Below are 72,089 nucleotides of genomic sequence, written 5' to 3' on the forward strand. Positions count from 1 at the left end.
ACTGATGGACCTTTGGCTTATTTCTACCTTTGAGCTATTGTGAGTAGTGCTGCTATGAACACTTGTGTACAGTTTTTATTTGAACACCTGTTGTCAATTTTTCTAGGTATGTGTCTAGGAGCAGGATTGCTGAGTTACATGTAATTCTATCTTTAACTTATTGAGAGATTTCCAAACTGTTTTTCATAGTGACTGCACCATTTTACAATCCCACCAGCAATATGTGAGGGTTCCAATTTGTCTGCAACCTTACCAAAACTTATTTCCCCTTTTTTTAATTATAGCCATCCTAATGGGTGTAAAGTTGTACCTCATTGTGGTTTTCATTTGCATTTCTCTAATGACTAATGATATTAAGCCTTTTTTCCTGTGCTTTTTGGCCTTTTGTATATTTCCTTTGGAGAAATGTCTGTTCAAGTTCTTTGCTCATTTTTTAATTGATGTATTTGTCTTTTTGTTGTTGAGTTGTTTTTAAATTTTGGATATTAGACCCTTATCAGATATATTACTTTAAAATATTTTCTTCTATTCTGTAGGTTTTCTTTTCACTTTCTTGATAATGTCCTTTGATGTACAAAGGTTTAGTTTGGATGAAGTCCAGTTTACTTTGTGTGTGTTTGTGTGTGTGTGTGTGAGGAAGACTGGCCCTGAGCTAACACCTTCCTCTTTTTGCTTGAAGAAGATTGTTGCTGAGCTAACATCTGTGCCAATCTTGCTCTATTTTGTATATGGGATGCCACCACAGCATGGCTTGATGAGCAGCATGTATGTCTGCACCCGGGATCCGAACCAGTGAACCCTGGGCCACAGAAGCAGAGGACGCAAACTTAACCACTAGGCCATCAGGATGGCCCCTATATTTTTCTTTTATTGCTTGTGATTTGGTGTAATATCTAAGAAGTCACTTCCAAATCTAAGATCATGAAGATTTACCCCTATGTTTTCTTCTAAGAGTTTATGGTTTTAGCTCTTATGTTTATGTCATTGATCCATTTTGAGTTAATTTTTGTATATAGTGTGAGGTAAAGGTCCAAAATCATTCTTTTGCATGTGGCTATCCAGTTGTCCCAGCACCATTTGGTGAAAAGACTATTCTTTCCCCATTGAATGGTCTTGGCATCCTTTCAAAAATCAGTTGACCTTAGATTTATGGCTATATTTCTGGAAGCTCAATTCTATCCATTGATCTATAAGTCACTCTTATTCCAGTACCACATTGTTTTGATTACTGTAACTTTGTAGTAAGTTTGGAAATCAGGACTTAAGTGTTAGTTCTCCAATTTTGTTCTATTTCAAGATTTGTTTTGGCTATTTGGGGTCCCTTGCAATTCCATATGAATTTTATAATTAGGTTTTCCATTTCTGCAAAAAAGATCATTAGTTTTTTGATAAAGATTGCATTGAATCTGTGGATTGTTTTGGGTTTTATTGCCATCTTAACAATATTAAATCTTCCACTCTATGAACATGGGATGTCTTTCTATCTATTGATTTCTTTAAGCAATGTTTTGTAGTTTTCTATGTACCATCTTGTACCAGCTTGGTTAAATATATTCCCGAGTATTTTCTTCTCCTTGATACTATTGTAAACGGAATTGTTTTCTTGATTTCCTGTTTGGATTGTTCATTGCTAGTGTATAGAAATGCAAGTGATTTTTTATCTTTTATCCTGGCAATTTGCTGAATTCATTTATTAGCTCTAATAGGCTTTTTTTTTTTTTGGTAGATTCTTTAGGATTTTCTACATTTTCTATTATTCTACAGAATAATGTCACCTGTGAATAGAAAGAGTTTTACTTCTTCTTTTTCAATTTGGATGCCTTTTATCATTTTTTTTCTTGCATAATTGCTCTGGCTAGCACTTCCAGTACAATATTGAATAGTGGTGGTAAAAGTGAACATCCTTGTCTTATTCCTGACCTTTAGGGAAAAGATTTCAGTTGTTTACCATTGAGTACGATGTTAACTGTGGGTTTTTTCATAAAAGCCTTTTATCATGTTGAGGAAATTCCCTTCTATCTATTCCCAGTTTTCTGAATGTTTTTACCAGTAAAGGATGTTGGATTTTGTCAAATGCTTTTCTTGTATTAATTGAGTGATCATGTGTTTTTTTTCTCCCTTCATTCTTTTAATGTGGAGTATTACATGATTGAGTTTTGTATATTGACAAGCCTTTGCATTCCCAGGATAAATCCCTATATCTTTTTATTTTTCTTTTCTGTTCCATCTCTCATATGTATTTATCCCATCATATCTATTTATTTCCGGCTGTCTGTGTGTATATCATTTCTGCATCTATCTTGCTCAATATTTGTCACTCTCTCAGTCACTGTTTCCTCTCTCCTTTATTGATTGTATGTTTTGCTATTATTGTCTCAAATAATTGCTTCATATTTCACTGTCACAGACAGATTAGAACCCAATTAGCAAGGGAGGGCAGAAGGACTCAAAGAGGAGGAACATAGTTTACCAATTACAGGGGCAGAGCCCACTAACCTAAGTCAAGATGAGGTCACAATGTCCATCTATCCCATGCCCAATCCTCGTGGATCAAGAATGCCCATCCTTCTGCAATCTTGTAAGATTCTTCCCTAAAATAATGGTGAGAAGACCTACCATCTTTAGGATCTTGATATGGACTACTGACTGAGTCTCCTTGACCAATGAGAACATGTCTACATGACAGTATTTGGAGAAGTTTAGAAGCATCAGGAAAGCCTCACTCCATAAAAGAGCTAAACCAACCCCTGCTAATAATGCATTAGAGAATACCATTGGAGCTTCATTTCCTTAGGTGAAGGGACGGGACCTTCTTAGAAGTTAAACACTTTAGTATGTAAATCATCAGATCTTTTATAAAGGTACATGATCAAGTTCTGAGAAGAAGGGAAGAAAGAACAGGAAGGTCAGGGGTACACGGGAAGAAGTTCTAGGAAAAGGGAGGAGCGTGCATAAAGAGTAGGTTGCGAAATCTGTAAACACACTTCCCATTGTACAAATGGGCCCAGGGTGAATTCTGAGAAAAGGATCTAAAATGCAGAAGTTGCCTTCTAATATCAGGATGTGAGTTCTCCTTAAAGAAGGTAAATGCCCAGACTTGTCCAGAACAAGTCATGAGACACAGGTTTCAGAAGGGACACTAGAAAAACAAACTCTCTTTAGAATGAGTAACTATTCAGTTTCCAGGTTCCAGCTAAGTTACTCTAAGGCATTCCCAGTTTCCATCAACAGGAGAGGAAGGGTAAAGTATTTTCAGGAGTCTAAATTCTCGCTTAATATGACACCACTGGTTCCAACCCTTTCAACATAAACCCATCAAGGAATCAGTTTCTGGCTCCAGTCGTGGGTCCCATTTTACACTCCCATAGATTTGGCCACTATGGGGAATCCCTGTACTTTATTATTATTATTTTTTAAAGCCTGACCTCAGTCTCATCTTGTCTGGGGAAATACAAATCCCTTAACCAAACATATGAATTATAAAAATATCAGACAGTTCATGTCTCAATCAAGTTTTCCTATTTGAAATTGCCTTTAGCTCTTAAATGTGCAGCTATTCCTTGTCTGATTTTAAGTGACTGAGCCATTTTTGTGTTGATAATTCGATCTGATCCTAGGATGACTACAGTGATAAATGCCATGATGGCTCCATCTTTGCCCAGCCCCTGTCAACCAGGAGAATGAGCATTCATCTCTGCAAGGAGAGATGAGGAAACCATGTGTGATCTTCAGGTAGGAAACTGGAGTGGCTGAATCCCTGTGTTTAGGAGGTGAGCCACCTCGAGAGCTCATTGTTTGGGAATCCCTCCCTAAAGTAGTGTATGTGTGAATTTAACTCAGTGTTTAAAAAAAATAACTATTCCCACAGCCTTCAAGCTTGTCTACCTCTGTGTGATTTTAGATCCCTTCAAGATGATTGGGAATGGAGACATAGAGGAAAGGGATGGCTGTGGTACCTAAGAAGAGGGAAGAGGGTGCTGAAAGAGCCAGCAGGAGGGCACTGAAGGAATAGAGTCCCTCACTTCGCCAACCCATCTACTGATGACACTGAGGAGGTGCCCAATCATGCAGGGCAGGTGCTACTAACAACCAGAGGAGGCGCCCTCTAAGATAGCCAAGTCCAAGCCCTGTTTCAAGTCCAAGGTCACAAAGGTGAAGAGGCGTGTCAGGTTTCAGAAGTGACACCAAGACTTTTCTCCATTTTTAAGCCTAATTGGGAGCATCCCTGACAATCACCAAGCTTTGTTTTCCCCACAGCAGAGCCACTCAGCAGTACCTAAATCCGTTCAGGTCATTCAAACGGTGCCCAAGGTGAGGGCTAGATTTCACTTTTTAGCTAGACTAGAAAGGCATGCGGGGAGTATACCAGCTAGCAGCTACCCAAAACAACATGTGCAGGTAAGAGTTAACATGGCAGGCCCGAGACTGCTATCTTAGAAAGGCCTGAGTGCAAGGTTGGCCCTTGGCAGACATCTAGGAACTTGGGTTTCAGGAGCTTAGATTTAGGGTTCCCACCACCCCAAGTCACTGTGCCTAAATGTTTGTGCAAACAATGTGGTTTGTGCTGAACACCTGCTTTCCATCTGTGAGTCTCAGATTTTGGTACATGGCACGCAAAGGTGCACGATCAGCTCCCAATAAAGACCCTGGGCACTGTGTCTCTAACAAGCTTCTCTGGTAGACAGTATTCTGCATGCATTGTCATAACTCATTCTGGAGGAATTAAGCATGTCCTGCGTGGCTCTACTGAGAGGAAACTCCAGTCTGCTCCACGCACCTCTTCTTTTTGCTGATTTTGCTTTGCATCCTTATGCTGTAAGGAATCACAGCCATGAGTATGACTATATGCCGAGTCTTGGGAGTCCTCCTAGCCACTCATCAAACCCGGGGTTGATCTTGGGAACCCCCAATATGCCACCCAGTTCTTCTTTTCCTTCATTCTATTAGATCTTATACCTAGAAGCACTTTGGGGGGAAATGCAGGAGAAAGGGAAGAGAGAAAATTTTCTATCCTTCAGTCCCAATGTATTCCTCAAGTCCCTTTCCATTTCTGCTCCATTCAGACACCACCCTTGAACCACTCATCTTTTCTCACATCTCCTTCTCTCAGAATTACAGAAAGAAATTCTTTCCAAAGATGCTCATCAACTACGACAGAGATGCCTGGGGTATATTGTTTGTTCTAGAGACTATCTTCCCATCGGCAGCAGCGCCCTTCCTGATTGCTGGTTTCTGATACTGTAGGCCTTCATTTCTCAATCTTTAATGCCTCCTTTTAATGTCCCTCTTGGAGATTTGTTTTTTTTCCCTTTTCCTCTGTTAGAGTATTCATCTACATTTTTCCTTTGTACTGGAGCTGTCTCTGACTCTGTCTCTATCTCTGACACAATCTCAGTGCTCGAATGTTTGCATGTCTTCCTCTCCTACAGCTAAATGCATTTTAAAAAAAAATTTTCCTGAGAAGCTTAGACAAAGAAACCATCTGAGTACATGAGTAGAACTAATTGAATCATCTCTTTGCGAACAAAGGACAACTTATTTTTCTCTGCTGGGTCCCAGTGAGTCAGAAATGATTAGATAGTCCCCTCTCCTGTCAAAATCTGTGCTCCTACCTAGCTGCCTGCAAGCTCTCTCTTTCACCGATGAAGTAAACAACTACAGGGAATCTACATCTTGACCCAACACGCTAATCCGCACAGGCCAAGATCGCCATCCTTCAACTAAAACATCAAGAAGTGGTCTCAAGCCCTCTACCTGACCACCGACAAGGGCCCGCCTTCCCAAAGCCCCACCGTCTTCATCAAAGACTTAGAGACCCCATGCCCTATCCTTTTTGGCTGGCCCCTCTGGGTTTAGGCAACTGAATCACAGCCTCTGGTATTAAAACAAAACAATAATACCCTTCCTTCCCATTCCCTACTCCAACAGGAATTGTTGCTGCAAAGGCAGAGACAATACGAAAACACACATGTTGCCTCAGCCCCAAAAGGCCGTCTGCCACTCCAGGTGGTGTTTCCAGGGATTCCAGACAGGCCTCCAAGGCTTCCTGGCAGGGTCTCCAAGGATTTCAGACGGGGCTCCAAGCATTTCAGACAGGGGCTTCCAGAGTTCCTTGTAGAGGATTTTATGTTAAGATTTCAGGGAATTCCTTGCAGGAATTATAAGACTTGCTGTCAAGGTTTCTAAAGCTTCTACTGAGGGGTTACGGGGCTCCTTGGCAGAGGCCATAGGTTTATTCTGTGGTTTTTTAGAAGTTGTAGGAAGCAGCTCATGGCAGAGTGTTCGGGGACTCAGGGAGTAGCTGATTGTTATTTGCCAGGGAAGCTTCTAGAGGATCCTATCAGCATGTACTTTCCTCAGCCACCTCCTTTCTTCATTCATTCAACAAATATTTCAAGAATATCTACTATGTCCTGGGCACTAAGCTAGGTCCAACTTATGAGGACATAGCATCAACCTCAAAGAGCTCACAGACAGAGCTGCTCCCAAGGCTCTCCTGCCAGTGGGGGTGCCACCACCTGTTCCTGTCCTCAGCTCCCACGAGGCCCCTAGTCTTCACAGTCTTAGTTCCCCTCAAGCTGAACGGCTCAGGGTTGATCTTTCAGCTCCATGGCTGGGGAGCAGCTGCTCACGTTGTCTCTGGCGGGAGTTCTGTTCCAAGCTCTTTCAAAAAGTTCCCTAACACCTCCTGTGAAGTAGCACTAGAAGAGAAAACCACTATCACCCCACCCACGACAATTCTTGGGCCCTCTGGCACTTCTTTGGCTGCACTCTGAGGCCATGGTAAGGTTTTTCAAACAGCAAGAATCTGAAAATCTGGGCCATTTAGCCCAACACCAGCCCTACCCAGCCACACTTCCTTGGCCTAGCAGCCACACTTTCCACCATCTTCTCAAATTTGTTCCTGGGAATAGATTCCATGGGCCACAACTAAAGAGGAATATATTCTCTAATGAAACACATTGGGAGTGTGGTTAAGCCCCTCCCATCTTTGAGGGTCTTCCTCAGCCAGGACCTTCTTCCACACCGCTGAGATTCCAGCCAGCTTCACGGCTCAATTTAAGAGACTGACCCTATTAAAACAAAAGTGCCCAGAAGACCTCTAGCTTCCCTCAGACTTTTTCATACCCCTCCTGTGGGCGATCAGATCCTTTCGGAGAAGATAAGTGAGAGCAGGTTTTGACATTTGAAAGGGAGCAAAGCGACAAGATGGCACTGGGCACCTGAGTGGAAGAGAGGGTTTGAAGGAATATGGAAAGACCTCAAACAGACTTCTCTATTGCATAGCTGGCCCTCAGGCCCACCCTGAAAAGAAGATCCAATCAAGTACCAGAGGTGATGCCTACAACCAGGGGACACGCTCTCTAAGAAAGGCAAGACCAGGGCCCAGCTGGCGCTCAGGCTTCCAAAGGGGTAGGAGGTCGTTTCTCCTTTCCAGATATCCCTGATCAGAAAAGCCCTTTTCTGAACTTTGAAAGGGTCTTTGAAAGTATATGACATCACAACGGGAACCAGCACTACCGCCAGGAGAGACCATGCCAGACCGTGCCCAGACAGAGGAATAAATAATAATAACAGCTCTCACTGATGGCTGTATACCATCTAACTAAACTAAGCATTCTGCACGTGTTGAACTCTTTACATGCCCAACATCCCTACAAGGTAGGTACTACTTATTATTTCATTCTCATTTTACAGTTGAGGAAACTGAGAGGCAGAGGTTTTCAGTCACTTGCCCAACGTCACAGAGCTATCATACACAGATACAACGGCAAGACTTGAACTCTGGCAGTCTGACTCTAGACTCTGAGCTCTAATGCCTACACCTCTCCCTGGTGACCGGGAATTTCTCCGACAAGATTTATTTCCCATCAGTATTTTCTTCCCTTCCATTTTTCTTCCATTGTGTTTGTTTAGCTGCTGAAAATGACTCCTGGTCCCCTCAGTCATCCTGGGACAAAACTGTCTTTCACTTTTCCATCCCCAGCCCATTCGATCAACCAACCCCTTCTTACTTGGCCTTTGCTCTGCTTCCCTTTCCCGGAACTTGAAGCCTTGCCAACATCTTTCTCCCCTTCCCTTGGAGCTGGGAACTGAGGGAGCAGTCCGGTGGGGCAGGAGAGCCCACCCATGAGGTCAGAGCCCCTGTGCACCCAGCAAGGTCTGAGCTTTACTGTCTGAATCTGCCGACGGCTCTGGCTTCTTGAGGTGCTTGCTGATGCCCTCCACCCTGGCCTCTCCTCTTGGATCACACTCTTTCATTGCTCTTTGCTCTGCTCTCACTCTCCTGGCCTGTTGATCCTCCGACCCATCCCATCCATCAGCCGTTTCTCCCTTTTTGCTGCTGTTGTCTATTTGTTTCTCTCTGCCTTGTTTTCCTTCTGCTACGTGTTTATCTCTAGAATATTTCTTCCTCTGTTTACTCTTTCTGGATGTATCTTGCGGAAGGTGTATCCGTGTCTGTTTTTTACTGCCTTTTTTTTTCTTTCTGGGGGCCAAGAGGGGAGCAGGAGCTCACTTTCTCAGGATAAAGTTTGTTCTCTTTTAACACGGTTTAAAGGCTTTTGCGTCTGTCTCCACCTTCAACTCTTGCCACTCCTGCCCTCCACACGGTGCTGTAGCCACCAGGAACATTTTCTCTGACTCTGCTCTACCCTTCGCAGGCACCATTCCCTCTGCTGGAAAGGCTTTACCACCCTGAACCCACTGTTTAGCCAACTCCCACTCGTTCCTCAAGCCTCAGACATCACTTCCTCTGGGAGGCCTTCCTCCACCGAGGTGTCTCTCCTACCTGGGCTTCCACCCTGTGTTTCGGCAGTAAAGCCATGATCATGTGTGTATTGCATTTGCCTCTTCACTTTTACGTCCCCCTCCCCGTTACACTTGGCTCTTTGAAAGCAAAGATTACTTCCAGACTTCCTTCCTTCAACAGAATACCGGAGGAAGGCTGCTTCTGGCATCCTCCTTACAGATGACTCACTCCCCAAATCATCCTCCGAAGTGCTGGTGCATCTCTGCCCAATTTGGGGATGCCACAAGCCAAATGCTATCTGCTTCCTCCTGCAAGTCTCGAGGGGCTTGATCCTTTGGGGGTGTTTCTTCTGGGGCTTCTCGTGTCAGCCTCTGTTATTATGAATCACAGAAGAAAGTGAGGTCGGGTGGAGGTTTTGTGGAGTCCTTCCAATAACCATCTTGGTGATTCCATTACAGGTGGGAAACCTAGAGGAAACCCATCACATGTCAGCAACGCTTACTCACTGCTCCCTAACAAGTGTGCGTTCCCCCAAGGAACGCACCAGATCTCATTCTTTTCCTCCCTCTCCCAGTGCCCTGAACACACATTTCTTGAAATGTTTCGCTCACATATACACATTTGTGCGTATGTGCATGTGTGTATGTATATGTGTGTATACATATATACACCTTATCTAGATGTATATAGAGGTAATGCTTCTACATAGATAGGTTTCATTCACGTCTATATGTATGTATAGAAGTATAGGACAGGGATGGGGCTATGAGTCCTAGAGGACAGACAGTACTCTGGTTTTTCTGGCTGCATCTCACAATGAGAAATTGTGAGTTTGGGCCATGGGCTGGATTCTGAGAGGACCCAATCAGTTCCAAACACCTTTAAACGTGAGCTGTGAAGTTTATACATTCTCCTAAAGGAAAATATAGCAGCTATAGCCAGAGGAAAACTACATCATTACCTGCCAGATACTCCTAAACCCTGCCTGTAGTATCTGTTTATTGAATGAATAATTGAACATTGTCCAGTCAATTCCCATTTCTTTGTTTCTTTGCATGTTCCCCAACCCTAGAGAGGGAAATTTGAGCCACAGTAGATTTTGAAGTTTCTACTGCTGGCGTCACCACCAACCAGAGCCTCCAGCTGGGCCACTCTGCCGTGACCTCCTGCTGACAGAGGCAGCTTCCTGCAGCTGATCCTACACCAAGTTTCTAGCTGCTGAGAGCTGGGAATTCCCCTCCCACTTGTGACACAGCGGTGCCCGGCTGAGCTGGAGACACTCCTGTGCTCCAAGCCCTTGCATTCGGTGGCTCTCTTAAGGAACTTCTGCCACATCTCATGAAGTAAGATGCCTCAGTCATCTTCCTTCACATGATTTTCTTAGCTATTTTAGACATTTACTCTCCCACATGAATTCTAAGACCATCTTATTTTGAAACAACAAACAAAATAAAAGGATACTTAAGGAGATATTTTGAAATCTCCCACCGTAATTGTATATTTTAAAATCAAGTTCTCCTTGCATGTCTAACAGTTTTTACTTGATACACTTAGCTGCTGCATTGCTAGGTGATATTAATTGCTGATGTAATTTATTCAACCTAGCTCACAGTAATACTGCTATTCCTGCTTTCTTGTATATATATTTGCATTTGTCCATTTCTTTATTTTCAAGTTTTTTGGAAACATTTTGTTTTAAGTATATTTCTTGTTCAATGGCATATAAAAGGGTTTTTTTTAAATTTGATCACATACTGTCTTTTCATAGGAAAATTCAGTCTATTCACGTTTCACAATAATTGTTTTACTGTTATACTCCCTTTATTCCTTTCATTCTACTATTTATTTAATTGTATCCCCCTTTTTTTGCATTTACTTATTTTCCATGTATTCTCCCTTTTCCCCTTGCTACTTTAAAAATTCTGTATTTTCCATTCTGCTCATTACCTATCAGTGCCTGACACTCATGATCGAGGCATGTTTCTTTAGCAGTGAATAAAAAGATCTAAATAGTCCTCTGTTCTCCCCACAAATTCCACACATGTTGTCACAGAGATGACCACGCCCAGATACTCAGGTACACCTGGCTGGGGGCCGGGCTAGGGGTTAGGAGGGAGCAAAATGGGGTCAGATCTGAGAGTGGGACTCCATGGGCCCTGCAAGCCCCTGTCTCCCAGGACTGACTAGATCTGACAGTTCCCAGTTACTGAGACCCCAAACCCCTCTTTTAAAGCTGGAGATGCCTCTTTCAGACTTGGTGTGCCTATCATCAGACCCCTTAGAACAGGTCAGATGGGGACTGATTTGGAGATGTGAAGATAAAGAGGCTGCCCCAGGGCACCAGGGAGGAGGACAAAGGAAGTGGGGAATGTGCTGAGGGGAAGTTGAGGGGGCAACACCAGACTGCAGGGCCGCTCTGCTGGATAGGGGACTCTCCTTCTCAGGTACAGAAGCTCCCCAGCACCAAAGGCTATTGGGGTGCTGGGAAGGATGAGTGCTCTCCTCTGGGCCCAGGCTTTCACAGGCAGAGGGGTGAAGGCAGGAGGGGGAGAGCACCCCTTGGGATCACAGTCAGGGAACGGCGAGATGGTGGCAATTCAGCACACACAGAGGATGGATGAAAGGGCCCTGCTGCGGAGGCAGGACTCCAGGTAGAGATCTGGGACAGACTGACCTCCTTGCCTGGGGCCTTCCTGCGGTGGAGGAGGTGGGACTCTGACTGGGGAGGCGAGGACAGTACCCTGGTCTTGTGACTGCAGTGTTTCCTCTCAGGGAGCAAGAAGGGTTCTGGGCGGTCAGGTCGCCTTGGGTGGGAATGGGCAGGCCCTTTGCCCTTGGCCTCAGCTGGGCACTGCACATTTCGGAGGTTGGGTCAGAGCCTGAGGGAGACTCTCCATGCCCCCTGGGGGAAGATGGACCCTCCAGCTCTAGTCAGATTCCTCCAGAGACCCCGGACCCTAGGCCTTGGCACACCCTAAGGTACTGTGAAGGTCAGGAGGCACTCTGAGGAAGGGTCTGCAAAGGGCACTTTGAGAAGGAAAACATCATGGCCCCACTATCTCATGCTGAGTCCACGCAGAGTTGAGGATATAGATGAGAATAAGATACATGCTAAAGGAAGCTGTAGGCTCCTGGGTTAGACATGGTGGGACAGCAGAGAGAGGGCTTCTTTCATCAGTTGAGCACTGACCACGTGGCAGGCACTGTGATGCACGGTAATCCTTACAGCAAGTGCTGTTATCACTCATTTAGAGATGAAAAATCAGAGGCTTAGATAGCTTGCCCGATGTTACACTCCCAGTAGGTGGGAGAGCTTAGATGAACGCTGCTCTGTCTGCTTTCAAAGCTCATGACTTAGCCTCTGGACTCTCCTGCATTATTCCGAACACTTTGGAAGCCTTAACTTGGAATCTGGCCTTACACTCACCAATGAATGGGGCAGCCCAAGGATTGAATAAATAAAATATGCGAGAGCCCTTGGTGACAGGGCAATCTGCTCCCAAGTCACTTTGATACTTGCTTTTCTTACACGCACACACGAGTGTGCAAGGTGGGTTGCTGGTCTCTCCCTTGGAAAGGTACAATGAACCACTCAGGTTCCTCTGCCCCCATACCATGCTCAGAATCCCCACTAACCTTTTCCACACCAGGTCCCCTCACTCTGCCCTAAGCTGTCCATGCTGCTTCTCTTTGCTGTTGGAACCACACCTCGGGAAAGGCCTGCGAGCATTAGGAGAGGTTCTCCAAAAGGGCAGACAGACGTCCCTCGATCAGATTGCCAAAGGACTTGGTTCCCTGTTCCCACAGTCTCTTCATGTCTCTGGCCCTCATTGAATTGAAAGTATCTAAAATATATTTGCTTGCAGAAAATAGGGACAATAAAAAGGAAAATGGACAACATTGGTCTCATCACTCACAAATAACCTGTGTCGCCATTTTAGTATCTCTCCTTCTACCCTGGGAAAGAATAAGTGTAAAAAACAAAGCTTAATCGTTGACTTGGGGAGCGAGGGGTATTATAAAGCTATTACAGTTTCTGTAAGAAATTCAAGTCTTATTTGCTGTTTAAGCCATTGAAGTGTTCAAAAGACTCAACCATACTAACTTTGCAGTTTAAGTAATAAACCTGTCATCTATGAGTAAACGCTCAAGTAATAATGCTTTTAAAAATGGTATTTATTAAATGTATTGGTTTAATAAACGAAGCAAAAAGACAATACAGATGGGAGTGAGTATTGCTTTCCATGGGCAGAAGCCCTTTGGCTCCAAAGGAACAACAACATAAAGGATAAGCGGTAAGTGATTGAGACTTGGGAGAATGTGATGAAAGGACAGCATAGAAAATGCCAGAAAGACTTGGGAGGGGCCAGAACCATGAGAATGACAGGAGAACAGATGCCTCAGATGCTTCGGAACAAGCAGGCCACATGGGGGAGGTGGCAGGAAGGCCACATCTGCTCAGCCAGAGCCTCCTTATCCCCAGAGGAGGGCGAGAGGGATGGCTGGGAACAGGCACGTAGGAGGGTCTCTGAATGGGGTCAGGAGGGAAAGGTAGAGATCATTTCTAGGGAGAACCGAGAGGTGAGAAATGGGCGCCTGCCTGGCCGCCACGATCCAGAAAGTCCAAAACTGCTCAACCAATTTGGACGAGGCAAGCGAGGCTGGAAGGGCTGGTGGAGAAGGCGGCTGTACCAGTCTGCCCCCCTGTGTCCGGTTTGGAGCTCATCTCTTGGCGCCCGATGGGCCCACCGTGGGCCCATGTGGCTGTGCCGGGACATGGGGAGAAGCCGCGCTGGAAGCCAGGGCAGGCGGGACAGAGCCCCGGGGGCTGTCACCAGCAAAGCTTCCACAGGGCGCCCGCAGCGTTTGCACCGCGCAGCCCAGGGCTGAGCCGGGCGCAGGCTCCAAGAAGGGCTCAGCGCACACAACTTCAAGGACACTCAAGTGCATATCGATGGGGCTGCCAACGGGAGCGGCCGCTCGGGGCAGCCCATGCTAGCCGGGACATTGGCATGGCCCTTGCTGGGAAGCTCGGGAAACCGCGTCATCCGTGGCGGCGCCCCTGCGCAGTCGCCCGGAGACCGCGGCTGGGAGATTTCCCCCTCCCCCATCCCCACAAAGCCTGCCGTTGGAAGACGTTGGCCGCTCGCCACCCCGGCTTCCTTCCGTTAGGGTCACTGGGCCCCGGGGGTCCCGGGAGCTGCAGGACTCGAGGTTGACCAGGCGCACTCTGGCTGTGGCAGGCCCTCTGGGAGGCTGTGCAGACTTGGAGACCCAAAATCTAGACTGTAGCTGAAGCCTTGAGCTATAGCAGAGCCATATATTCTTGTGGTGACAGTGGCCTTAGGAAAAAAATTCTCTCTCTTGGATGATTAGGTCTGAGCTGTGCAAGCCTTCTTAAATAATACATTGGCCTGTGGGATGGCCTTTGGGGGACCTCTGGAAAATTTCAAACCTTGTTATGGACACAGGGTTATACAGTAAATATTAAATTGGGTGAATTTGTAGTTACACCCATAAATACTGATTTTGAGCTGCCAAGCTGACAGATGACTTTAGCTCAGGCTGAGGATTTTAGCCAGCTTTTCCGACTACGAGAAGGGAGTGCACATGCTTCCTACTCTTTGAGTGATCTCGTTGGGAATCTAGTCACCAATTTAGTGAAGCCTACAACCATTTAGGGTTCCACCAACTCAGCCTCTGCACCCAGCTCACAGATTCCTGTCACCACCAGACAAGACTAGGAGTTTCTACCATCTGGGACATACCTATTTTCCTTCTGTTCCTTTCTTTGCCTATCAAAGCCCTCATATCTATTATGATACAACAATGTATCCCCCCTCTTCTTCTAGTAGAAGTCTCAAAATGACTGTTAAATCACTTTGATGTTATTGGAGAAGTCACTTAACACTTAAGCGTGCTGTTGGTTTCAAGGGATTAAACAAAATATTACCCTCAGTGAGTTCCCTCCCTGGTGGGAGAGTTCACTTTGCCCTTGTAGGGGAGGAGGACGTTTCCTCTCCCCAAATGGGGGTTCGTCTGGCCGGAGAACGAATTAAATTCACATGAGACAGAATAGCAAGAGAAAATTAAACAAAGCTTTATGAGGAACCATGGCCCGGGGCCTTTCTTCCCGAAGGAAGAAAGGGCACCGAAGAAGTGGGGTACACATAGTGGTTATATACCCCCAAACGGGGTGTTTCACATGTGATTGAAATGTCCCTTTTACAACAGTCATGAGGCTGCTCTGTCAGCACAGCTCTTGATGGAAACGGCAGATAGGTCTGCTGTCTCAGTGAGCGCCGCAGGGTGGCAGGTGTGTTGCCTCGGGCTGGGTGGGGGGTCACAGATGAGCGCTGCAATCGGTTCCCAGCCTAAAGAAAGATGCTTAATCTTTAAGGAGATGCCAAAGTTGGGAGGGGGAGGGAAGTCAGTTACAGGAGGTTACCAGATTAGCACAATAAAATGCAGATTTTAAGTCCTTGCCTTTGGCATTGATTAAGAGTTTCTAGAGAGAAGGTCATCTCCCTTCTTCCTCCTGGTACAGAGAGGGAGGCAGCTTTTACAGATAGAGATTTACCTTACAAATGTAAATGTGTCCTAAGGAAGGGCAAGTTCCATTCCTCAGAGCCTCCTTCCCTGTCCCAGTTTATCAAAAGCAATCAGCCTCAAATAATCCTGATGCCAAAGAGACATATCTTGGGGTGGCCAATTCCAGGTCCCCACACCCTCCAATTAATGCAGGCACCCTAGCTTGTCAGGTTAAGTAGAGTGTGTGAGCTGCAGAAGGCTCTGAGGTTTGTCTGTTAATGAGGCAAACATTCATGGTGGTCCTAAGTCGGACCCTAAAATGATATCAGATTGAATCTAGGTGCGGGCTCACCAGAGTTGTTGGGCATTGTGGGGTTGGGTGGGGAGTGGGGGTGTTTTTCCCGAGACCAGAACTGGGGAAGCGAAATAGATTTCCCCTGGGGAGGTAAGAAAGGCTGCTTTTAAGGTCCTGTGATGGGGGCACTCTCCAAACCTACTGTAGAATAGGTTAAGCCTGTATATGAATGTTTACATCCATGGTAGGAGAAATTAGAGAAGATTTTCCACAGTCAGCAGGGACCCAAAGGAAATAAGGATGAGACATCACTGGACAGTCATTCCCGACATGAGTGGAATTAGAACTTAATTCTCCTGAACTAGTACTCTGTCTCTGTGAGTGGGCCTGGAAGATAGAAACAATATTGCAGAGATAACTAAACAGCAGTCCAAATGTAATTTTAAGAGCTGTTAAGAATTTGGGATCCAGTCTTGAGACTGAATACCCTTCAGGATTGAAGGTCTGGGGAGTGGCGTCAGAGTAGCAGGAGTCCGTTGGCAAGGATAAGAAGTGATACTCCTTGTTAGGCAGGCAGTCTCCTGTAAATGGTGTCTCCATGGTCTGCTTAGATCCTCTTCCTAATAGGCAGGATACTAGATGTACAATGTCAGTTATACATCCACCTTCTAAAATGGAAGTCTTTTTCGGCGATTTGCTTCTTTTGTCTCTTAGCTCTCGCCTCCATTTTAGCATCACCAAAGTGCCTAAAGTTAGCAGGAGCTGTTTGCTCCCACACTGAAAACCTGCTCTCTTTGCTGCTGGACTAGGTGGTAAAGAGTGCTGGATTGTAGTGGGAGCCTGGGGCTGAATTCATAGGTATCCTAAGTTTTGTCCCTTCCTCCAATTGTTAGATCGTCTGAGGAGGCCAAAAACGTTTGGAACCCAGATTAGAGCTGGGAAGAGGGAGCTCACAGAAGCGTCAGCCCTTGTGGGAGATTGGATTATGATCCAAAAATGGGGTAGGGACACAATGAACGGTGTGGAGCAAGGAATCTTCGCCAGCCTTGGGGTGCTGGTTGGGGCCTTTGCTGTCACTCAAAACAGGGCCTGGAGCTGCCTGTTTGGAGCAGTGTGCTGAAAGGCAAAGCACCATTGTCCCCATGTTGGGTGAGAATACGCACCCTTGGAAGTGCCAGTTCCTAGGTTGATGGTAATTGGAAGAGCTCTTGGGGTAACTTTGAAGAAGCCAGAGAATAGGTTAGAAAACACACAATTGGAAATTTCTTGTCTTTTGGGATAAGACAAGGGGGAAAGGGAATTACTGCTGTTTACTGGACCCATGAGCCTTGGCTTTGTGGATTGTTAAATGATACCCTTCTTCCTAGCCATTGTTTCCCCTTTCACTTGCCTTAGGTCTGGTGATACCTTAAAGGAAAAATAAGTGAGGCAGAGGAGGGAAGGGCAAAACCAGAGTGAGCAAAGGAGAAACCAAGATGAGATTATAGACAGAAGAAAATGTTAGAGAAGTTTAGCTACAGCAATAGAGATGGGTAACTAGGAAAAAAATCGATTTAGATAGAGACTATCTGAAAGAAAAGATAGATGAACATTGAGGAAAGGACAGAGGCTAAGAAGAGGGAAAAGGCAGTGGCAGGAACTTATAGGAAAACCAGAGACAAAGGAGGAAAAACTAAACCTCCTTCCCTCTCTCTCTACTTTCCTTCTTTACTCCCTCCTTTTCTTCTGAGTGTCTACCACATGCCAAGTCCTAGCTAGGTACTGAGGATGGAAGATGAGCAAGACTCATTCCCTGCTCTAGAGGAGCTCGTATGTAGTGGGGAGATAATGATGTGGCTGACTGTAGAGCACGAGGGTGAGAAATTGGTTTCCAAGGACTGCTTTTTCTATGTGTAGGTAAGAGGGGGCTAAGAAAGTGGAGACCCTCAGAATGAGTTTTGGAGTTCCCTTTGTAACTGCTATCGGGCTAAGGGTGGAAGGCCAGCTGCTATCTGAGGATTCAGACCCTCCTTGTAGCTTCTTTTTGGGTGGTAACTAGGGTGGTGTTTTACAGGTAGTGGCCGAGAGTCTGCAGTGAGTCAGGAATAGGATGCTCCCTGGGTCCCCAGTGCCGCACCCACAGGCACAGCGGGAGGGGTGATGTTCTCCCCTCTCCTCTCCCTGAAGTACCTGTGCACTGCTGTGAGTTCTCCAGCTGCAACTCACCTTGGGCTCTCTCTTGGCCTTCATGCTACATGCAAAAGGGAGGAAAAGGAAGTTGTGGGAAATTTGGAAAATACAAAATGAACAAACATCCTTATCCCCAAATAACAAAAAAAGACAAATTTTGGCGTTCAATTTATGGGTCTCTGAAGTCCAGGAAGCCCAAGGACCAGAGAATGAATAATCCTCTTGCAGGAGAAGAGAGCACCAGTGTTAAGGGTGGGTTAAGAGTCTTTGTGGAGGCTGGGGGTGGGACGGAACACAAGGCTCCTTCATCATCACCCCTTGATGAGAGAACCTCTTTAGGGGAGATGCTTTTGTGCAGATACTTAAAAACTTCCATACCCTTATAGGTGCAGGAAACAGAGAGTTCCCAGAATGTGGGGCCTCTGAGGGAATTGTGGTTTGTTATGTGTCTAGGTTTGGGTTTGTAAAGCAGGCATTGAAGAGTAGCTGTGAGTTTCCAGAATTTGAGAGGAACAGGGTTGGTAGGTTATGAGTGGATCTGGGAGACCTTTCCTACACGGTCTGTTTCGAAGGTATGGGCAGCTGTTGAAGCTACTTGAGGGAGGGGCTTGAGGTGGCCTGGCCGGAGGTCAAAAGAACCTGGAACTAACGCAAGGGTTAGATGGACACTGTAACCCCGAGACACAAGCCAGGTGAAGGACATTGGCTCTATTTCTGTCATTTTGCCAAACATTTTGAAGAATGGTGTGCCAAGTTCCTGTAATGACAGACAGTGCTGTAAGTCGCATGGATATCTTCATTGGAACAACAGTACCACCACATTTTTCTCATTTGCCATGGGCCATTGAAAACTTTCGCAAAATTGCCACGGTCCTTGGACAGCATTTCGTTTCCTCCGATCTAGCCCAGCTCTGCTGCCTCAGCGACAGTGGCACAACGTCACAGAAGCTTCCACATTTTTGCTTCTTTGAGGAGATGGCCAAGGGAAGAGTTCTGGGTTGTAGAGAATATGACTGGAAACTTCATGGTGATTCTGAAATCTCTGGCTTATGGACAGATTAGGGGTTCTCACCCTGCTTTCCCCTCTGAAGGTGTTTCTTTATGGCCATTTAGCAAATTTCCCAGCATCTTCATCTTTGATAAAGTTTGGGACTTTGTTTTCCGGCTCTCATATTTCCCTTTTGGTGTGTGTACTGCCTTTTCTAAGATGTTTTTGGCTCTCCTCCCAACTAACTTTCAGCTGTTCTTTGGGAAAAGGCCAGATAATTCACAACTGTGATGAAAAAACCCAACCCCAAACAGAAAAATCCTGCATGTCTTACCATTTCTGGCATCTGGTTTTGTTTTGTTTTGTTTTCCTTTAGTGGTGTTTAGTTTCTGGACCCAAAAGCCTGCAATTCTAATGGCCTACTTTCTGGTGTCCTTGCGTGAGAATAATGCTTGGAGAGTGCAGCCATAAATAGCGTGATGGGCCCCAGTCTGCAGCTCTGATGGTCCCCGCACATCTGTTGTTCGATTTTAAAGAGAACTGCTTATGGAAAGGGCTGGCCATTGAGTTCTCCGTGGATAGCTAGCAAGGACTCTGATTTCAAAACGGAAAATGTTTGATGTGAAGATGTTTTGAACAAGAAACAAAAAACCTGTGTTCTAGTCCTGGCACTGCCGTTACTAGCCGTGTGAACTTCGGCATATCTCCAAATTTCTTTGGGTTGCGGTTTCCTGATGGGTAGAATGAGGATATGAATGCCTACCTCACAGAGTTGTTGTGAGAATTAAATGTGCTCTGTAATCTGTCATATAAATATTTGCAAATTTTTATGGTTTAAGAGCCGTTTAAAAATATTCCCTGGCCACATAGCAGACGCGCTGACTTTTCTACCCTCAGATCAAGGGTTTTCACGGTCAGGTATTGCATATTTAAATTGCTGGAGCCAAATTTTATGTTTTTATGTAAATATTTTTGTGCGGAGAGGGGTCCATCAGCTTTCTTCAGTTTCTCTGAGGAAAAACCTAAAAAGGTAAAAACCAGTGCTTCAGAGCTGAAAAGTTGGGTTCAGTAACAGGAATAAATTTATTGCTTCCAATAAGTCCCTCTTAATATGTCCGCAGTAGCAGTTGCATCGGTTTTCGCATGGTGAAATCCTCAATGTGGCCTGATGACGGTACAGACCGTTTGAAATTGAAACAGACAATCTTGGACGTACAGTCATGGTAGCCATTCGGTTATCCAATTGCCTACAGTGTGAAGGTGGGCGTAAAAGAAATGATTAACTATATGGACCTAAGAGAGTCACCTGACCTTGTGGAGTCTGTTACTTTTTGGGAAAGGGAGGGATTTTGACCCTGAAGATTTCCGAAGTCCCTAGTTTGAATTTCCTAGGGAAGTGAGAGAAAAGCTGGATTCGGCTGGAGCCCGGTTGTGGCAGAAACTATCCAGGCTTTGTGTAGGAGGAGAAAGAGGGAGAATCAGAGCGAGGAGGAGGGCCAGAGCATCCAAGGAGCCTCGTCCTTGATCAAGATGGGCGACGCGAGCCTGCTGAGGGGAAGAGCCAGGGTGACAAGGGCAGGAAGAGAGCGGATGGGCTATTTCTTAAGATCCACCTCGGGGACCAGAGACTCTGCTTCCACCTTTCATGCTGGGACTGGCTTGCCAGAACACAAGCTGTCTCTCAGTGAGCGAACACGCCGTCTTCCTTGCACTCAGAGAAGTTCTAGTTCTCACAGGAGTACATGCCTGGGGTCTTCCCACGTTCCCCGTCAGGTGATTTGCCTACTTCAGGAAAATGCCCCCCAGCAAATGCCTCAAGAAACAAGAAAGTCTTAGGGCTGTTGAGGCTGTTTGAAGGGGTTAAGAGAACCTCATATCTGTACCTTGGGGTGGATTGGAATCCCTACCCCTTCATGAGGAATTTTAAGCAAAAATTCCGTGTGTGTGTGTGTGTGTGTTTTTAAAGATTCACTCTGAGCTAACATCCATTGTGAAGCTTTTTTTTCCCTCCCCAAAGCCCCAGTGCATAGTTGTATATTCTAGTTGTAGTTCCTTCTAGTTCTTCTATGTGAGCCACCACCACAGCATGGCTACTGACAGCTGAGTGCTCTAGGTCGGAAATGGGGAACCAAACCCGGGCCACCAGAGCAGAGCATGCCAAACTTTAACTGTTAGGCCGTCAGGGCTGGCTCAAAAAATCTTTATTTTTTAAAACTACTATCAATACATTATTAACTAAAGTCCAGGTTTACATTAGGGTTCGTTAGATTTTTTTTTTAAATTGGGTTGAGGCTTTTTGTGTATGTAGAATGACTGGCTCATCATATGGTAGGTTCATATTTAACTGCCGAAAAAACTATGCAACAGTTTTCCACAGTGGTGGCCCCATTTTATATTCCCACTGCCAGTGTATGAGCATTCTATACTCACCAACACTTGATGCAGTCTGTTTAACTTCTATCCACTCTAATAGGTTTAGAGATATCTCATTCTAGTTTAAATTTGTAATTCTCTGATGACTAGTGATATTGAGCATCTTTTCTTGTATTTATTTGCCATTCACATAGTTTTTTGGTGGAGTGTCTTCCAATCTGTTGTCCCCCTCTCCATTTTTTATTATTAAGTTTTAAGAGTTCTTTTTATATTCTAGATATACGCTCTTTATCAGGTATTTCATATGCAAATATTTTCTCCCAGTATGTGACTTGTCTTTCTATTTAACAGTGTCTTTTAAAGAGAAGAAATTTATAACTTTGATAAAGTCCAGTTTATCAGTTTGTTCTTTTATGGATTGTGTTTTTAGCATAGTATCTAAAAAATCGTTGCCTAACCCAGGGTCACAAAGGTTTTCTTCTGTTTTCATCTAGAAGTTTTATAGTTTTAAATTTTATATATAGGCTTATGATCCATTTTGAGTTAATTTTTGTACATGGTACTTCAAAGTATGGCACAAAATTAATTTTTTTTTGCATATGGATATCCAATTGTCCCAACACCATTTCTTGAAAAGACTACTGTTTCTCCACTGCTTTGCAACTTTGTCACAGATCATTTTCCATACATATGTAGTTCAATTTCTGGACTTTCTATGGCGTTCCATTGATTAATTTGTTGATCTTTGTGCCAGTATCATACTGTTTTGATTACTGTCACTTTATAATAAGTCTTGAAATCAGGTAGTATTTATTAGTCTTCTGACTAGCTGTTCTGGCTATTCTAGGTGCTTTGTATTTCCATATGAATTTTAGAATAAGCTTGTCAATTTCTCCAAAAATGCTTCCTGAGATTTTTTATTAGGATTACATTGAATCTATGGCTCAGTTTTAGGAGAATTGCCATCTTAATACTGAGTCTTCTGAATTATGAATCACTTACGAATTACTGAGTCTTATGAATTATAAATAGCTCTCCATTTAGTTAGATTTTCTTTAATTTCTTTCAGCAATGTGTTGTAGTTTCAGTTACAGGTCTTGCACATCTTTTGTCAGATGCTAAGTAGTTCATATATTTTAATGCTATCAGAAGTGGTAGTGTTTTTTTAATTTCAATGTTGATTCTTTGCCACTGGTATCAATCAAATAGAATTGATTTTTGCATATTTATCTTGTATCTCACAAATTTGCTAAACTCACTTATTAGTTCCAGTAGTTTTGAAGACTCATCAGATTTTCTATATAGGAAATCCTACCATCTGTGAATAAATACAATTTTACTTCCTTTCCAATCTGGATGCCTTTTCTTTTTCTTGCCTTATTGCACTGGTTAGAACCTCAAGTGCAGAGTTGAATAGAAATGATAAGAGGGAACGTGCTTTTCTTCTTCTTGAACTTAGGAGGAATGCATTCAGTCTTTAATAATTATGATGTTAGATATAGATTTTTTAAGCTGTCCTTTATCAGATTAAGGAATTTCTCTTTTCTTACTAGTTTGCTGAGAGTTTTTAATCAGGAGTGGATGTTGGATTTTGTCAACTGCCTTTTCTGCCTCCTCTGAGGGCTAAATTTTTTAGAATAATACCCTTATCTTGTGATTCTCTAGAATAGGGGACAACAAACGTTTTCTGTAGTAAATATTTTTCTGTAGTTAGTATTTCAGATAATTAATATTTTAGGCTTTGCAGATCACATAGTGTCTGTTACTTCTTTGTTTTTGTTATTGTTTTTTTAACATTCCTTTAAAAAATAAACTATGCTTAGGTTATATTAAAAAATTTTAGTCTGGCCACCTGAGCTAAAAATGGTTTTTACATTGCCACAGAGTTGGCTATACGGTTGTAAAAAAAGAGTGGCAGCAGCAGTGACAGAAATATATGAGGCCAGCAAGGCCCAAAATATTTACTACTGGTCCTTTATCAAAAAAACTCTGTCAACCTCTTATTGTAGAATATTGTTATAAAATACTCCAAGAGGAACATTACATTTTCGTATACTGTATGTGGCCCAGATGAAATTGAGCCAGAGGTGGCAGCTTCTCCTCATCCACAGTGCTACTCCTTAAACTGGGGATTTTGTTTAAAAACTGATTATTAAAACGTGTGGTATGAAGAAGCGGATGAAGATGTCAATTTCATTATTAGTCTGGAAATTAATTGATGGCCACTATGCTTGATTTTTCAGAGACTGGAAAACTGGCTCCTTGGTTTGGAAGCGGCACTGTCTGAGACTTGGTTCTTTGGAAATAGACAAGGTATAGTATTGACTGGCTGGGCATTGAGGCTCCCCTCTAAGTGCATTCCAGACACCGTTCTAAGGGTTTTATCTGCTGGGCCTGTCTCCTTGTCTATAAAATGGAGATGAGAATGATACTAATAATAGCTTCCTCATAGGGTTGCTGAAGGGATTACATGTAGTTAAGTAACTTAACTGAGATGTTTGTACAGTGGTGGAGCCAGAATCTGGCTCTTAACTCTGTCCCATGCTGTTGCTCTAGTACCTTGAGTTCTCCTTTCTCAGCTCCCGCCCTTTACCATCTGCTCCTTTCCCCAGGTCTTCAAAGTTGCCACAAATATTGATGGAAGTGAGATATGAATGAAAAGCCCCAGTTGACACCCCTTTTGGTGAACTCCAAGATTTACAGCACTTTTTAAAGCAGTGTTCAATTTTAATTTGTGGTGCAAAAGAATGTTTTATTAATCTTCATTTAAATCTTGATTTAATATCTCCTCAAGAACTCAAAACTTTACGAGTGAGGAGGACCAGAATGTTTTACAAAGGAAGAGAGAAAGAGACAAGTATGAAACTAAAGAAACAAAGAACTGGGAAAACTCTTTTCTTTTCCTCTGACCTAAAACAGATTTGAAATTTGGAGGTAGTCAAAGAGCCTTCTCTGGTTTAGCTTCACTTGAATCAATTTTAACTGGTTTGTGTTTTTCCAAATGAACCTCTATGGGGTAACCATTGACTGGGTATTAGTTATGACACTGACTAATTTTAAAGGTCAAGGAGCAGAATAACCAAAATCAAAACATGTCATTCATTGTGAACTCCCTCTCCAAATTCATTTTCTGAAAGTGCACATCCCTAGGTACCCTGATTTTCTTCCTTGAGAATGGGCAGTGACGTGTCTGTCTGACGCTCAGTTCCACATGGATTGACACAACTGAGTTCCTCCCAAGCCAGTTCCCCAGTGCTGCCCCGGGCCACGCCCGATCGGTTCTCCCACTGGCTCACGGTTCCTGGTTTTCCCCTTTCTACATAAATGCATTACTTTCCTATCAAGCCCCTAGTTGTATGGCCTTATATATACACCGGTTCAGTAGTGTGGGTCTCTTTTTCCTGGCAAGGGGGCCCAACACTTGACATGGAAGGGCAGTGAGGAGAGCTGCACTATCAACAGGCTACAGCCTTTCTCTCTTTCTTGGCCTTTCAGGGAGCTCATGTACCTCTCAGGAGTCTAAAGCCTTTTTCTTTCACCCGGGTTTGTCCTTTCCCAGTACCCAGGCTCTGAAGTGGCAAATTTTGCTGTACTAATTCCATTCAACAGTCCCCTTCTGATGTCTTCAACTATTGATTACTCCAATTTACTGTCTACTTAAAGTAGCTTTAGTTGTCTCTCACCAGAAGTATCTATTTCTTGAGGGGGAGGGGTTCCACTGTAGAAGTAATGCATCTTCATTTTGGTAAATTCAGAAAATTACAGATAAACAAATAGAGAAAGCCTGGAATCATCTGTAATCCAACCATCCTGAGTCAACGTGCTGGTAACATTCTAGCGGATATCTTCACAGTGTTTGCCCATGTACATACACATTTTTTATTTCCAGAAATGAGACCACTTAGTACAATTCTGCCATAGATTTTTTTCTTTTACTTTTTCTGAGCTTATCCTCTTCTACAACATCAGTTTTAATGATATGCTTTAATGTATTTACAACTCTGCTGTCGTCCCCAGGTCCCATTCCAGGAGGATTTTCAAGTAGAAGGTGAATGGACATCAACTAGGGACACTGAGAATAAGGGCTTCATGATACAACGTTTGGCTGTCTCTTGATGGGGAAGGGCAAGTGTGCTCTTGTGGTCAAGTATGGGAGAGGTGGGTTCTGTCATGTGGAAGTTTCTTTGAAATTGCGAATTTCCACTCATGGAACAATGGTGCCATTATAAGCTCAGCACCAAGGAATGTAAATGTCGCATTAAAACCTTCTTGAGGTATCTGCCATCTCACAATATATATGCTTCAAAGTGATGCTACTGCATTATAATAAAGTATCCTTTTGATGACATATGATCTGACTGAGCATTTATGTGTACGAAACATCTTTCAAAGACAACACAAATTGAATAATATTTAGTTCTATATGTAATAGATAAGGATTTCTTCATACTACTTGGGGCACAAAAATGTCATATTGTTTAGAGCCCTCACTTGTAAAGGGAAGCAGGAAGTGTTCTGTATTAATCATTGGAGGGTTCTTCACTATTTAGACTGTTCCAGGACCGCAAGTCTTAACCCTGAGAAAAGAATCAGGAGATTGTGGGCAGCTTTATTCTTTAGTCCATGGGTTTGCTTTGAAGATGCCCTTGTTCGGGCCCTAAAATTTCAAATACAGGCAGCTTCCCCTGCGGCTCCATTCACCCCGGGCTGGACTGGCTGCAGTGAACTTACTTCACTGCTGCTCTCAGTTGTTATGTGCATGGTACACAGCCTCCCCACGGAGCCATGATGCTTTCTCCCTTCCAAGATGCCTCTGCCTGAGGGATCCTGAATGAGAGTAGAGTGATAATATTAGCCACTATCAGAAATGGAAATCCCAGGGGCTGGCCCAGTGGCATAGCGGTTCACATGCTCTGCTGCGGTGGCCTGGGGTTCGCTTGTTCAGATCCTGGCTGCAGACCCACATACCACTTATCAAGCTATGCTGTGTCAGGCGTCCTACATATAAAACAGAGTAAGATGGGCACAGGTGTTAGCTCAGGGCTGATCTTCTTCAGCAAAAAGAAGAGGATTGGTGGCGGATGTTAGTTCAGGGCTAATCCTCCCCAAAAAAGAAAAAAGAAAAGAAATGGAAATCCCAGCTACTCCAGTGGATCCACAATCATCTTTTCTTCAAGTTGGATAGATCATCCTTAGAGTTTGTTTGGTCTTTGTCATCCAAACATAGTGGAGAAGAAGGGGGTTCTTCAATCTGGCTCATCTCCGAGTGGCTTGAAACATACAAATGGTGTCAACTTTCAACTGTGAGCCAGAGAAATATGACTCAAGACAGATGTCTAACTGCACTTCTCTAAAGAAAGGGAAACTTTCAACTTTTCTTTTCCTAAAGTACCCTGTCATCAGTAAAAAGAAACACCTTACCCTATCACGTACCTTACAATGTCCAGTGTTTTTCCATCACTAACAGTAGCTTCCACTTACTTAGCCCCTTCTATGTCTCAAGCAATATTCTAGATGATTTATACATTTTTATGCATTTAATACAACAATCCTGGTATTATGCATTCTCACCCTAATTATTACAAATGATGAAACTGAGGCACCGGGGACTTACCTTATTTGCTCAGAAATACGTGGTTATTAGACTTCTATTTTGTGTAGCGAAAGAAATATAATTATTAAATTGGAAGTGTTTGGGGAAAAGCTTAAAATTTAATCCCTGTGTTACAATCTTTGTGAATTAAGGTTTTGCCGCTTACCTGTTTGGTGTGAGACTCTAAAGATGGGGTGGGACAGAATATAACTTCGGTGTCATTTCAAAATTTTAGATTTAGTTCTTGGCTGTGATACGGAGGTTTTGCAAAACATGGAGAAGACAGCTCCCCTCTTCCTCCTGCAAAGAACAGATTTTCTAATCCTGGTTTTGCCATCTTGGTGAGCTTGTTGATCATTTTGGCCACTGCTCTCTGGCAAGACCCTTGCCTTGCCCACTGCTCTCTTAAAAACAGCGCCTTTACAGCACATGGAACTTTAAAGAGTAGAAATTACAGTGACGTGGCTGATTGTGCTGACAGTTTTTGAAGAAATTGTATTTAAGGGAAATGCTAATTGCAGAGCACAGCCAACATTTTAAGAGAAAATATTTATCTAAGCTGAACCAAGGTTTGTCTTTTATAATGTTTATTATGGAGAAGGAAAAATATTTTCACAGCCCTTAAAATTTCCTTAAGCAGCAACTGTTGTTCTTTAGCAAATCTGGGGAAGCCTCAGGGATGAGGCAGCACATTGGCCAAATTGGGGAGCTTTCATATTTCCCAGGGAAGGAAACGGATTTGAAGAATGCTCCGGTCCAGAAGCAGAGGTGGAAAGGTGACCTCTGCTTGCTGTGGTGTGAACAGTTGATTCCGTTCCTGTGATGATTCCTGTCTGTGCCCCAGCACTGAAGTTGCCCCAATTTATTAAACCGAGTTGAATGGACATTGCTGATGGGAGTATTAGCACCTTTGCTTGCCATGTGGTTGAACCCGACTAATTCATTTATCTGTAAAGCCCCAGATCAAACACCACTATTTCTTGTAGTGTTTCTTGTCTTCCCCAGACAAAATTAACGCTTTTTGGATTTCCCAAAACACTTGTCATATACCTCCATGCCTTGATTTAGTAGGTCCATTTCTCTACTAAACTGAGCTTTTTGAGAGCAGAAAGTAAGTGTCATCTCTGACGTTGCAGTACCTGGTGGCAGATTATGAACTAAAGTGTTGAAATTTGTCTAATACCAAGGAAGATGGGAACATAAGTGACATCTGTCTTTGGGGGGTTTTCACTCAAGTTCCTCCAGGGCTACCCTTTATCCCATGCTGTGTCCCCCAAATGCCTGTGACCATCTGCTCTTGGATTCTTTGTTTACTCTTGGGCAAGGCTTCTCAGACTTCCTATGGAGGCATCAGAAACATCAAACACTTGCTAGCTGTACCCCTCAAGATCTGGAGATTTGGAGCCAGCTGAAATTTCTTGGCATTTCATACTTCATCTCAAAAATCTATCTACAGTTTATGTTTTGCATGTCCTGCTACATGTGACAAGTTTTCTCATAAAACTTCTGGAAAATGTACATCATTTCATAGTTCCAGAGAGGGTAGTTTGAGAAGGGTGCTGCTAAGCAACCAAAACTGATCATGGCTCATTGTGGGCATCTTCCTCGTAAGGCGTCAGATGGCACTCTGCGAGGAGGAATTTCTGAAACCTGGAAATGAGGGAATTCGGAGAGTAGTATCCAGGCAGCAATCACTTCATTAGTTGTATCTTATTCTGTGTAACAAAATTTGTTCCCAGTAGGGATGTTAGAATTAGTTTGGAGCCCAAGTTTTACTCTCTTGTTAATTGCTGATAGAAAACATACCTTGTAGACTACTGAAAAGAGGAAATGATAACAACCTATTTAGTGTTCTCCAAAATTCTGTACACGTTACCTAATAATATCATAAAAGAGCTTACCCAGGTTTAGATTGATTTGTATGAATTGTAAACCAGTTTGTGCTTTTCCATATAAACATCTCAGGTTGGAGTAACCATTGACTGCATCTTAATTTTGGACACTGACCAGTAATAAAAATCAAGACACAAGTTAACCAAAGACAGAACAATATGTGCCATGAAGAGTAAACCATTCCTTCTTATAGGCACTTTCCCAAGTCACTGATTTTCCTCCTTGGGACAGGGTCAGAATCCTTCTGTCAAACGCTCAGATCAACTGCAGTCAGTATGTACTATGTAGGCGCCATGGGGCAGTTTCTGTGCAGCTCTCTATGAAAGGCCTGAGGGCTTTTCCCAGAGGAAGATGTTAATGGCTTTCTACAACGATGTGTTGTTTCTTTAACTTGCCCTGAGTTGATGGATTTCAAATATACAGTTGGACACATACACTAATCAAGTAGTGTGGGTTCCATTTTGCCTTGCGGTGCCCAGCGTCCATTTGTCAACCAGTGCCCTTTTCAGGGGTTGTCCTCTGAAAGCCCCAAGTAGAACTGTGAGGTTAGCAGGTATCCTGTGGGGCAGTTTCTTCTTCATATTGCTTTTACTTTGGGGAGGTATTTCAGAGAATTTATGCTCCCCACCAAGTATCAGCACTATGCAAAAGAAATAGGAGAAATTTTTTTATATTCTTTTTTATTTTACTCAATATATCCAAAACATTATCATGTCAAGACGTAATATTGAAAGTTATTAATGAGATATTTTACATTTTTAATACTAAATCTTTGAAATCTTGTCTGTATTTTACACTTAAAGTACATCTCAGTTTGAGCTAGCATTTCAAATGCTCAATAGTCACATGTAGCTCATGGTCCCTGTTTTGAACATGGGTCAAAACCTTCTCTTTTTACCCAGACTCATGCTTTCCTAAATATCCCAGGCTCTGAAGTGGCCACTCTTAATATACAAACTCCATTTAAAGTCCCATTCCTGACTCCCACCACTGGTGGTTAAGCAAATCACTGCTTGATTAATGCAGTCACAGGCCCGCTCCTCCCAGCTCTTCGGGGCTCTCCCAGTCCCAGAGCTCTTCGTGGAATCTGCTGAGGCCTGTGTTGGGACAGCATTGTGGCTTTTCCTCTCTCTCTCCCCAGTTCTGCTTTCTTCTCTTCACCTCCCCACAGGTGTACCTCCTGAGCATCCCTTCCAATAACCTTCCTACAGGCACATCTCCAACTCAGTGTCTGCTCCCCAGGGACCCCAATCTGTGATAGGCACTAAGAGTTGACTGTTTTGGTCTGACAAAGAGTTGATGTGTATAATATGTCTTACAGAAACAATACAAGTTCAATCATATTGAGTTCTAATTGTTATAGTTATAGATAGAAATCTATAGAAATCTATAGTTATAGATTTCTCCGCAATACTGGTGTTGCCAGAAATGTAACATTTCCTTTCTAAGTTAAATCAAATCTGGCTCAGGGCTCTCACTTGAAGAAGTGGACAAGAGGTTCTGTACTTGTCATTCTCTGTGGCTCTTTCCCCACCAATGGCGCCAAGATCCCAGGTCTCAGGTCTGAGAAAAAGTTGGTGGGGAGGTGGGCAGGCCCTGCCCAGGCCTTCTCACAGGCAGGCCACTCTTCTTGTGGCGTCCCTCACCCGGTGCTGGCCTGGGACCTCAGCGCTCCTCTCTGTACTGACATGCTAGGTCCACAGACCCCCATGTGACCACACGTGCCCTCTTCATTATAGAGGAGGAAAAATATTTTTACAACCTATTTCCTCCCTTGAAATTTCAGGCTTTATTCAGCAATTTCCTCATCCACGATGAGGGGATTTTATTCCTTAAACAGCAACTGTTGGCTGCCAGCCAACCCAGAGCCACCTCAGGAAAGTTGCAGAGCCCTAGCTGAGCTGGCTAACTTTCATATTTCCCCAGGAGAGGAAACAATTATAAATCTCTCTACCCAAGAAACAGAGATGTAGACGCAACCTCTGGTTCATGTGCTGGCGACAGGTGGTTCAATTTTTAGGAGGATGCCTACCTTTTTTCCTGTTTAGGTCCTGAAATTGCCCCCATCCTCCTCTGTATTAAGTTGGGTTGGGCAGCCATTGCTGACAGATGGACCAGAAGAGGTATGATTTATCATTGTTATGGGTTGAATTGTGTCCTCCAAAAAGATTTGTTGAAGATCTAACCTGCAGTATCTCAGAATGTGACCATATTTGGAAATAGGATTTTTACAGATGTAGTTAGTTAAGGTGAGGTCATACTGGAGTGGGGTAGGCCCTTAATCCAGTATGACTGATGTCTTAGAAGAGGAGAAGAGACACAGACAGGGCGGGGAGATCACCACGTGATGATGGAGGCAGAGACTGAGAGCTGCAGCTGCAAGCCAAAGAAGGCCAAAGACGGCCGGCAAACCAGCAGAGGCTAGGCGAGGCCCGGAAGGGCTCTCCCCTAGGTTTCAGAGGGAGTGTGGCCTGCTGACACCTTCATTTCGGACGTCTAACTTCCAGTGTTATGAGACAATCAGTTTCTGTTGTGAGCCACCCAATCTGGGCTACTTTGCTACGGCAGCTCTAGGAAACTAACACAGCCATTATCACAAAACCTTTAACTAGTGAAGGCAGAAATAGCTCTGGTTTTCTGTCTTTCAGTCCAGAACTTGATCCAGGCACTATTCCCAAAGTTGCCAACTTCTAACTGCTTTAGGGAGACCATCTGTTTAGATCCTCTGGTGACAAGTATTGCTGTAGTTTTAATAAGCGGGTGAGCGCCATGGACGTGACTTAGGAGCTGAGAGGTCCATTTCTAGCTCAGGGAAATCAGCGAGGCTGAGAGGAAAGCTAACTGAGTGTGGGGACCTGGGAAGTCACTGTCTGGATTTGGCTGTGGCCCAGGAGGGCCTTCCTTACAGGACTCTGTGTGGCTACTCTGTAGAGTTTATGGGTTCTGAGAATGAAGCTCTAGAAACGAATTTTAAGATTACCTGGTACCACTCGGTGTCTTGTTTCATGTGTGGGAAATCAAGATCTGGGACAGTTAAATGACTTGCCCAGAGGTCCCACTGGTAAATGGTAGGGTCAGGACCAGAGCCCCAAGCATCCTGAGATGCAGGCCAGTGTGCTTTCCCCAGCTCTGGACTCCTGGGTAGGTCTGTCAAAACGTCGTGCAAAGTCAGGAAGCAACTCCGAAGAAGCTCCGCACTGACTTCCCAAAACCAGCAAGGTAAGCAGACTGGGCCCTGGGCACAAGGCCATGAATTTGTCTGAGCCTCAAGTAACTTCCAAAAGGCAGTGAGTGTTGACATCACAGACAGACTTTAGGCTTTTGCATCAGTTCACAGCGTTTAGACCTTTGCTCTGGTTACAGACCAAGTAACTTCAGGAGGAGTTGTACGTGTAAACTTTCTGAGCCAGAATTTATCTTTAAAGGTTAGGTCGTTGTAACCCTGCAGGACTGAGGAGTGATGAGCTAAGGGACCTTTTGTAAAGAGCTTGGCTCAGTTAGCCATCTTTCCTCCTTTTGTTCCTTTTTAAATTCTCATCTCTGTCTTCAGAATTTAACCTGATATGATAACAATGAGTATAGTGACAAAATGTTACCTTTACTTCTGCTACCAAAAAATAGAGAAGATTTACTGAGCAAATGCCAGACCCTGTCACCTAACGGCTTTACATGGATTACTAATTGGCCTAACTCCAGGATGCAGTTACAACTGTTAACCTCGTTGTATAGACTTAAAAAACTGGAAGCTTAACTAAATTAAGACACTTGCTCAGGCTTGCACAGCTCGACAGCGATGGAGCTGGAATAGGAACCCACACAATTTGTGTTTTCTCTGATGACATAATATGAAAAATCAAAATGAGCAACATTAGTCCCCAGTGTCCACCATGAAATTAGAGGAGAGTCATGTTGTGAGGCAGGAAACTAGGTTCACAGTTACCAACAGGTGGCAAAGTTTGTCAATTTACAGCTTTTGCTGAATTGTCCACAACCTTAAATGCCTTAGTAGAGTTGGTTGCGGCTTTCAAATAACAAACAGTAGGTCCGTGTAGCTAAGATACGATAACTGAGTACTCTGGGGTAATATTTGAAATGTTGGATTATTTTCCAGCAACACTGTCTGTTCTACTCAGATCCATGGCCAAACAGACAATATGGTTTATACAGCCATGTGACCCTCGAGTCCTCCAAACAACATCCCTTCCTCAGGATTGTCCAGACTACTTGAATGACTCCAAAGATGGGGAGGGTGCCACCTCTTAAAGAAGCCCTTTCCACTGTTAGAGAATACTGACGGAAAATTCTGCCTGTTGGTGGATTAATGGCCTAAATGTGAATAAGTGAAACTTTTAAAACATCAGAAGAAAATAGAGAAAAATACCTTTATGACTTTGGGGCAGGGAATTATTTCTTAAGCAAAATCACAAACGAAAAACATTGATACATCTAATTACATTAAAAATTTTAGACTTCTATTTCTCAAAAGACATCATAAAAATATGAAAAGCGGGTCACAGGGAGATTATGTTTACAGCACTTAAAAATGACCAAGAAGTCGGGGCTGGCCCCGTGGTCGAGTAGTTAAGTTCGCGCGCTCCGCTGCAGGCGGCCCAGTGTTTCGTTAGTTCAAATCCTGGGCGCGGACATGGCACTGCTCATCAGACCACGCTGAGGCAGTGTCCCACATGCCACAACTAGAAGGATCCACAACGAAGAATATACAACTATGTACTGGGGGGCTTTGGGGAGAAAAAGGAAAAAATAAAATCTTTAAAAAAAAAAAAATGACCAAGAAGTCGTGCCCAATGTGTGTGTATATGTATAAGAGGAGGAAATAACACAATAAGAATATAAAAAGCGAAAGACTTTTAAAAGAATCTTATAAAAGAAACTTGAACGGCTAGTTAACACATGCAAAATTGCTGAACTTCAATTGTAAACAGAGAAAGGCAATTAAAACTATGATGGTTTACCATTTTTAACTCAACTATATTAGTTTGCTGGGGCTGCCGTAACAAAGTAGCACAGACTAGGTGGCTTACACAACGGAAATTTATTTCTGGAGAGTTCTGGAGGCTGGAAGGCCAAGATCCAGGTGTCGGCAGAGTTGGTTTCTTCTGAGGCCTTTCTCCTTGGCTTGCAGACGGCCATCTCCTCCCCGTGTCTTCACGTGTCCTCCTCTCTGCATGTCTGTGTCGTAATCTCCTCTTCTTATAAGGTCATCAGCCATATTAGATTAGGGCCCCCCTTACTGACCCAATTTAACCCTAACTACCTCTTTAAAGACCCTAATTCTGAATACAGCCACATTCTGAGGTACTGCGAGTTAGGGCTTCACATATGAATTTTGGGAGGACACAGTGCAGCCCACAATACTCACTATGTTAGCAATATTTAAAAACCTGATGATACTAAAGGTAGTTGAGGATGTGGAGCAATTGGAAATCTTACATACCACTGATGAGGAAAGTGATTTTGCATTAAAACTAGAGATGTAAATACCCTATTACCAGCTATTCTGTTCCTAGAGATGTACTCTAGAAAACCTGTGCACAGGTGATTGAGAAGGCAAATGATCATACCAGCACTGGAAAAACTGGAAACAACCCAAACATCCGTCAGCAAGAGAATGAGGTATGTTTATACAATGGAACACTCTACACCAGGGAAAATAAACGAACTAGAGCTATGCCTGTATACCGAAATGATTCTTACAAATAGAATGTGGAGTGAAGAAGAGCATGTTGCAGAAGAATATTTATAGTATTACTATTTTTATAAAGTTCAAAAACAGAAAATAAAACAATAATTTTTAGGGAGATATATATGTAGTAAAGCTAATATTTAAAAAGAGAGAACATTAAGCCCAAAATTCAGGATAGTACTTAGCTCTGGAAAAGGAAAGGGACAAAGATGTGGTCAAGAAGGGTTACCTAGGGGGCTTCAACTGTTTGGAAAAGAGTTTATTTCTTAAGCTGGTTGGTACGTAAATAGGTGTTCACTATATTTCAATACATTATACTTTGGGATTTTTTTGTGTATATGAAACGTCTTTTTTAAACAAACCTAAAAAAGAAAAATTGAAGAAAATGTGAATGGAGTTTAGCTACTGTGGACAGAGAAACACAATAAATCTTCACCAGGAATGTTGCTTTTGGCCAACATTATAGCAGTTACTGGTGAGAAGGAGAATGGAATACTTCAAACTTTGGTTGCTATTCGTGGAGAAAAGACAAATAAATCAGTGACCAACTAAGATCAGACAGTTGGTTGGGGATCAAGACTGGAACAGTTTATTTTCTAGACAGCCCAGGAGAAAGACATAAGCTGTTATACATCAACCACTGTGTTCATCAACTTAATAAGTCATAGCAAGTACTTGATTTAATATAAAGGTATCATGATAAATCACTTTTATAATGTAAATGTGCCTACATGGTTGAAATTTTAAAAGACTATTCATGTGACTTAAGGAGATTCGAATACCATTAATGACAGTGCACATAACTTGAATTAAGCTATAACAGTTCTCTTAAGACAAGCACCACAGGAAAGAATATACTAACTCCCTTAGAGTGGAAATTCAAAGTTAATACTAGTTTCTCACCTGGTTCCTTTTCAGACAAAAATATGAACAATAAAGGTAAATTCTCAAAAGGAGGAAGAGGACAGATATAAGAAGTGATTCTTAACGTCAAATGAGCTTAAAACTCTGAAAAGACAGGATGCACGGACACATACAAAAAAACCCAGTTAAATAGCAGTGCAAGACTGTGTCCAGCTTCAGCAAACATTTGACCACCTGCCACGTGCCAGTCCTGTGTGGGGTCTGAGTATGGAGGTGAAACACAAAATCGCCTTCCAAGAGCTTTGGGGGAGAGACAGACAGGCAAATAAACAATCTGAATACTACTTGAGAAGTGCTGTCCCAGCAGAGGGCACGGCCCAGCCTGGGGAGGCCCACCTTTTAGGTGGAGGTGATGCTTGAACTAAGTCTTAAAGAATGAAGAGGAGTTATGAAGGCAGATGGGAGGTGAGCTCTCCAGGTAGAGAGAACAGCATAAGCACACATGATGTGAGAGAATATGGGCTTTCAGCAAACAGCAAGACAAGTGATTGAAGGCATGGTGGGTACAGCTGGAGATGGGGCTGGATTCAGTGTAGGGAGAGGCCAGATCACCAGCATTCTTGCATACCAGGCAGAGGAGCTTGGGCTGTATCTCAAAGGCAGTGGGGCACCACAGAAGGCTTGAAGGCAGGGAGTGACATCATCATGTTTGCTTTCCAGCTCCTAAGAGGAACAGGGAGGGCAGGTTGCTTCGAGTTGAGAGTGGACACTGATTATCACAGCCTCGAGAGCCAGGCACAAAGAGATGACATTGAATCCATGGGGATGAGTCTGAGGGGGGACTGCAGAAAAAACTCTTGGAACAGAAACTTTTCAAGGTAGACAAAAGTTGAGGAGAGTAGCCAGAAGGAGATGATACATGCAAAAGTTACTTCTTACTTTCTCCTGAAAATTTGTGTCTGGGCAGCTTTAGTTAAGAAACAAAGTTTCCAGTATATTTTATAAACACACTGGGCCATAAGCAACTGAAAACACTGTTTTGGGAAAAGAACATAAGCTATGGAGTCAAGACCAGGGGTCTGAGAAATTGCTCAGCCAAGTGCTGGTGTATCTTGAATGAAATACTGAATTTCAGTTTCCTTGTCTGTAAAATGAGTATGAATTTGACATGATTATTGTGAGGATTGAATAAGTAATGTTTGTAGAATTGGCTTGAAGTACTATGCACATGGCACCAACATAAAGGAGATCAATATCTGATGTCAAAGGAGAAAGTCTAACCAGCTGAAGACTCTTAAAAAGTAACGACGAATTAGATTAGATAGAGATCTGGAGAGAAAAACACACAATAGGAAGAGTCTAGACACTCCTCTTGAGGAAGAAAAAAATGGAGATTGATTTGATTAACCTTGACCTCCACTTGTTAATTTGATAAAGATTTAGCTGTAATAATATTAAATAGTCTGCAATTCTTTGAAGCTCTTTTAATATGGACAAGGAACTAGTTTGTTTTTAAAAAATGTTTCATATATTTTTCATAAGCTGTTTTCAAAAGCTATACTTTCAAAGGTAAATATAGAAAATGTGCTTTAGCAAATTAAGCAATTTTGAAGGTTTAACAAGGGAAACTTAATCTAAGGAAATTATCCTAGTAGTAATAACCAAAATTTACGAAGGTCTATTAGGCACCTGTGCTTTCTATGGCCTATCTCTAATCCTCACAAAATGGAGGTAATAGATACTGTTACTCTCACTTAATAGATAAGATTGGAGCCCAGAGGGTTTTACTAACTTGGCCAAGATTGCACACGTAGAAAATGGCAGAGTGGGATTGTGTATCTGAGTTTGAGAGGCTCCAAAATTCACTGCCCTGCCTGGCCTTCCCCCTGAAGGACAATCACTGAAAGGGGGCATATGACCAAGCCTGGGCAGCCATAGAGGACTTTCAGGAGGAAGTGTTGTTTGAACACAGTCCCAGAAGGAAGAATAGGAGTCTTGAAGGCAGGGCAGGGGTTGGGGGGACATATGAAAGGCATGGAAATGAGAAAACATAGTGCTTTCAGGAAACAGCAAGTAAAGGATCGAGGGCCCTTTATGACTTAAAGAGTACTTTCACCTGCAAGTTCCCATTCTATCTTCAGGAAGGAATTAGCATCTTTCCCATCTTACAGATGAACACAAGACGTATTGGAGATGCAATGACTTGCTTAAGGAGACAGAAAAAGTAAATTGCTGAAATAGAGCTCAAAGTCAGCTCTTCTGATGCCAGATCCTGGGCTGCTCCTGTGGTGCTGTGGCAATTACAAAGCTTCACTACATGTTTTCCATTCGAACCGTGTTTCTGGTTTTATCATATCTTCCCTACCCTTATTTTCCTTCTGTTCCAATTACTTCACCTACTTCTTTCTATTTTATTTTATCTGATCATGTCACATATATTTTTGTGAGCTTACTCAAACTAACTTTCAATGAACCCGCAAATAAATTGATAAAAATTTCAATACCAGCAAAAAAGAAATTGCTGTGATGTTTTATATCTCCTTCCAGTTCTGGGCCTTAGGGAACCACATCTTTATCCAATTGTGATGTTAAGGGATATATAATTTTGTATATTTCTAGTTTCATTGAAAGCTCCATCAGAAACCTGTTTCTGTCTTGCTACAGTCTTCATAATGATAACTTTCCATGACTTTATTTTTTTTCTGTGAAGGGGACATGGCCATTTGCACACCACTGGACATTCAGACTAGGTCTTCATTGGTTTTCCAAGGCTAGTGGACCATGATGCTCCTGTAGGACTTCTCACCACCCCAAGCCTTCCCACTGGAGCCTCTCTAACTCTCTTTTCATCTTGTCCTTACTATTCCGGGGGCATAGATATTGATGTGTGTCAGTTTGTGACCTCATTCAAGGGTCCTTTACCCAGTTAACTGCATGTCTTTTCCATTTTTAACATGTCAGGCTCTAGCCAATGATAAATTCCTTGGGTCTTTGTTATGTAAGTTACCTCCAATTCTGTTTTGGAACAAGGTATGATATAAATAAAGAGAATAAACATGCTTCCTGGGAGGACAAGGATTCTGTTTACAGATGGTACAGCACTACTAAGCACAACTAGTGATGCATACCGATGTCCTGCTTACAACAATTCCATGCTGTAACCTATTAGGTGCTGTTATAAACAATAAGGTGTATAGTTTCAACTTAATGCCTTGGAATAAAGGCCCCTTTTTCTTTTATCTAACCACCTATAGAGGAGACGGGTTCAGGAGAAACAGCTTTGAGAGAGGCACTATAGGGAAGTGGTTATAAACACACAGGGTAATGAGGCAGAGGGAGCTGGGTTTGCGTTCCAGCTCTGCTCTTATTGTACGAGAGACTTTGAAAAATTGTTTATCCTCTGTGAGTCATAGTTTCTACATCCTTACCTTCTTTAGAGGGTGGTTTAGGGATTAAATAAGACCCAGTGCATAGGGAGTGTTCAGTAAACGTTAATAATATTACTGGAATAGTTTCTTTGAAATAAGAATTTCATAGCTTTGAATATAGGATGATGGAGAACCTTGTGTGCTCATAAGGCACAAATTAATGAGACAGGGGAGATCTTGTCAAGATGGTGGCAGAGGTGGCCTCTGAACTCACCTCTTCCCACAAACACAACCAGTTTACAACTATTCTTGGAAAAATTACCCTGGAGAGAGAATTGAAAACTAGATAAAAAGAACCCCCACAACAAGGGACCATCCTGACTGAGACGGAAGAGGCAGAAATTCCTTCTGGAGAGAAAAAAAGCCACCTTTGAGCCATGGACCTTCACAACTGGCTATGTGGGAGCCACCCTAAGGCATACAGACCTCCCTGGAGAAGTGGGCACCTTAGCGGGGGCATGTTACCACTATAAGCATCCTTCAGACTTAGCACAAATGAGATGAATGTCCTACTATCTGGCTTCACTGACTATTAACTACAACGGGGGATACCCCCAGAAAAGCTATTGACATAAGCAGAATAAAGCCAGCTCTTAAAGGGCCCATGGACAAATTCACCCATTTCAGAGAGCAACCTAAAATCACCAGGAAAAAAGGTGCACAGTCCTTTGGTGAAAAGAGACTCACCTGGTAGGTTCTGGGTGCATCCTGGTGAGAGGTGAGACCTCTTCAGAGACTGAGTCATTGGTGGCAGCCATTGTTATGACCTAGCAAAGGCATGCTGACACAGATGCTAGCAGATGCCACTTAAGTTTTTCCCCTGGTCCATTACCTCAGGGGTCTGCCACACCCACTAGAGCCAGATTTAATCCAGTTCAGTCAGGGCAAGCAGCTCGTCCTAGGGACTGGCCCCACACAACAGCAAACCCTCAAGCTACTTGTTGGCCTGCATAGACAAGGTGTCTTGATCCTCTACAGGCAGGTGAGTGTGTCTGCCTTTGTGGGGCATGGCCTGTGTGAGGACCAGGTGAACTTTGGGGGGCATTGGTGGAGAGGTGGGGGCCTCTGCAGTGGGGTGACTGGGTACACTCCAGGGGGTCAGGAAGTGTGCACAGACCAGGGCTGTGTTGATGGCATGTGTGGACCTGTGTGTGTGTGGGGGGGGGGGGGGGTAGGGCTTATCAGCAGCAGAAGACCTGTGCTTCATGAACAGCCACAAAGGGAATTGGCCCCACCTTCCAAAGCCTGAAACAATTGGGTGCTCCTGTGCCCTGGGCCAGCCCCATTCAGCTGCATCCTAAGAGAGCTGACAACAGCCTTGCAGGCCTGAGGCCTACAGCAAATGTAACCCCCTGAGCCTAGCAACCAGCTCACTGGGTGCCTACTCAATTAACAAGAAAACTGCAATAGGAGTGTGCTATTAAACCTTGTAGAAATGGTGCCGGGGCTCCCCAAACCCAGTTTACGAATAGCCAGACAGGGAAGAAAAGCCTTGACTCCCTGGGTACCTGCAGTAAGAGCAACCCTGCTGCAGCAGAAGGACACAAGTAGCCCACACAGGGGTCACTCCTGGAACATTTGGACTGGTGATGAGAGGGAAGCACACTGCCAGGCCTCAAAAGGCATCTCTTACATAAGGCCACTTCTCCAAGAACAGGAGACATAGCTGACTCACCTAATACATAGACGTAAGCACAGAGAAAGAGGCATAATGAGGAGGCAAAGGAATATGTTCCAAGCAAGGGAACAGGACAAAACCCCAGAAAAAGAACTAAGTGAAACAGAAATAAGCAATCTACCTGACACAGAGTTAAACAAAAACTCATAAGGATGCTCACCAATCTTGGGAGAAGACTGGATGAACACAGTGAGAACTTCAACAATGAATTAGAAAATATAAAAAAGAACCAATCCAAAATGAAGAGTACAATACTGGAAATGAAAAATTCACTAGAGGGGCTCAATAGCAGAGAAGATGATACAGAAGAATGGATCAGTGAGCTGGACAAAAGACTGGAGGAAATCACCCAAGATGAACAGATTGAAAAAAAAGGAATTAAAAAGAATGAGAACAGTCTAAGGGAACTCGGGGACAATATCAAGTGCACTAACATGTGTATTATAGGTGTCCCAGAAGAAGAGAGAGACAAAGGGGCAGAGAATCTATTTGAAGAAATGATAGCTGGAAACTTTCCTAACCTAAGGAAGGAAACAGACTTCCAAGTACAGGAAGCACAGAGAGCACCAAACAAGATAAACCCAAAGAGGCCCACACCAAGACACATTATAATTATAATATCCAAAATTAAAGATAGAGAACCTTAAAAGTGGCAAGAGAAAGGCAACAAGTGACATACAAAGGAAAGCCCATAAGGCTATCGGTGGACTTCTTAGCCAAAACCCTACAGGCTAGAAGAGAGTGGCAAGACTTATTTAAAGTGCTGAAAGGAAAAAACCTACAGCCAAGAATGCTCTATCCACAAGGTTATCATCCAGAATGGAAGAAGAGATAAAGAGTTTCCCTGAGAAGCAAACATTAAACGAGTTTCATCAAGAAACCAGTTCTACAAGAAATACTGAAAGGACTTATTTAAGTGGGAAAGAGAAGACCAAAGTAGAGATAAGAAAATTATCAAAAACAACAACAACAGGCAATAAAATCACTAGTAAAGGCAAAAATACAGTAAAGGTAGCAGATCAACCACCTATGAAGATAATATGAAAGTTAACAGACAAAAGTACTAAAATTACCTATTTCCATGATAAGAGGGCAATGGACAGACACAAACAAAATAAGAGGTTAGATATAATTTCAAAAACATAAAATGTGGGAAGAGGGGAGTAAAGAGTAAAGCTTTTAGAAAGAGGTCAAGCTAAAAAGACTATCAACTCAATATAGATTGCTATATACATAGAATATTATATAGGAACCTCATGGTATTACAAACCAGAAACCTATAACAAACAAATAAATAAATAAGAGGAAAGAAATCAAACATATTACTAAAGAAAGCCATCAAACCACAAGGGACGAGGGCAAGAGAAGAAAGGAAGAGAAAAGAACCACTAAAACACCCAGAAAAAAAAGTAGCAAAATGGCAATAAATACATATTTATCAGTAACTACCTTAAATGTCAATGGACTAAATGCTCCAATAAAAAGGCATAGGGTTGCCGATTGGATGAAAAAACAAGACCCATATGTATGTTGCATACAAGAGACACACTTCAGAACTAAAGACACTCACAAACTGAAAGTGAAAGGATGGAAAAAGATACTCCATGCAAACAGCAAAGAAAAGAAAGCTGGGGTAGCAATACTTACATCAGACGAAATAGACTTTAAAACAAAAACTGTGACAAGAGACAAAGAAGGGCACTACATAATGATAAAGGAAACAGTTCAACAACAGGATATAACACTTGTAAATATCTATGTACCCAACATAGGAGCACAAATACATAAAGCAATTATTAATAGACATAAAAGAATAAATAGACAGTAACACAATAATACTAGGAGACTTTAACACTCCATTTACATCTATGGATAGATCATCCAAACAGAAGATCAATAAAGAAACACTGGCCTTAAACGACACATTAGACCAGATGGACTTAGTAGATATACATAGAACATTCCATCCAGAAACTGCAGAATACACATTCTTTTCAAAGGCACATAGAACATTCTCCAGGATTGATTACATATTAGGCCACAAAACAAGTCTCAATAAATTTAAGAAGATCAAAATAATACCAGGCATCTTTTCTGACCACAGAGGTATGAAACTAGAAATCAACTGCAGTAAGAAAACCAGAAAAGCCACAAAAATGTGGAGAGTAAACAAAATGCTACTAAACAATGATTGGGTCAATGAAGAAATCAAAGGAGAAACCAAAAAATACCTGGAGATGAATGAAAATGAAAGTATGACATGCCAAAATCTATGGGATATGGCAAAAGTGGTTCTAAGAGGGAAGTTTATAGCAATTCAGACCTACCTCAACAAACAAGAAAAATGCCAAGCAAACAATCTAACAGTCCACCTAAAGGAAATGGAAACAGAAGAACAAAGAAAGCCCAAAATGAGCAGAAGGAAGGAAATAATAAAAATCAGAGCAGAAATAAATGAAATAGAAACTAAAAAATAGATAGAAAAAAATCAATGAAACCAAGAGCTGGTTCTTTGAAAAGAAAAGCTAGGCTCACCCAGAAAAAAAGAGAGAAGGCTCAAATAAATAAAATCTGAAATGAAAGAGGAGAAATTACAATGGACACCTCAGAAAATACAAAAGATTATAAGATTACGAAAGGGTATACACCAACAAATTAGACAATCTAGAAAAAATGGACAAATTCTTAGAATCATACGACCTTCCAAAACTGAATCAAGAAGAAGTAGAGAATTTGAAAAGACCAATTACCAGTAAGGAGACTGAAACAGTAATCAAAAACCTTCGCAAAAATAAAAGTCCAGGACCAGACGCCTTCCCTGGTGAATTCTACCAAACATTCAAACAAGACTAATACCTATCCTTCCCAAACTCTTCCAAACAATTGAAGAGGAGGGGAAGCTTCCGGACTCATTCTTTGAAGACAACATTATCCTGATACCAAAACCAGATGACAACACAAAAAAAGAAAATCACAAGCCAGTATCACTGATGAACATCGATACAAAAATCCTCAACAAAATACTAGCAAATCGAATACGACAATACATTAAAAAGATCATACATCATGATCAAGTGGGTTTCATTCCAGGGATGCAGGGATGGGTCAACATCCACAAATCAATCAAGATGATACACTACATCGACAAAATGGAGAATAAAAATCACATGATCATCTCAATAGCTGCTGAGAAAGCATTTGGCAAGATACAACATCCATTTATGATAAAAATTCTAAATAAAATGATTATAGAAGGAAAATACCTCAACATAATAAAGTCTATATATGACAAACCCACTACTAATATCATTCTCAACGGAGAAAAACTGAGAGCTATCCCTCTAAGGATCAGGAACCAGACAAGGATGACCACTTTCATCACTCTTATTTAGCATAGTATTGGAAGTCCTAGCCAGAGCAATCAGGGAAAAATAAGAAATAAAAGGGATCCAAACAGGAAAGGAAGAAGTGAAACTGTAGCTATTTGCAGATGACATGATTTTATATATAGAAAACCCTAGGGAATCCACTAAAAAACTTTTAGAAATAATAAATGAATACAGTCAAGTCTAAGGATACACAATCAACATACAAAAATCAGTGGTGTTTCTATACACTAACAATGAAGTAGCAGAAAGAGAAATTAAGAATACAATCCCATTTACAATTGCAACAAAAAAGAATAAAATACCTAGGAATAAACTTAACCAAAGAGGTGAAAGATTTGTACACTGAAAACTATAAAACATTGTTGAAAGAAATGGAAGAAAACATAAAGAAATGGAAAGATATTCCGTGCTTTTGGATTGGAGGAATTAACATAGTTAAAATGTCCATACTACCCAAAGCAATCTACAGATTCAACACAAACCCTATCAAAGTTCCAAGAACTTTTTCACAGAAATAGAACAAAAAATCCTGAAATTTATATGGAACAACAAAACCCCTGTATAGCCAAAGGAATCCTGAGGAAAAAGAACAAAGCTGGAGGTATCACACTCCCTGATTTCAAAATATACTACAAAGCTATAGTAACCAAAACAGCATGGTACTGGCACAAAAACAGACACACAGATCAATGGAACAGAATCGAGAGCCCAGAAATAAACCCACTCATACATGGACAGTTAATCTTCAATGAAGGAGCTAAGAATATACAATGAAGGAAAGAAAGTCTCCTCAATAAGCAGTTTTGGGAAAACTGGACAGCCACATGCAAAAGAATGAAAACAGACCGTTATTTTACACCATGCACAAAAATCAACTCGAGATGGATTAAAGACTTGAACATAAGACCTGAAACCATGAAACTTCTGGGAGAAAACATAGGCAGTACGCTCTTCGACATCAGTCTTAGCAGCGTTTTTTCAAATACCATGTCCCACAGGGCAAGGGAAACAGTAGAAAAAATAAACAAATAGGACTGCATCAAACTAAAAAGCTTCTGTACAGCAAAGGAAACCATCAACAAAATGAAAAGACAACCTAACGATTGGGAGAAGATATTTGCAAGCCATATATCTGTTAAGGGGTTAATATCCAAAATACACAAAGAACTCATACATCTCAACAAAAAAACCCCAACAACCCAGTTTAAAAAATGGGCAAAAGATCTGAACAGACATTTCTCCAAAGAAAATATACGGATAGCCAACAGGCGCATGAAAAGATGTTCAACATCATTAACTATCAGGGAAATGCAAATCAAAACTACAATGAGATACCACCTCAATCTGGTCAGAATGGCTATAATTAACAAGACAGGAAACAGTAAGTGTTGGAGAAGACATGGAGAGAAGGGAACCCTCATACACTGCTGGTGGGAGTGTAAACTGGCACAGCCACTGTGGAAAACAGTATGGAGTTTCCTCAGAAAATTAAGAATAGAACTACCATATGATCCAGCTATTCCACTGCTGGGTATTTATCCAAAGAGCTTGAAAACACTAATGCATAAAGATACTTGCACCCCTATGTTCATCACAGCATTATTCACAATAGCCAAGACTTGGAAGCAAACTAGGTGCCCATCAAGGGACGAATGGATAAAGAAGAAGTGGCGCATATATACACAATGGAATGCTGCTCAGCGATAAGAAATGATGAAATCTGGGCATTTGTGACAACATGGATGGACCTTGAGGGTATTATGCTGATGAAATAAGTCAGAGGGAGAAAGTCAAGTACCGTATGATCTCACTCATAAGTAGAAGATAAAAACAACGACAAACAAACACATAGCAACAGAGATTGGATTAGTGGTTACCAGAGGGAAAGGGGGGAGGGAGGAAGGTGAAAGGGGTGATTAGGTACACGTGTGTGGTGATAGATTGTACTTAGTCTTTGGGTGATGAACAGGATGTAATCCACACAGAACTCGAAATATATTACGATGTAACCTGGAAGTTATATAATGTTATAATCCAATGTTACTTCAATAAAATAAATAAATAAATAGAAAAAAACGAAACAACTGGAGTGATCAGAATTTCCACTAAGGGGTTGTTTTTCACTTTCCCCAGTGTGCTTTCAGAATCAGGAAGGAAATCAGGCCTCTGACTGGGACACAGCCTGCAGCTATGGGTTTAAATGAATGAATGACTGGAGTGTATCCTCAGGTAAGTAATTTAATTTCCCTGTATCTTATTTTCTGTTCTGAGAATATTGATTCATAGAAAATTAATGGTTTGGGGAAACCCTCTAGATAGAGACTGTGTTTATAGCCATGCTTATGTTGTTCTCTGAATACGGACGTTCTAGTAGCACAATTACTCAAATCCGATGTCTTGCTTTCGGTGGCATTTACCTACTGATGAGACGTTTGTGTGTTCACGTCACAGAGGCCCTCAGGAGAGTGAAAGCCATTTTCACTGAGATCTAATTTGAAGTGAGCTGGCACATGGGCAGGACATAATGCAGGTATGCCCTCATTTAGAGAAGACAATTCACCCACAAATTTGCAGATTAGCCTGAAGAATCAGAAGCCAATGATCCAGGCAGAGACCCCTGGGGCCTCCTCTGCTTGCAAGTTTGTCTTCAGTAGGAATAATTACTGCTTCCCGGCTGTATGTTGATTCATGCTTGTCCTATCAAAACAGCCTATCTTAGAGGAGAACAGTGATCAACTAAGAAAGCATTCATTATCAACCCAGGAAAACATTCAATCTCCCTACCTGTAAGGATTTGGAAATAACGGTACTTATTCCAAAGCAAGGATAGTGGAAAGTACTTAATAGAAGACTGAATCACTTTAAGAATTAACAGTTTGGGTGTCAAGTGCAATACAAGCCACACACACACAATGCCTGATAGACAACAGACTCAGTGAATTATGTTGAAATGAGTGAATGGATGAAGGAAGGAAGGAAGAAATTAACATAAAGCTAGGACTTATGATATGTGGGCTAATTCATAACTTGTGCCTCAGTTTCTCATCTGGTAAACAGAAGCAATGTCCACCTCACTAGCTCATTGTGAGAAAGAAATTGAATGATGCAGTTAGAGAGATACGTGGTTAAAGGCACCTGACAGTCATAAGACCTAGATTGCAGATCAGGCTTAATTCAACACAATATAATTCATCAGATATTTACCGAGCACTTATTATTTGCCTGGCATTGTATCCCCAGGTGCTGGAATTGGATGAGATGAATAAAACAGCTAGGCTTGTCCCTTGGATAAGGCAACTGGGATCGAGGCAGACCCAGATTCTGGATAGTAGCACTTTTATTTTATTTTACATATGTTCGTAATAGGTCCTCCAAACTCCACTCTGGTTGAGTTGCCCCAGTCCTTGCCCTCGAGAAACTCACAGGCTATTAGGAGACTCAAATCTGTAAACCCCAAGTTCCAAAGCAGCACACTAAATGCAGCAAAGGTGGCACACAGTAGGTGTACGGAGGGAATGAGGAGAGGTTGATGAACTCTAATGGGGGAGCTGGGTAAAGGGTTCTGAAGGGGATGCTCTCTGACTGAATTATGGAGAATAAACAGCAGTTCCTACAGAGAGGAAAAGCAGAAAAGGGGCGTTTCAGATAACAGGAAGCATCACATGCAAAGCCAAATAAAGAGGAAATGGCAAGTTTTAGGTTCTGCATGAACTAACCCTATCTAACCTTTACGGAATTTGAAATTTCCCCAAATCCCTCTGGGGCTCCAGTTTTCTCACTTAGAAAATGAAGGCTGGTGGGTGGAAAGAGACAACCTAGATTTTCTGTAAGGTGCTTTCTACCTGGATACCTCCATGCCGGAGCAGAGAGAAAAGGGGTAGCTTTGGAAATATCAACTGTTATTTTTGGGGCATGAGCCAGAAGCTCCATCTTTCTGACAAGCAAGATGACAGGCAGAGCCTGCAGTCGTTCAGAAATTTTTTGCGTACATTAATTCACCCACTTCACCAGCATTTATGGCATTGACTGAGCCGGGTCCTATGCTGTTAAGGAGGCCACTGTCCAGCAGAGGGAGACGGGAAAATAAGTACACGAGTACCATGGAAACCATGTTGGTCTACACATGGCAGGTGCGTGGAGACAGTAAAACAGAAGCCCCTAGGGCGTGTAGGTCACACGCAGGGTGACAGGGTTTAGCTCCTAGCAAAAAAGGAACTTCCTGCTTCCTTGTCCTGCTTCACCTTCTCCAGGAGGTCGCCAGCCTTTTCAGCTGCCAATTCTCCCTTGGCAAGGTGACGAGGCGTCCTCTCTTCACCTGCAAGCTTTCACAAGCGTGAGGGGCTCCACACAGGCAGAACGGACAGAGGTCCCAGGGCTGACCACAGGGTGCCTGCTGCCGCGACAGCTTCGCTCACAACCGAGCACCCGCTTCTGGGTCCCCCGGCTCTGGAGAGAAGGGGTGGCCGGGAGGGCGGGCGGGCTGTCCAGTGCCTCCAGGGGTTGGGCTCCAGGCCAGCTGGGCGGGACTCAAGCTACGGGTATAAAGAGGAGCGCCGCTGTCCCGGCCACAATGCTGAAGCTGGGAGCTGGAGGTAACGGTCACTGAACTTGCAACTCAGGCCCCAGAGTGACTGAAGAAGAGGGAAAGGTCTGATTTCTATTTTTTCGTTTGTTTAGTATCAATGAATGGAAGGCCGGGCGGGTTTGTGGGTGCGCGAGAGCTCGACTCGGACCGGCCGGGGTCTTAGGCACATGGGTCCCCTCAGAGGGGTTGGGGAGGGGTCCAGCCACGTCTCGAGGGGCCCCAGGCGCCCGAACTCAGCAGTTTTCTCTCTCCTGCAGGAGCGCGTCTCTCCGCCACTCCAGCCCCAGCCTGGGAGGATGCGGCTTCTCGGGAAACTCCGCGCCTCGGCCGCGGGCAGCGCCGCTCCGGAGTCGGCCTGCCCCAACGTGCTCACCCCGGGCCGCATCCCCGAGTTCTGCATCCCGCCGCGGCTGCCCGCGCCCTGCGCGCCCGAGGCTCCGCCCTCGGCCGCCGCTCTGCCCCGGCGATGCGCTGCCGAGCCGGACCTGTGGCCCCGAGGGGCCGACGACAGCGCCGCGCGCACGGACTGGGACCCGCGCTCGCAGGCCGCGCTCTCGCTGCCGCACCTGCCCCGCGCGCGCACCGCTTACGGCTTCTGCGCGCTGCTCGAGAGCCCGCACACCCGTCGCAAGGAGTCGCTCTTCCTCGGGGGCCCCCGTGCCCGCACCCTCGGCGGCGGCGACACCCACCTCGTCCCCCGGGCCGGAGCCCCCGCCACCACCCCCGCGGCCCCCGGCGGCCCCCGCCCGCCCCGGGACGCGCTCGCCCCGCGGCCCCGCGGCCGCTGTCTCCTGCGCGCCCCCGAAGGGCTGCTGAGACGCGCGCTGCGGGCCCGGAGGAGGGGCGGCCTGGCCCGCGCCCGCTCCGTGTCCAGCGGGGACGGCGACGAGGACGAGGAGCGCGCCGCCGGCTCCACGCCCCCCGCCCGGGCCGCGTCCGCCGCGCCGCCGCCCTCCATCCCGCGGCCCGAGCGCCTGGAGGCCGAGGGCACCGTGGCTCTGGGCCGCGCCGGCGGCTCCCTGCGCCTGGCCGCCCAGTACAGCCCGGCCAGCGGGCGCCTCCGCGTCCGGCTGCTCCGCGCCGAGGGCCTGGCCGCGGGGGCCGCCGAGCCCCGCGCCGTCGGCTGCCGCGTCAGCTTCATCCTGCAGCCATCCGGCCCGACCCGGCCGCAGCGCGGCGCCGTGGTGCGGCGGAGCCACCAGGCCGCCTTCGAGCAGGACTTGTGCCTGGACGGGCTCTCGGAGGACGAGGTGCGCCGCCTGGCCGTGCGCGTCAAGGCCGAGCGCAAGGGCCGCGGCCTGGAGCGGGGCCGCCGGCTGGGCCAAGGCGAGCTGCTGCTGGGCCCCCTGCTGCTCCTCTGAGGGCGCGGGCGGCCCGGGCCTGCCCTCGGGCGCTGTCTGCCCGCCGGCTCGCGGACACGGGGACACGGACAGCCGCCTTGTACAAAATAAATGTTATTTATTCACTTTTCTATTCCCGATCTTGCTTTATTGACATGTTCGTTCTTATATGTCCGCTTTTGTCATTTATTGGTAGGGAACGGAAAAATAATGACTCCCTCTGCTATTCACAGCATCTAATCCCCTTTTCCGGACCATTTTCACATTCAAAGGCGAAAGGGTTGGCTTGTGATTGGAAGAGAGAAAGGAACTACACCCCATCTGCGTTGATTTTCCTCCCCGCTTTATATCAATGCTAAACGTTTTACGTTTTTTTTAAAAAAAGTTATTCCTTAAGAATCACGCCCAAGGCTAAAATTCATATACACAGCTTTACGTACTGAATGTGGCATAGGCTCATATCCTCATTCATGCACACACACGCATCCTATAATAAGGATACCTTGGTGAGAAAAGAGTTCCCTCCTTATCAAGAAAATGATCCTTTTGAAAGTGAAGTCTTCAAAATCGCTGAGGAAAAGGAAAACAAAGGAAGCGAAACATTTTCCAGGGGATGGTCATGTAGGAAATAGATATTCCCGGCATCCCCCTCTTCCTTCTCCAGAAGGAACCCTGGGAAATCTTGCTATTTCAGAAGAGAAATCTTTCCTGCCTGTGTAAACAAGTGGATACTTTTTTGCGGTGTTATTTCCACTTATCTATATGTCTAAGTTACATAGTAATTAAAGGCTTTGCAATTGGATTTCCTGGATGAGTTGAAACGTAAACCGTCAGTTTTTAAAATCCAATTTATTTTCATTTGTTGATTCAATAAATAGACTGAGTCCACTGGAAACTGATTATACCCAAGAGTTTGCCCTTGACTACAATGTGCGGCGGGGGGGGGGGGGGGGGGGGGGGCGGGTTGGGGGGGGTTGGGGGGGTTGGGAGGGGTGCCTGAAGATATAGATTCCAATCTTTTTTTCTGCACTTCCAATGTCTGAACTAGGGCAAATCAGTTCATTTGCCTGAACCGTGAAATGGGAATATTAATACCTGCCTTACAGGGTTTTGTAAAGATAGGCCTTAATATCCAAATAACACTTAACTCCTTGCGAAATATGATAGCAGTCTGAAAAGGCTTGAACTATACCGGTGAATAGGTACTCAATAATGTTCCAGAAAATGAACTCCTTCACTTCTCCTTTCTTTTCAATTATTTCTTCCTGATCCTGGAGCGGAACCTAGCAGAATGGATGGCTACCTGAGACTGAGCCCTGGGGGGACCAGGAGTGGGAATATAGAACCCTTCAGGATCCCTGGAGTAAATTTCCCCAGAAGCAATAGTTTGCACTCATTCTGCATCAAAAAGCCCTTCAGCACTGTTATCACCAAAATGAGGTTCCAGGTACAAATTTGGTCGGAATAAGTAAATAAAAATCCTGGATTTTAAACATAATTTCAAAGTGGACAAATCAGCCCTTAGAAATCATCTAATCAAATGACTTCTGAAATTGAGAAAATACCGCAGAGGTGACTTGCCCAAAGCTGTATTCTAGTAACTGGCTGAGCTCAGGCAAGAACCAAGTTGTCCTGACTTGTCCAGAGGACTGACTGACCCTTTGTACTCTCATTCAACAATTATTTGTTGAGCCCTTACTCTGCGACAGGCACAGTTCCAAGCCCAGGGGATGCAGCTACGAACAAGACAGACACGGTTCCTGTTCTCCCAGGACTTCGTTTCAGTAGGGGTAGCCAAACAATGGCCAAGGTTTGTCCTTACAGATTGTGGTGACTATCATGAAGACAATGAACTAGGGAGGGTGGTAGAGACTCTCTGGGCTGGGGAAGTGGCAAGTGGGAGGCTGTCAGAGACAGAGTGGTCAGGAAAGGTCTTCCTAAGGAGGGAATTATCCACAGGAGGAACTTAATCCATCCAAACAGCCTCTTAATGTGACCATCTAACCCTTTCATACATTCTTGATTTCCCCTCCCAAACCTTCTCCTCTAGTCTTCCTTGTTTCAATAAACGGCACCATCATTTTTCCTTTCACACAAACCAAAAACCTGGAATCATCCTTAGCTTCTCTCTCTCACACTCCACTTTTCTCAAATGTAAATACCACCTCTCTAGAGCATCCTCTCTGGCCACCCTATCTGAAAAAAAAGATATTGATATCTAAAATCCTTGTCACTATTACTGCTTAATTTTTTTTCATAGCACTTATCACTGCCTGACATTGTATTATGCATTTATTTTGTCATTGTTTTTTGTTGATTTTCTCTTGCGCTAGAATGTAGCTTTATAAAGGCAGGAACTTTGCTTATTCATTGCTCTATTCCAAGTGCCTAGAACAGAGTCTGGCATATAGTAGACACTCAATAAATATTGATCGAGTGTTGCATGAACATTACCTGAATTGGCGGTTGAATGAATAGAGGAAGAGGTGGAATAAATAGAGAAGAGCAGAGGACATAGGACTAAGCCTTGAGACAAACCAACATTTAGTAATTCAACAGAGGGTGAGAAGTCAGTATAGGAGAAAGAGAAGCAGCAGCCAGTGAGGCAGGGGAGAGACCAGGGGAGTACGGAGTCATGGAAGCCAAGATAGGAAAGTATTCTAAGAAGGAGGGAACAGTCAACCCATTTAAATCCAGCAGGGAAGTCAAGAAACATGAGAACAGAGAAATGCCCATTGTGTTGGCAAGCTGAAGGTCAGCAGTGAGCTTGTCAAGAGTGATTCTATGGGAGTACATAGTGACAACAGGAGGCAGACTAGAATGGCTTAAAATGTGAGTGAAAGGTGAGAAAGCACAGAGAGAAAGTGTTGAAAAAATGGAGAAAAAAAGGGCTGTAGCTGGAAGAGAAAACAGAGTCAAAGGAAATTTGTTTTAACATGAAAGAATCCAACATGTTTGGAATGTTTAGAATAGAAGGAAATACCGATAGACAAGAGAAAGAAAATCACCAATAACTGTAGGAGCAGAATCTTTGGAAAAGCAAGAGAGGGTCCAGAACACATGTGGGTAGAAGTAGTGACCAAGAACCTGTGTTCCTGATCCATATCTTGTTCTGTGTCTCTACTCTCCCATCCACAGCATCATTCCATCCTGAGGCAGGTCTCACTTGTGGTCCTAGGATGTTGGCCAGGAACAACTGGGACTACCCCATGATTTCTCCTTAGAGTCCGAGCTGGAGAGAAAGCCTTGCTTCTATAAGCACTCCCATAATACTAAGGAAGAACTTCTCCAGAAGGTCCCAGTAAACTTCCCTACATATTTTATTGACCCAAATTTGGTTCTAATCCCAATCATGAATCTTTCCCTCCAAGGGGAAGAGTGTTAGCTTTAGAGGTATAGAGCCTATCTCTACAGCTGTGTGTGAGGTCAGCGTCTGCTGAGGCAGATGCTTCTTCTTTTCAGGAAGTAAGAGGGGAAAAGAGGTGAAGTATTAGAAAGAGCCAAAAGTCTGAGCTGAGGCCAGAAAGGCCTAGCTTCCAATCTACACTCTGCTACCGGCTAGTTGTATGATCCTGGGGCAAATGCTTAGCTTCTTTGAATCTCGGTTTTGTCTTTTCTAAAATATTGGATGTGAAGATGGCAACGGTTAAATGAGATAATTGCATTTAGTCACAGCAAGATTCATATTAATAGGAGTAGGTACCCTTTTGTTTCCAAATATAATTTGAACATCCCCTCTTTAGGTCATGCAGGTGAGTATAATTTTGCTGACGGCTTTATGCACATCTGTGGCTTTACTCTTAAGTCTGTACAAAGGGCAGTCCACTCGGAACATGTCTGGGTGACTACACTAAATGACACAAACATGAAAAATCACGTCTTTCCATTCCACTGGTTGTACACTTCAGACTCCATCTGCCACGTTCCGGAGAGAAGAACAACAGCTCAGCTGACGTGTGCTTCTAAAATGCAGACATTATTACGACGAGTTTTTCATTATTTGTGAACATCAAGGCCTTGATAAGATATCCTCATATGACCAGACACTAATATTTATCTTGACAGGGAAAATCCATATTCTATTTTTCTTGGCAAAAAGAATAGGATTTATTTTGCATCTTGGTAACAGTTCCTGGTTTTAAAAAGAAGCAATGTCTTCCGTCTCTGTCTGTCAGCCAGGAGACGGTGCCTCATTTGTAAAAACAGGCCATGCAGCGTTCTGGATCTTCATTTCTTCCTCCTCCTGGTCACCTGGGCCAGAGTCACCATATCTTCCTGCTGTATTTAGGCTGCTCTGCACCTCCGCTTCACCATCATTGTATTTTTATTTTTAAATAATTTCAGGTTCACAGAAAAGTTACAAAAACACTACAAAGAATTCCCATATACCTCCAAATGTTAACATTTTACCATATTTGTTTTTTATCATCATCTATCTATATCATCTATCTATCTCTTTTTTGTTTTTTTTGGAAAGATTTGGGAATGTTTCAGATATGTGCCTTTTTATCCCTAAATAATTCTGTGTGTATTTCCTGAAAGTAAAGATATTCTTTTCCATAATTCCCTTATAAAATCAGGGAATTAATATTGATTCAATAGTATTAGATAATCTACAGACCCTATTCAAATTTTTCTAATTGGTCAATAATGTTTTGTGGTTTTTTTGAGGAAAAGAAAATTCTGGATCACAAGTTGCATTCAACTGTCAAGTCTCTTTAGTCTTTTATTTCAGGCTTTCCTAATCTTGACATTTTTTATAAGTTCAGTATCAGTTTTTTTAATAGCATGTTCCCCACTTTAGGTTTGTCTGATACTCTCTCGTGATTACATGCAGGTTACGTATTTCTGGCAGAAATACCACAGAAGTGATGTATCTTCTCAATGCATCATATCAGAGGCCCACAATATCAATTTGTCTCATGACTAGTGATGTTAACTTTGACTACTTGGTTAAAGTTGTGTGGTGTTCACCAGGTTTCTCCATTGTAAAGTTACTATCTTCCCTTTGTAATTAATAAATCTCTTGTGAGAGGTACTTTGGGACAAGAAAATATACTGTTTCTCATCATCCTTTTACTCACTAGATTTTAGAATTCTTTGATGATTCTTGCCTGAAATATTTATTACTACAGAGATTGCCAAATGGTGATTTTAAAGTTTCATCATTTCTTCTATATTTGTCAGTTGAAATTCTACTGTGAGGAAGAGCTTTCCCTTTCCCCTATTTATTTATTTATTCATTTATTTATATGCATATGGACTCATGGGTTTTTATTTTATTCTGTTTGTTATAACTCATTACAATTATTATTATTATTATCATTATTATTTTTTTTAGTGAGGAAGATTGTTGCTGAGCTAATATCTATGCCAATCTCCCTCTATTTTGTATGTGGGACACCACCACAGCATGGCTTGATGATTTATTTTGATTCTCAAAAATGGCCCAGGTTTGACCAGAGGGAGCCCCTTCAAGTTGGCTCTTGTGTCCTTGTGATAGCTTCACTGGGCACTCCCTTATTTTCTGGATCTAAAATTTTTTTCCAGGCTCATCTTGTACTTCTGATACCCCAGCCCTAGAGTCAATAATTTCTCGAGGCATCTTGATTGCTTATGGTGATGGACAGTATTTGGAAACCAAGATTTGAGTACTAAGTGTGTTCATTGCTACTGAGGTGTCATTGCTTCTAAGCCCTCTCAGCACACAGAGCTAAAATACACACACACTCTCTCTTACAAATACATTTATATTTACATATCTATTTATCTTTAAAAAAATAAATTTAAACAGAACCATCATCAGATTTAATTTCCTAATAGTCTGCTTTCATCAGAAACAAAAATCCCTCCATGTCTATACCTTACCCAGAATTCTTAACATTAAAATTTAAGATCCACTGTGGTCTCTGCCCAGACCAACTCTTCCAGCCCTATCCTCCAGAATGCCCCTTCTCCAGTATTCCTCTGCCACATATTCAGGTACTTGCTGTACCATGAATATGTCTGTTTACTGTGCCCTCAACAGATTAGTGCTGTTTGAATTTTTCATATGAGCCTAAAATGAAACACTGTTTAAAATATAAGTAACAGGCCATCAAACTTGCAGGACTGCTAAAAGAAAAAAATCAATAGATGCAAATATTTAATGTAAATGGCTTATATACGAGAGCTGATAGCTGGGGAGTAGAGGTGGTCACATGACAAGAAGTTTTCTCCTGATTGGAAAAGGCTGGTCTTGAAAACAACACACTAGAAAGATTTGGAGTTTGTGAAGCTGTGACGCCTTTGCTAAAGCTGTTTTCCCTTTGCTATACCCTTAGCATTTGGAAAGTCTGCCTGGCACAACTGGTTCTTGGAACAGTGTGACAATGACACACAGCACCCTGCTTTGGGCCTCCAGTCGTCATTTGTCCACATCAAGTCCCTTCAACTGTGTGGGGAGCACTCCCTCCTCCACTCTTCCTCTTCTCCCCAGGTTTTGTATTTCCTGCCCTCCCATAAAAGGATGTAGGGGAGATGGGTCTGGTAAGGACAGAAAGAAGAAAGAAGGTGTTAAAAGGTAAACTGAAGCATGTCAAAAATTTTAAGGGTTTATTTTGGCTAAAATCTTTCAATTGGGCAGTGCCAAATCAGAAGTGGTCAGGAGCTAGGGGAGTGACAGAGAGAGAAGGTATGGAAACAAAGAAAGGAGTTTATTTGGTTGGCTATAGCTTAAAGCCTAGTCGGCTGTTTGTGATTGGTTGCCCTTAAGGTTCGATTTTGTAACCTTGAGGCATTTAAAGGCTTAGATTTTGGTTTGCTTATATAGGCTGCCATGGCATTAGAGCCACCTCAGTCTAATGGCCTCCTTGTTTAATTTACTGAAAGAGAGAGATGGAAGGAAGATAGGAAGGAAGGAAAGAGAGAGAAAGAAAGAAAAGAAGGGAGAGAGGGAAAGAGATATTTTTGAATTTTTTTTAATTTTGAAAATCTGATTTAAACTTTTATGATTCAGCAATTCAAAAATTCTGATTCAAGGTTAAGTTTTCTTTTTATCCTAATGGCAGTCATATATACAGAAAATATCTCACAAAGCTATTGAGATCCAAACGAAGAAGCAGACCATCGGCTGCAGCCACGAAATCACAAAAATTACTTTTCAATCCTATCTATCAATTTGCAAAAGTTTTTGTTGAAATTTTACCAGTAAATTTCCATCATTCCTGATTATTAATTGTAGGGGAACAGCTCTGCTGTGGTGCCCTAGCCACCTTGCATGGATCCACATAGACCCCATAGGCAAAGGCTTGAACCACAGCTAATCTGAGTCTTGGCAGAATACCTTGTGATTCTCCTGAACACTAGAGAATTGGAGGCCTGTGAGGAGCTGCTATGAGGCCATCTCCTACTCACCTTCCTATCTCCCTGGGAGGCGGTCATGAAGAGTTTCTCATTGCCTCCCAGGTTCCAATGAGTTACAGGACTTTCTGCCCCATCCTGCTCAGAATAGAGCTGCAGAATATAAAACCTGTTAGTGGCAGTCTGGAACTGGCTCGTCAGCAATGAGGTATCCCATAATTCACGTTTCAGTCGTCTGGTTCCTTTTGTTTCGGTGTCGTCTTTCAGTGTACAGGACAAGGACCATGGGAAGTTGAACCTTTGGCTATCTTTCCTTTTGCTATGGATGTAAATAATAAACTATCTGAATCTAAAGGTGGTTCAGTTATCTTCCCTGGTCAAAGTAGTCAGGCTTTGCTCTTCACTTTGCCTTGTCTTGTGTGTGCTTGACATTTATCAGTTGTTCTTACAAACTTTGTATTCTTATATTTTCAACAAATGGGCTCAGATGCCTATTAAAATTCATTATTGGACAATTTTTGAACAAATCAGTAAATTATGTAACCCCAGGCAAGTTTTTTGTGTTCAAATATTGAGGGTTTTATGTGTGACATAGCTTCATAGTTTTCATTAACAATAAAAATATTTTCAAAATGCTCTCTCTATAGCAAGAGTTTCTTCTGGAAGGCAGTTACTTTTCTCCTCATTGGCCAACCTCTGTTGATATAAATTTGTTATTGTTTCTTAACCCCATAAGGTGGTCCACAGAGAACTCAGACCACGAGTATGAAAAGGATCAGCTTGACCATGTTCTTATTTTTGGTAGTGTTTGCATTATTAGTATTTTTCCAATCTGACATTTATTTGCAGAAATCTTTCGGTCATCTGTCCATTCTGTGATGGTTATCTTAGTAAAGGTTTGATAATATCGTTTGTAAATCCAGTGAACCAAGCACCGGCGAGTGCTGTAAGGCACAATATGCTGAAAGCATACGGCTGAGAACGCCGCCCTCAACCCCTCCGGGTCCAGGACCCTGCTCTTTCCTAAGACCTTCTGACATCTGGACCAAGGAAGGCACCAGAGGCAGTGCTTATAATTAACATTAGGAAAGCTTAATTTCTTTTCTTTTTTTTTTTTAAAGATTGGCACCTGAGCTAACATCTGTTGCCAATCTTCTTTTTTTTGTTGTTTTCATTCTTCTCCCCAAAGCCCATAGTTGTACATGGTTGTGCATTCTGGTTGTGAGTGCCTCTGGTTGTGCTATGTGGGATGCCACCTCAGCATGGCCTGATGAGTGGTGCCACATCTGCGCCGAGGATCTGAACTGGCGAAACTCCACGTTGCTGAAGTGGAGTGCACAAACTTAACCACGCGGCCATGGAGCTGGCCCCAAGAAAGCTTAATTTCTTGCTTTTAAGAGGAAAATATAAATAAACATATTGATATCTTTTTTCTACACTGCAATGGATTATCTTGTCCCTTGGGTACATATAATCCATTTTGAAGACCAATACTCTAGATTTTCAATTGTCAAGAGACCAAGTACCCTTATTAGGAAGATAAACCTATTGACTAACTGAAAGAAATTATTTTGATCCTGAATAGAGAAATTGAAGAATTTGAGATCTAAACAGATGATTTCCTAAAGAATGAGCAGATGCTTTGTGTAAATGAGGCAAATAAACATGGTAAATGTATGAGTACTTGTAACTTATCTGAGAAATGATTCCTGACCATTCTCTTCCAACTCATTCCCTGTACCCTTATCCAAACCAGTCATGGGTATATACTGGTTTTGATCTCCTGGTAGTAATTGTTCCTTGTGGAAACAATATCTTGATTTTCCTACGTGGAATCACTTCTCCCGTAATCTCAGTCCATACATTTCAGATGGTGTTGATTCCATGTCACATCTCAGGGGTGGAGCTGACTCAGGCCTGGCCAGTAGGAATATTTCACACCCTTGGTTCAAGGACAAGGTTCAGTGATTGGTTCAAAGATATAAATGTGACCCAATTTGGCCCAGTGAGATTCAGACCCAGAAGTTGTATTTAAATTGTTGAGAAAGAGACAAGCTATTTCCTGCTGAATTTGAACCTGACAGGATACAGGCCTGGGGCTTTTGGTAGCCACCTTGCCATTACATGGAACTGAAAGATAAAACCAAACATGGAGAAGAGCAGAGTGATACAAGGAGAGTCAGTGTCCCAGTGACATCACTTGCATTCTGCAACTGGCTGTAACTGTAGCCGGCTTACCTCTAGCCTTCTTTTTAAATTAAACTGAGTTTGAGTTGGGCTTCCTGTCACGGCATCAAAAAAGAGCCTTTATTGGTTGCACCAGAACTTGAGCTCACCTTGTTTCTGCCCTCCCACCCATTGTGGACCCCACTCATATCCCTAATTTCTAACCCAGAAAGTCAGTAATAGAGTGAGGTGAGGGATAGAGTAAGGCTCAAGGATGGGGTAAGTATGTGTATTTCACGCATTAAATGGTGGCTAAAAAGAACAACTAGAAGCTTAAATATTTGTTTTGGGGCCAGGTCAAAATGTGCCCACATCAGGTTGGCTGTGTGAAAATTTATTTTAGTTAAGACTGTACCTGGCAGTAGCTTACCTGAATTGCATGCATCACATCTTGTAGGAAACCTGTCTCTGAAAGGATAATCTTGGAAAATTCAAACTTGCGAAGTGACAAAAACTTGAGAGGTGCTGTTTTGAGTTGTGTATATTGGATATTAATAATAATTTCTTGAATATCACTTCCTAGTCTGTAAAATGCTTTCACAGAATTTACTCCTTGTGATCCTAACAGCAACCCTTTATTTCAGGTATAGGTACTTTCATTATTATTACTATTTGCCCTATTTTACAGATATAGAATCTTAATAAATTGCTCCTGGTAACCTAGTTAGTAAGTGAAGGAGCCAGGAATCCATCCCGGGTCTTCTGATTATTAACATCACATCCCAATTAAATTGTAAGCTCCTTGAATCAGGGTCTGTCTCTTACACTCCTTTATCTATTCCTGCCAACACCCCCCAACCAAGCTGTATGTGCAGGAGGCAAGCCTGCAATAAATATAGGTGAAATGCGTCAGTGTTGGGCATTTGGTGATCAAATCAAAAACAGACAAAATGGAGAAAGGTCACGTGGAGCTTCAGGTAGTAGGGAAGAAGTAGGAGGAAACCAAGTTCTATCAGCAGCAACCTTCCTTCCCCATTTCTTCCTCTAGCTTTCCATAGCCCATATGCCATAAGAGGGTGTTCTGGGTGTCAGTCCCTAGACCAACAGTAGATAGTCACAAATTTCTACCACTCTATGTGAAATTTATTATAGGAGGTCCTTGTCTCTGAAAATCTCTTAACTTAAAAAAAAAAGATTAAAAAAGCCCCACCAGACTTGATGTGGTTAATGGTATAGGAGGAAAAAAGAAAGGAACAGCATTAAAGTTCATATTTTAATTGTGGTTTTGGTTTATTGAATAAATTAATAACTATCTGTCTGGATTATATGTCTACATAATTTTAACAGTTCACAGTAGATAATTTGGATATAGCGTAGTTTAGATTAAAAACTAATGACTCAGAGATATTGATCAAAGGGTACAAACTTTCAGTTATAGATGAATAATTTATGGAAACTTAATGTACAGCATGGTGACTATAGTTAGTAATAAAGTGTTATATACTTGAAATTTGCTCAGAAAGTAGGTCTCAAGCATTCTCACCACACATACAAAAACAGTAACCATGGGAGGTGCTGGATATGTTAATTGGTTTGATTGTGGTAAGCATTTCACAATGTATGCAAGTATCAAAAATTGCATTGGATATCTTAAATATATACAATTTTTATTTGCACAAAAATAAATTAATTAAAATATTTTTTTTAAATGACGGCTCAAAGAGACTCTGATTTGTCTCGAAAGGGACACATCTTTGACTCTTTATCTATTCTCATTTGATTATATTTTTATTCTCCTGGGGTCAAATTAGAGTCATTCTGGATTTATTCCATAGTCACTCTAGAATCCCTCAGTATATTTCAGGGCCATCCCAACACTGGGGTGAACAGTGTCACCAGCTACTCCACGGAGGCAGGGACTCAGGAGAAGCGTAAGTCTCTGCAGAGATGGACAAAGCCTGGCGAGTAAAACATAACATGAACGTTGCTGCTGCGTTGGCAGGTAGGATCACGGTAGTGCTTTTTCTTTATTCATAATATTATTTCTAAGTTGAGTTTACAGTTTAAAAGTATAAAAACACTCCACTCAATTTTACAGAGATCTCTCTTAGAACCTGAAAGAATTATCCTTGGGCAAAGTACTTCATCTGGATAAGCCTCATCTCTCCCTCCATTACATGATTATTTTAAAGATCAAAGGAAATGAAGGTCTGTCCACAGTAGCCTGAAAACTAACGTGGAGGCAGGCTGAGAGTAACCGTGAGCTATCGGGAGCCTATCTTGTGCAGGGAAACAGGCAAGAGACAGGGAGAGAGGCAGGCAAACCTGGCAGCATGGATGGGTGGGCATTTGGCACTTGATAGCAATGATGACGTTATTGATAAACATTTATTGTGTGCCTACTGTTAAGGTACCATGTCGAGGACTGTACATGCACTGATTTATTTAATTCTTCCAACAATCCTACACATGAGAAGTGAGTATGAAGAGAAAACTAAGGCTCAGAAATAAATGCCTAGATTTTCAAGCAAGGTGGCTGCAGAGCTGGGCCTACAACCCAGGTTGTACAAGGTAGCAGTTAGGAGCATGGCTTTGGCATCCAACTGTCTTTCTTCTACTTACAAGCCATGTGACCCTCAGAGACTTGCTTTATCTCTGTGCCTCAGTTTCCTTATTTTGAAATAAGGATGTAATATCATCTACTTTGGAGAGTTCTTGTGAGGATTAAGTCAATCACTACGTAAAGCACTGGCCTACTCCAAGCCTTTACACAGATATCAAGCACCTGGTCGTGTTGTTTCCACTACACCAGGACTGAAATGAAAGGACATCTGAAGAACTCACAAGCAGAGTGGGGCCTCATTCTTAGCTGGAAGTCTAGAAGCCTGGCTCTTCTGGCTGACTTGGCCGGAGGAGGACTTCTGTTCTGGCCCCCGACCCTGTGCCGATGTTCACCCCCACCCCGTGACCGTGGGCCTCCTCTGCCTGATCCCAGCCTGCTGCAGAGATGCTGAGGCTGATTCTCGTATCCTGACAAGTCCCTGGCCCTGGAGTGATTGATTACCCCTGCCAGGGACTGCAGGTCCATCACGTAAGTGAGTGTTCCTGCCTATGGAAGAATAGAGTATGAGGAGAGAAACTCTGTGGGCTCCCCAAGCTGCCTGCATTAGTACCTAAGGCGCTGATGTGGGTGGGGAGCCGTGCTGGGAGACGAGAGCCGAGAGGATGTTGCTAGAGAAAAGCCCTAAGCCAGGTGTGGGGCAGATTTTCATCTTTGAAGGGGTGTGATTAAGATATAAGAGATTGCTTGCCCCTTTGAGATGTTCCAAGCTGTGTCCCTCCTCAAGGCAAGGGGAAAAGAATCAGTGATGAGGGAACCTGTGCACTGGCATGAGCTCATTTCTCTCCAACATCTCAGCCATGAAGGCTTGGACTCGGTCCCACTTGGCCAAGGCCAAAGCTTTTGCCTTTGGAAGTGAGGTCCTCTGAGAAAGAGAAAAAGGGCAGTGCCTGGGTATCTCTTGGACTCTCAGAGCAGAACCAGCCTTGGTTTCATACCTATAGGGACATGTTTCCAGACATGATAAAGAGCTCTTCCCAACGAGCTACTCACTAGCATCTGTCAGCACAGTCTGGATTGAGTGAAAGGAATAGCCATTCGCTAACGCATTGTGGTGAAGTTATTAATTGTACCCAGATTGAGATGGTTCTGACCAGCTGCATCTAACTCCCCTCTGTCAGGTAGGAAGCTTGTGTGGAGGTCTTTTCAAACCCCCTGGGGCTGAGGGCCTTCTGTGATAGCCATTCTCTGGGATGGGCTGCAGACTTCCTGGTGAGCTGGGCAGGGAAGGGAAGGCCAAGCTGCAGCTGGTATGTGTAGCCCATACCCAGAGCTGCGTGGGAGCAAAGAAAGGCAAAAGAGCAAGGGAGCAGAGGGCATTGGCAAAGGAGTGGGTGGTGCAAGTGGACAGGGAAGTGAAGAGAGGAGATCTGATGCGCAGAATAAAGGAGCCCTGGAGCAGCTCCGTGTCGGTGCAACTGTCAAACAGTGTGATTGGAGTGAGGGATGAGAACAGGAAGGAAAGGGAAGCGTGATCAGAGCTGGGAAGGTCAGGACTTGGATGAAATGGGCAACTACAGGCACTGCATTTGGAGGTTTGATCTGGGTAGGGTTCTTCAATTTAAAAAAGTATTCATATTATTTATCAACTCATTCTGAGTAAAAGACTGTGGTTCTAAGCACTTCAAATTTATTAAGATATTTCATCCTCATGGCAATCTATTATTATTCCTCCTTTGCAGATGAGCAAACTGAGACAGGAAAGTCTTGCCCGAGATCACAGGACTAAGAAGGGGTAGAGCTTGGACTTGGACCCAGGCAGACTGGCCTGAGAGGTCAAGCCCTTCGCCTGGTTCCTCTCTGTGAAGACTCCAGATGTGAGGGCTGGGGTACCTGCTACAGGCAGGGACAGGTGGGTTGGCGAGTTCACGGGCAGTGGGATGGTAGAGAAGAGAGGATCTGAAAACAAACTTTACCCATCTCACAGCTTTAGTCCAGGCACCAGCCTGAAAAAGCAAATCCTGCACAAGTCAAGGCTTAGAAAGAACATCCTATCAGTTTACCCTGAGGTGTTAGTGCTCTAAATAAACCAGGAATCAAATATTTTTGTCTACATTCCAGGCATTTTTTTCTGAAGATGGATATCTTAAGGATGCTTTTAAAAAAAATAAAATAATAAGTAGATATATTCTTTGAAAGGGGACAACTAAAAATAATTAATAAAACAACTAAGGAACAGAAGCAAAGGATAAAAAACTTTAGGAGCCAGAAATGGAACAACTGACGTGTTTTTGTTTCCATGTAGATCATGTGACAGGAAACTTCAAACACCTTAATCAGTTCTGTTCTTTGTGTTTCCATTCACCGTAATTTAGTCATGGTCACAATGTCATTTTTTCCCCAATGAATAGAAATCCAGAAAGGGGAAGGATTAGGTGAGAAAAAGAGGAGAGGGAGGAAAGGAGATTTTCTGATGCTCTCAGTTTATCACAAAATGTATTAGTCTGGACTGCGTTTTCCTTTCACAGCAGGCCACTGTTGGGTTCCTCCTCTTTTCAAGAGGAGAGAATGTTTATGGAACGTTAGAGAATGTTTATGGAGCACTTACTCTGTGCTGCCTTCAAAGAACTCAATTTTCTGGAAGAGAAGGAAAGTCTACAAGATGAGAAAAAGTAGATGTCTGACAGAAGCAGATGCAAAGGTGATGGGCTGGTCAGATCTGACTTTCCAGGGCCCCCTCAAGGGCAAGCTGATCTACTGCTCTTACCTTGTGCTTTCTCCCTCCTAGCTCCCGGAGTGGGAACACAGCACCTGGCACTCTCCCTAATGGAGTTTAACTCAGTTCACAGGGTGCTTTCCTTCTGTATACTTCGAGGGCAACAGAGGCGAGGTTGACACAGGTGGAGAATTTTATTTTGGTAGAGGTTAACCCAGGGGTCTGGGCCTGCTCAGGGCCTGGAGAGGCCTGTACTGATGGAAGGGCCTGGGGTAAAACCTGCATGTGCCTGAGAGGCTGGGTCAAGACCAAGGGTGCAAGGGAAGAGGTTGCCATCCCATTGGAAGGCTGGCTTACTGGGGCTGGAGAGGGCAGGTTTAGTTTCGGGGTGTGAGGAACAAGGAAAGAGGGCGCGATGAGGAGGAAGGTTGGGGGTAAAGCCTAGCACAGGATCTATGCCCGTAGGACGGTTGCACCAAATCTTCTTCCCTATCTCTTCCCTGACTTCCCCAGATCTGTTCCCAGAAGTTTATATGGGAACTGAACATTTGTAAAACAGATTCTATTTTTACACTTTCCTGTGTTATACTTCCTGAGATATTTTATCATTTCTGTTTGGTCCTCAATTGTCAGTATTTCCACAAACTTTAGCGTCTATTTCATCCTCTCCTCCCCAAACCAACCTTCTCCCTAATTCCTCCAGCTCACATGTGTCCACTCTTAAATGTAAAGACAAGGTTTTTGTTTAAAGGAACACTCCAAGATTTCATACTTATAGTTTTGCTTTTCTTTTTATGGATTTCCCTACCACCTGTAGGGAGGCAGAGTGATGTCAGACCATCTGAGTCCCATTAAGGCTCACCCACTTAATACCTGTGTGACCTCAGGTCCTTTACTTAAAGACGTCAGCCTCAGTGTTCTTGTTTGCAAAGTGGGGCTAATAATAACAACCACCACACCCACCTGACTTGGGGGTGCGCTCAGAATTAGAGAGAACACGTGCAAAGCCCCTGGCTGGGTGCCCGGCACACAGCAAGCACTCAGTAATGGATAACTATTTATGCTGCCTTAAAAGAGGTCATTTCCGTCATGTAAAAGAGGTCATTTTGAATAACCCCGGTAAACAACCCACAGCACGATCCTGGGAATTTGTAATTCTGACGTCGTGAGAATTACTCAGAACTTACAGAGATTTCATGTGTGTCCTGTTTAGGGGGAAGTTTAATATTTCATTGAGCTGTTTGGATGTAAGAGTCAAAATAAGCTCAGTTTTCATTGTAAAATGAGATCCGGTTTATTGTATGTCTAGACATGTTAGAATCTAAGTTCCACAAGATCAGGATTCGTGTCTTGTCTTGCTTATTTCTGTATCCCCAGGACCTACAATAGTACTTGGCACACAGTAGGCACTCAATAAATATTTCCTGATGAATAAATGTATAGTTGGATTATTTCCAGTAAACTGTTTAAGGAAGTGAGGAAACACGTCTCTATCTATGTACCTATTTATCCTTTCTTTTTACATCTCTGAGAACACTGGACATCACACTAAATGTAAATAGATGAATGCCTCATCTTGGGGCCTTCATGGGAGGACAGCAGTGGCTGAGGGAGGAGTGCCAGCCTGTGGACTTGAGGAAAGCTCACTATGTGTGATGTGCCCCAGGAGGCAGAAGAAAGCATCACAGAATTCCCCATGGCACCAGAAGAGGGGCCCAGAAGAGGCTGAGAGCCAGCTGGCCCACCCAGGAAGGCCTGGTATCACAACCAGGAAGAAGCAGAGTGCCCGAGCCCAGTGACCATCCACAGTGGGGCCAGTTTGTAAGGACAAGGACCAGATGAGGACCGCCAAACCCGTCTCAGCAGAGCCAGCTGTCCTTGCCAACAGCTCTTGGTGCAGACACCTCCCCACTGGAAAGAGAGATGAAAGGTAGAGAAAGGTGGAAAATCTTGAACTGATTGAGTTTAAACTCTGAATTCACTGTTTAAATTACTATGTTAAATTACTATGGAATTGCTGAGTTACCTTAAACTCAACACACATGTACATGCACTTTATGCAGGAATCCTGCCAGACAAAAAGCTTTTTATGAGATCTAAAGTTAAGTGTTTAAAATCATTGATTTCAAAAATAACACGGGTAACAAAACAAAATCTTAAAACGCGGTCTCTAAAATCCTTGTGAATTGGTTTGGTCTGGCAGGTGCCAAGGTCACAGTTAATTTGATAACTAGTTGTTTACCAGAAATGCAGCTGCTTGTCGGAATTATAACCGGGTTGAACTTTGGTCTGACTGGCAGTTTATAGAGAAGCAGGTGGCTGAGGTGAAAACCCAGGGTTGAGTTACACAGGCCAGTGTCTGGCTTTGTTTTCAATGGGATATTATGACTTTGAGGGCAATGTTGTGCAGCTGCTGCAGGTGTCTCTTAAGCAGGGTTACAATGCTCACGCGGGTGACATGAGACACTTGGGTCTCAATGGCTACTGTATCTTATCATTTTGTTGCCCTTGCTTTTCTGCAAGAGCACACAAGATGCATTGTTCAGGCAAATATGTAGTAGACAAAACATGTCAACTGAGAATCTGGTTTGGGGGACACCCAGGAGGTCAGAGGGACAAGTAGCTGGCATGAATAGGAGGCTAAGTTTGGGAGAAACTTCTAAGCCTTAGAGTGGAATGGGAAATATGCCACAAATGAGACCTGAAGAGGAACTGAGGTGCTCTGAAAGGGGCCAAGCTGACACCAGCAGTAACCCAGTTATCAGACCTGGGGCTAAGCTAGCTGCCAAGAAGTCTTGATGTTAGCCTCACATGTGTGGCTGGTCTGGTTAAATCTTTTTGCATCAGATCAAGATAGGGCCCAGGGGCTGGGAGCACGGGTGATCCTGCTGGTGCAGATCATGCAGCTTTGGCTGGGAGACAGGTTGGGTGTGAGAGTCTGCATCAGCATGTGCTGCCTTGAATTGCTGTGTAACCACGTGATAAGAGTCCCATATGCCTCTGTGTCCTATCACCCCAACTAGACTGGAGGCCAAGGACCATGTCGTATACTTCTGTCCATCAAGCACACCACTCATCTTTTTGTCAATGCTCAGTAAATGTATGCTAAGGATCGATGGGTCTTGGTTCCTTCAAGATACAAAAAAGATTGAAAAATCACCTTCTAGGTAGTTTGCCATATGAAAAGATGTTATTTTCCTGGTTTCCTGCATGGCAAATGACAAGAGAATAGTCGTGGAGCTGGAAACAGGCCTAGGAGGTCTCGCTGGGGAGGCAAAGTATGTGAGGCAGGGTGGCTCATGGTCAAGTCAGGGAGCATGAGGGACACTTTGGAGATGCTCTTACTCTTCCCTGCCACAGATCCCCATGGAGCTGGATTCCTCTGGAGGATGGATCTAAATAAAGGCAGTACTAGACTCTAGGCCCTGCACCACTTCTCAAGTCTCCAACATTAAGTTGTGGGATGTGTGCCTTTCATTTTATTTATTTATTTTTTTGTGAGGGAGATTGTCACTGAGCTAACATCTGTGCCAATCTTCCTCTATTTTATGTGGGATGCCGCCACAGCATGGCTTGATGTGCGATGATCGGTCCGCGCCTGGGATCAGAACCTGTGAACCCTGGGCTGCCGAAGCAGAGCGCATGAACTTAACCACTATGCTACTGGGCTGGCCCCTGCCTTTCATTTTAGGTTTTGCTCACCACATACTCAAGGACCCCTGTCTCTACTACTGAATCCTACCAGTTTGAGTGCATAGGACAAGCCCCAGGAGTCCTTCTTGATTCCCCATGATTGTCATTGTAAGGGATGTCTAGACTTTGGCTTGCCATGATCCAGAAATAATGGGAGAGAAGTAGAGATTCTCCATTCTGGCCCAGGAATGCCAAAGGATTTGGTGCTAGCCTCACCTCTGTAAGGGTCACAGCCAGGAATTCCAGAGCATCTGGGGAGGTCAAGAGGAGCTGATGGATACCGAAGTGGTGGAGGCAGAAGGAATCAGAGAATGGGTGTGGATCTTAGGGAGAGCCTGAGGTCAGACCAAAATTGAGGTAAGGCTTGGAAAGGAGTGGAGTTGGTTAGGTAGGTTGGCTGGATTCAAAAACAAAAGGTCCGGTGAGACACTGAAGCTCTGGAAGATCGTGGTTCACTTTTAAAATAGTTCTGCCCTTAGAAGGTGAAAAGAAACTATGTGAAAGTCCCAGTGGAAAATCTGAAGAAATAGTTTGGATTCACATCTGCATCAATTCTTTTGCTGTTTGTAGTCTCCATGTTACCACCATGATAGTAACTATCTATGCCCAGTGTGGCAATGGGGAAAGAGTCCTACCCAGGATTCGAGGGGCCTGGTCTCTTCACTGGAAAGCCATTTATCTCTCTAAGTCTCAGTCTACTTATCTGTAAAATGGGACAATAACAGCGCTCTCAATGTGCTGTGAGAGTTGGATGAAATAATGTACTTATGAAGCCCAAGGGTCAAAACCATCGTAAGAAAGAGCTATAATTCTTTCTTTCCCCAGCTATAGAAAGATGTGGGATTTAGAGGGGTTGTTATGCATGGAAATCATGTACAAAACACTGACGTTTTATATTTATTTTACATGTTGTTTGGTTTCTCTTTCATGTCAGATAATAGTAAGGGCCTCTGAGGCCAAGTTTAAAAAGGTAAAGAAAGACATCAATGAACTATCCAATAGATTGTGAGCAGAACTCATTCTCCTAGGAAGATATTTACATTTCCACTGGACATTAATGGACACGTGTTTAACAGAAAGAGGACTTATCAGGTCTTGATAACAGGCTACTCGAACCGCATTTCTTAACCAACTATGATTCTGCTTGCCCAGAGAAACAAGGACTCTGTTGCTATTGATCTTTTGCTTATTGTCTTGATAATCCCATAACAATTTTGTTTCTTCTTTAATATTTTGTAAATAGTATCTTTATAGGACATTTTTAACTACAAATGTTTCAAAGAATTCTGATGACATAATTGTGCAGCCAGTGTTAACAGTATAGACCTGTATCAAAGTGGGGATTTGCCATGGAATAGGGGCTTCAGGGGCTCAACCATCAATTGTCAAGATGCTAAAGAGAGTGAAAGAAGACGTCTACTCCTTAAAATAAAAACAGTTCTTAAAGGGCTGGGTTAACCTGAATGAGAAAACATTTTAACTGCAACACCAGGAGAGACCTGCAAAAAACACCGGGAATCCTAGTAAAAATTTTAAGAATTAAGAAAGCAACAGTGGGGATGATGCCTCGTAGAAAAGCTTAAGAAATAGAATCAGAAGTTTTGGAGTCCCCATTTGTAAATAATATGCCTTTATTTGTACTGTTTTATCTAAAATAACTACAGACATTATTTTAATTTGAAGACTATGTTAACATTTCAGAAGGTTCAAAAACTGAGAGGAGATAGTCATAATTCTACCACGTTACTGCGATGGTTAGGATATTTTCATGTTCCCTTCCCTCTTTGTCTATTTGCTTACTTTTCAATGTTACATTTGTACACTTCATACAATGTTATACGTTTCCATGTTGTTACAGTCTTCGTAATTATAGGTTTAATGGACATATTTTGTTGCTTTTGCTTTCTTCACTGGTTTCTTCCCCTTATCCCACAAACATATTCAGATTTTTCATCTTAAAATAAGTCTTCCTTGGCTCTTTATTTTAAATAGAAAGATTCAATATATGTTGCCAAGTGAAAGAAAGCAAAGCTCAGGAAAAAAAATGTGTACGGAAATCTGCTTGCCCCTTAGAAGTAAGATATCCTCTTTGATTATAGCAAGTATTGATTTCTGAGATTCCTGTAGTTAGGAAGGCTTGTAAGTCTAGCAACAGCAAAGCTTTTGCGCTCTCTTCAGCAATTCTTTGTCAGCTTTCTCTTTCCTCTGGGAATTCTCGTCTTCCCATATGGCTTCTTAATCTAATGAAACATTGTTTCCATGTTCTGCCCTGGGAGCCAGATCTAGACAGTGGTAGGCTCGACTTTCTAATTCAGCCTTGAAAAGGTACCCATTGTTAAAAGTTAAACTGAGGTGTATAAAAAATTTTAAGAGTTTATTTGAACAAAAATCAATTCCGCTGGACAGCACCAAACTGGAAGTGCTTAGGATTGTTCCACTGTCAGGATGTTAGGGAGGGAATTTTTTTTTTTTTTTTTTTTGAGGAAGATTGGCCCTTAGCTAACATCTGCTGCCAATCCTCCTCTTTTTGCTGAGGAAGATTGGCCCTGAGCTAACATCCGTGCCCATTTTCCTCCACCTTATATGTGGGATGCCTACCACAGCATGGCTTGCCAAGCAGTGCCATGTCCGCACCCGGGATCCCAACCCGTTAACCCCAGGCCACTGAAGCGGAATGTATGCCACCAGGCCAGCCCCTCAGGGAGGGAATTTTAATGAGAAAAGGCAGGAGCAAAGTAAGGAAATTATTGATTGGCTATAGCGGAAAGCCTAGTTGGCTGTTTGTGATTGGTTGTCCTTAGGTTTCGATTTTGTAACCTTGAGGCATTTACAGGCTTAGATTTCGGTGTTCTTACATAGGCCACCATGGCATTAGAGCCGCCTCAGTCTAAGGGCCTCCTCTGTTAATTAATTTAACACCATTTGGAGGATCCAAGGAAGGCTCGCTACAAACCCCTTAGACCTGCACTCAGAACTTAGCCTTAGTGCTGTACCTCTACGTACTAAATTGCTTCCAGACTGCTCTCGTGGGTCTACCTGGGTTCCTTTAGGCCTCTGGATTAATCTCTACAAACGTCCAGGGCATGATAAAATGGTGCATTTTTATTTCTGTATCCTATTAGTACATTTACTTAGACCAATATTTCTTGAACAAAAAAGCAGACATGAGCTAAGTCTTTTAATGAGATCCCTCCACCATTCAGGTAAATTGCCATCAATGCTTTCAGGACTTGATAGGACCAACCAAGTGGTTGCTTCACTTTTCTGAACCATTTTCAAAACTCCAGCACCCACTCTTTCCTTCCCACTTTAGAGCAGCCAAACTCACTCTCTCCTGCCTTCTCCTCTTTTTAGCAATGCGTATTTCAGCACTCTGAATACTACCTAGCACATAGTAGGTATTCAATAAATTTATCAAGTGAATGAATAAAAAGTATGAATTCTTACAAAGCACTTACTGAGATGCTATACAAAGTATTTCACATCAGACCACCTTTAAGTTCCGTAGTCTTGCAGGGAAGGTATTATCTCCATTTTACAGAGGAAAAAGAGAAGACTCAGAATAATGTGATTTTTTTCAAGTTCACTTATGCACTTGTGGAACGCTGAATATGGCTCCCTAAAGATGTCTACATCCTAATCCCCAGAACCTACAAATATGTTACCTTATATGGCAAAAAGGACTTTGCAGATGTGGTGCATTAAGGATGTTGAGATGGGAAGAGTATCCTGGATTATTTGGGGGGTGGGGGAGGAGGCCTGATGTAATCACAGGGGTCCTTATAAGAGGGAGGCAGGAGGGGCAGCTAGATGAAGAGAAGGTGACATGATGATGGCAGCAGAGGGAGAACTGGGGATGTGATTGGAGGCCACCAGCTGAGAATGCAGGTGGCCTCTAGAAGCTGGAAAAGGTAAGGACATGGATTTTCCCCTAGAGCTTCCAAGAGAAACGCAGCCTTGATTTTAGCCTGTCAAAGCCATTTGGGACTTATGACCTCCAGAGTGATAAGATAAGTTTGTGTTGCTTAAAG

At 43.1% G+C, this 72,089-nt stretch overlaps 1 protein-coding gene and 1 long non-coding RNA gene across 3 annotated transcripts; both read left to right on the top strand.

The window, feature by feature from the left end:
- Positions 1–402: 402 nt before the first annotated feature.
- LOC103564263 (uncharacterized) lies at positions 403–25,456 on the top strand. Of its 2 annotated transcripts, none has more exons than XR_011540972.1 (3): positions 403–20,564; positions 23,352–23,421; positions 25,126–25,456. It is a non-coding gene; the product is annotated as an uncharacterized lncRNA (long non-coding RNA). The 2 variants fall into 2 exon arrangements; XR_011540973.1 differs by having other exon boundaries at positions 403–15,068.
- A 22,720-nt stretch (positions 25,457–48,176) lies between these two features.
- Positions 48,177–49,715, top strand: C2CD4B (C2 calcium dependent domain containing 4B). The gene is made up of 2 exons (XM_070623465.1): positions 48,177–48,305; positions 48,500–49,715. Exon 2 carries the CDS (start codon positions 48,539–48,541, stop codon positions 49,601–49,603), a length of 1,065 nt encoding a protein of 354 aa, XP_070479566.1. The 5' UTR covers positions 48,177–48,305; positions 48,500–48,538; the 3' UTR covers positions 49,604–49,715.
- The last annotated feature ends 22,374 nt before the right edge of the window (positions 49,716–72,089 follow it).

This window comes from Equus przewalskii, chromosome 1 (genome assembly GCF_037783145.1).
Source record: "Equus przewalskii isolate Varuska chromosome 1, EquPr2, whole genome shotgun sequence".
Taxonomy (NCBI): domain Eukaryota; kingdom Metazoa; phylum Chordata; class Mammalia; order Perissodactyla; family Equidae; genus Equus; species Equus przewalskii.

Bases quoted from the DNA above. Each gene is read 5' to 3' on its own strand.
- C2CD4B (XM_070623465.1), top strand. From the start codon at position 48,539: ATGCGGCTTCTCGGGAAACTCCGCGCCTCGGCCGCGGGCAGCGCCGCT.